Below are 72,089 nucleotides of genomic sequence, written 5' to 3'. Positions count from 1 at the left end.
TTTTGATGAATGAATTCAGAAATTCTTTAAGAATTCTCTTTTCTCTTCAGTCCCTAAAACCGTGGAGCTTCTCCTCTAGGTTTTTCTTCAAAGGTTTTCAACCTTTGAACTAGGTTCCTTAAGCTTCTTCAAGCTTCTTGAAGTGGCCGAACCATCCAAGTTGCTTCTCCACCATTGAAGATTCTTCAAAGGTGTTTCAAGCTTCTAATCCATCAACCTCAAGGTGCAAAGGTCGAATTAAGGTGGAGCTATGGAGATTGAACGACCGGTCTTCATCTAGCTTCCATCATTTTTGGTATCTAGAGCCTTGGTGCTCTTGAGGTTATGTGTTCCTAAACTTTGTTTGAATTCGTGTTGTCTCTTCCATATTTTACATGTCACTTCTTGTGTTTGCTGTATGGATCTAGGTTTAATACATATTTTGATGGATCCTATGTGTCACATGAGAATTGATTGATTCACATTTTGCTTGTTCCATTAATCTTGAATCAATCCGGTTTTGGTGCTTTAGGTTTCAATGAACTTGTTCATTTTTTATTTTGTCGAGTCTTCTCTTATTCCTTATGACCTGAATCCATGATTGGATTATGATAATGAATAGCATGTGTTTTTGGTTTATAATCTTGTGTTTTGTCTAGAGTCATGTGTGTATACCCCTAAAATTGTCCGGGTCGGAAATAAGACTCGAAGACTCTCGAAGATCAAAGGAAAGTCAGCCAAAGGGACTCTTAGAAGACCGTGGGATGACAATCTGTAGGTTTAGAGGTCTTAGAGTAGCAAAAAATAAGAAAGTGGAGGGAATGAAGCCCAATACAGCTGCACTGAACTCAATACGGCTGCACTGAACTTCAATACGGTTGCACTGAACTCAATACGGCCGTATTGAGGTTTTTTGAACTTCAATACGGCCGTACTGAATTCAATACGGCCGTATTGTAGTTCAAAACTTCAATACGGACCGTATTGACCCCCAGAGGCCGTATTGCGCCTCATCCCTATAAATATGACGTCAATTGGACGTCATTCTACACTTTCACACTGAGTTTTAACCCTCTTCTTGAGTATTCTGGGTTTTTTTGAGCAGTGCTCTGCCTAGAAATCACTCGGAGAGTTGATCCGACAAAGTTCTCGAGTTCTGAGCTTTTTGCTTGAGTCTCGAACTGAGTCGAAGGGAAATCCTCCGGATTTCCATAGTTAAAATTTTCTAGGAGGGAGCGAGCGGGCTTGTAGAGCGAGGGAACGCCAAAAAGCTTCCCAGTTTTACTTGAATATAAAAGCACGCTTCAAAGGTTTCTTCTTAAGACCTTCCTTTTACTGCTTTCTGTGTGTATATTTAACTGTCATCATGTAGATAGTTAAGTTATAATTGTTTAGAATAAATAGGGGTAATTTAGTAATTTCGCACTATTATTTTTAGAAATAATCTGTCATAGGAAACCCGAAAGGGGCGCTGTGGGGTGCTAACACCTTCCCCACGCGTAACCGACTCCCTTACCCGACTCTGGTTGTCATGGCCGAAGTCGATTTTTGAATCGATTGCCTTAAACTTCTTTTTCCAATGTTTTGAGTAAAACATTGGTGGCGACTCCATGAACCCTTCCTTTTTATGAAAACCGCTAATCCATGGAGGGTCCCGCTTGGGATTAACATGGATTGGTGAGCCTTTTAATAAAATTGCTCGTTTGACAAGGTCTCAGTTTGAGAATAAGTCATTCTAGCAATCCATATTTTTAAACAAATAAAAGAGTCCAACCATCCATCGCGAATGCCGAAAGCCCGTTTCGGGCCGGTGGCGACAGATGGCGACTCCACTGGGGAAGCCTCGAGAGTCAGTCCCATTTAGTGACAGATTATTTTTAACAAATAATAGTTAAAATTACTTTATTACCCCTTGTTTGTATGATAACATGCTTTATCTATTTGGCTTTAAATAACTATTGTATGTTTAAATTTTCGCAAATGTTTGAAATAAAAACTGCACACAAACCTTTGCACACAACAGTTCCCTCTATACCCGGGGGCATGAGTGGTAAGCCATAGGGAGTGGATGTTAGTACGGCCGGTTGTCGAATGGGTCTATAGGTGCCCGTAGACCGTTGTCGGAAAGCATCACTCAAGGTGATAACCATGAACTCGAGTCCGACAGTGCGTTGGAGCTTTCCATCGACTTACGACGAGAGGAATTGGGTCCCTATAATGGGGGCACCTTGGGGGCCTCAGACCGGTGAGAACAGTTAGATCCACCTTGAATATGCACTTTTCTGCAGGATACCCCTACCTCGTGATTCGCTCGTGACTGTTCGTGGATGAGTGAATTGTTTGTGCATTGTTTATGTGATATTGTTTGAGCATACATTGCATTCTTTAAACATACAACATTCCTTTTTAAAAGAATAAATGGGAATAAGAATCTCCCGTTACATGGTGTTAACATCTACCTTCATCACATTCATATAGGTAGTTTCCCTTTTCACCCAAAAATACAAAAAAAAATATAATAAATAAAAATACCCAAAAAAGAAAAAAGGGTTATTTATCCAAACCAAGCAATATCATGCATCATCTTAGGAACATCCCGAAAACATGATAATGCTTAGTTGAATAAACACAATGCATGCATATTCAACGTCATCATCTCATGTCATGCATTCTTATCAAAGATCATGGAGGGATCTAGGTTTGCATTTCATACATCCCTCCCAATAAATCATTAATAAACATTAATAAAAAGAAAGAAATAATCGATGCGTATGTTCAAGATGGATCGCACGCCATTTGTTATTAAGTGTAAGCCAACAACCGCGCCAAGCGAGCGCACATCAACTCCGTTGTTGGTAATCAAGACGAATAAAGGGGAAGGTCCAACACCATTAAGGATCACTGCTCCAAGACCTTTCCCCTACGAATCAAATAAGGCTGTGCCGTGGATATACAACATCCATTCTTCTGCCTACAGCGATATCTCTAACATCGCTGGACTTGGGGGCATGACTAGGAGTGGCAGGATCTACACTCCCGATGATCTTCATGATAAAGCTCCCAAGAATAAAGAAAAGGAAAAAGAAAAAGAAAAAAATCGAGGAAAATAAAGAATCCGAGGAGGAGACTGATGAGCTATTAAAATATATCCGATAGAGCGAGTACTCCATCATGGATCAACTTCATAAGACGCCAGCAAAGATTATTCTGTTGTCGTTGATCCTATGCTCCAAACCGCATCGGCAAGCTCTGTTGAAAGTCTTGAACGAGGCATATGTGTCGCACATTATCTCCCAAGACAAGTTTGAGGGGATTGTTAGTCACATCACGGCTAATGATCACCTCACTTTCACCGATGAAGAAATCCCCGCTGAGGGACCGAACCACAACAAGCCCTTGCACATCTCTGTAAAGTGCAAGGAGTATCACATCGCTAAAGTCTTGGTAGATAATGGATCTTCCTTGAACGTGATGCCAAAAAGAACTCTCGATCAAGTGGCAATCAAGGGAGTCCAAATGCGCCCGAGCAACATGATCGTTCGAGCTTTCGACGGATCTAAAAGAGAAGTAGTGGGAGAAATCAATCTTCCAATCCAAATTGGACCCACTATCTTCAACGTCGAATTTCAAGTGATGGACATTACTCCGACATACAGTTGTCTCCTTGGCCGACCTTGGATTCATGATGCGAAAGCTGTACCCTCTACGCTCCACCAGAAAGTCAAATTCATTGTGGGTGACAAGCTGGTGACTGTACAAGCTGAAGATGATATACTCGTCAGTAAGCCATCCACCATACCTTACGTGGATGCAGCGGAGGAAGCTTTAGAAACCGCCTTCCAAGCATTGGAAATCGCCAATGTCGAAACGTTTCCCCAAGAAATGAAGAAGGTAGCCCATATGCTCACCAAGAATGGATACTTGCCAGGACAAGGACTTGGCAAGGACTCCCAAGGAATTCCGGAGCTACCCATCATCAAGGATAATCCGGGGAAACAAGGGTTAGGATACAACCCTGTTAAAGATCAAAGAATGAAGAGGAATCAAGATCCTTCTCGACGTTCTTTAAGCCAGATCTTTAGGAAGGCCGGTTCACAAGCGTCAAGGCCGGTCGTCGTCATCAAGTGCTCTTCTCCTTCCGATAGGGATGTATAGACCTGATGACTATTAGAGATTACTCCTCGGGGACAGCCCGACCCCCGAGCCTCGATAGGGCACATGTTTCCATTATGATTATAATAAAATCATTCTTTATTATTTCTTATTGCTTCTTTTCTTGCTTGCAATAAATCTCTAAACCACATTATTTTTAACCCTGTTTGAATAAGCATGAATGAGGTTAAAATTGTCTTAATAACAATAAACCCACATCATTTTTATGTGGAAGTGTGCGTGACAACTTAGAGCACCTTTCCTTGGCCTCGACAAGTGCCATCATGGATAAAAAGAAATCTTTTAAAATAAAAGAAAGCTCGGCAGGAAACCCAAAAAGGGGGCTGCGCAAAAATAAGAGCAAAAGACCCGCTAGGAATCCCACGAAAGGGTGACCTAGGCAAAAGTTAGGGTTGCAAAAATGAACAAAAATCAAAAGTCCGCTAAAACGCCGCAAAGAGGTGTTTTAGGCAAAAATAAGGACAATCAAAAAATGAAAGAAATCCATGATGGTACCATGAACCGAATTCAAAAAGAAAGGTTCAAGGGAAGTTATCTAAGTTGTCAAATCACAACGTCAATAACAAGATTTGATTAACTTCATGAATGTTTAAACAAACAAACCTAAACACAATAAGCCTACCTTGGCCAACCATTCTTACAAAAACAATTTTTCAAAATAAAAATAAATCCCCTCTAAAACACAAACTTTCAAAAAAGAATATACCTTTCCTTTCTTTTCTCTCTTGTCCCAAACGATTTTAGGATAATCTAGTGGAAACATGGAGATATAGTGGTCAATAGGAGGGTTGACATATCTTTTAAAGGAAGGGAAGGATCATTTGGTTGATGACACCAAATCTCAATATAACACGCATCATTTCTCGGTTACAGAAATCGGCAGCGCACAGCCCGTCTAGAGGAATGGCAAAAATCCAAACAGAAAAAACGCATTGGTTAATTCTTTTGAAAAATGAATCAAATAGAATTAGGTGCATCATACATCATACATGCATACAGATGATAGGTGTAATGGAAAATCACTTATTCTCTGTTTATTCAAAAAAAAAAAAATAAATAAAAAATCAAACTTCAGAAAAAACTATGCGCCCGTATCATGTTCAGTACGCCCGTACCAAAATTAGGGTTATGAACAAATTTTCAATTCAATACGGGCATACTGAAATGAATAACGACCGTATTGGCAATAACAGAAATCCTCCCTCACGTCGATGACAAAAATTCCTCCAAGAAGAAGAGGATAGGGGGAGCCATTCATTTTTTCTAAAAAAAAAACAAATTAATAAAATAATTAAACTTGCATTTTGTGCATCACGCACATTAAATTGCACATTCAAAGACCTCATCATGAGGCAGTCGCATAAAATAGAAAAAATAGAAAAATTGCTTGTGTATGACAGCAGCAAACAAAATGCAGAAATTCAGAAAATCAATAAAACGTACAGAATAACTGAGCCTGGAGAGGCTTGCCGAAATAATACTCTCAGAATAACTGAGCCTGGAGAGGCTTGCCGAAATAATACTCTCTCAGAATAATTGAGCCTGGAGAGGCTCGCCGAAATAATACTCTCTCAGAATAATTGAGCCTGGAGAGGCTCGCCGAAATAATACTCTCTCAGAATAATTGAGCCTGGAGAGGCTCGCCGAAATAATACTCTCTCAGAATAATTGAGCCTGAAGAGGCTTGCCAAAATAATACTCCCCAGAGACATTTCTGTACAGAAAAAGCCAAAACCAACAAAAAAGGCAAAAATACAGAAAAAGCCAAAATCAACAAAAAATACAGAAAAAGCCAAAATCAACAAAAAATACAGAAAAAACCGAAATCAACAAAAAAGGCAAAAACACAGAAAAAGCCAAAATCGACAAAAAAGGCAAAATACAGAAAATCCAACAAATCATACAGAATAACTGAGCCTGGAGAGGCTTGCCGAAATAATACTCGTACAGAATAACTGAGCCTGGAGAGGCTCGCCGAAATAATACTCTCTCAGAATAACTGAGCCTGAAGAGGCTTGCCGAAATAATACTCCTACAAAATAATTGAGACTGGAGAGGCTCGCCGAAATAATACTCTCTCAGAATAACTGAGCCTGGAGAGGCTCGCCGAAATAATACTCTCTCAGAATAACTGAGCCTGGAGAGGCTCGCCGAAATAATACTCTCTCAGAATAACTGAGCCTGGAGAGGCTTGCCGAAATAATACTCCCACAGAATAACTGAGCCTGGAGAGGCTTGCCAAAATAATACTCCCCAGAGATATTTTAGCTTTCACTCTTGGACCAAATTTCCCAGAGAAAGCTATCCAAACCAGATCATCGAAATTCCCCAACGGAAGCATGATCCAAACAAAATATCCAAATCAAAGGACCTAAACTTCCTCAGTGGAAGATAGCTTTCCAACTCAAACGAAGAGTGAAGCTAAGCCTGAAGAGGCTTTCTAAATAATACTCTGGGATACATAAGAACTTCAAATCCCCAGTCGCCTACACAGAGGCATTCCTACAAAAAGCAAAAATCCAAAAAGATCAATAAAAATTCCCCAAGCGGAATTTGGCTTTTCAGCCAATCATTGAACATCAAGATAATATGCCTAACAGAAGAGGCTAGACAAAATTAACGACAGAATCCCTCAGCGGATAACAGCCTACGCAGAGGCAATAAAACCAAGAAAACCCAAAAGAGATACCCGAATAAAGATAACCGGGATACTCCACCAACGTCAAAGGACGTCAGCCAAACATAAGGCATCGCTCAATTCAAGAAGAGCATCTGTGTCTACACCCCAAGGAGTCAGAAATTCCCCATGGGTACCAACTATGCAAATGCAAGTTGGGGCACAAGAACCTATGAATGACTGCACATCCCCTAGACGGATCCCTGCGTTATCCAGCCCTCAGTGGCACAAAATCAGAAAATCAAAAGAGTCACCCGAATAAGGATAACCGGGATACTCCACCAACGTCGAAAGGACGTCAGCCAATCATAAGGCACCGCTCATCTCAGAAAGAGCATCTTCGTGTCTACACCCAGGGAAACAGAAATTCCTCAATGGGCACCAACTATGCAAAGGAAAGTTGGGACACAAGAACCTATGAATGACTGCACATCCCCTAGACGGATCCCTGCGTTATCCAGCCCTCAGTGGCACAAAATCAGAAAAAACGTCGAAGCAGCATAGTGGACTGTGGAGACAAAATCATCTCAAAGCCTAAGAGGCAATACTCAGCTACCCAGTTGTCGAGAGCACCGAGGTATGCACAAGCCTGGAGAGGCAGTACTCAGCTACCCAGTTGTCGAGAGCACCGAGGTATGCACAAGCCTGGAGAGGCGCTACTCAGCTACCCAGTTGTCGAGAGCACCGAGGTATGCACAAGCCTGGAGAGGCGGTACTCAGCTACCCAGTTGTCGAGAGCACCGAGGTATGCACAAGCCTGGAGAGGCGGTACTCAGCTACCCAGTTGTCGAGAGCACCGAGGTATGCACAAGCCTGGAGAGGCGGTACTCAGCTACCCAGATGTCCAGAGCACCGAGGTATGCACAAGCCTGGAGAGGCAATACTCAGCTACCCCGAGGTTGTCAGGAACACGGAGGTATGCAACTACCCCGAGGTTGTCAAGAACACGGAGGTATAGCCTGGAGAGGCGGTACTCAGCTACCCCGAGGTTGTCAGGAACACGGAGGTATCCAACTACCCCGAGGTTGTCAAGAACACGGAGGTAAAGCCTGGAGAGGCGGTACTCACAACTTCCAGCTCGGGCGTCGAGTGAAGTTGAGCCTGGAGAGGCGGTACTCACAGCTTCCAGCTTGGGCGGCAAGCGAAGCTAACCCTGGAGAGGGCAAACTCAACTGCCTAGGATGTCAGAAGCACCGAAGCAGAGCCTGGAGAGGCGGTACTCACAGCTTCCAGCTTGGGCGGCAAGCGAAGCTAAGCCTGGAGAGGCGGTACTCACAACTTCCAGCTCGGACGTCGAGTGAAGTTGAGCCTGGAGAGGCGGTACTCACGCTACCAGAGTGTTCAGAAGCACGGAGGTATGCAGCTTCCAGCTCGGGCGACGAGCGAAGAAAAACCTGGAGAGGCTACTCAGCAATTTTCCACCGGAAGACACTACAAGTCGGAAGGATGGCCTTATTCCCCGGACAATTGGGTCAACTCCTTTACTTATCAACCGGTACACTAAAAGGCCGTTTGACTAAGTAAAGGGGGGGCAGCTGTAGACCCCTAAAATTGTCCGGGTCGGAAATAAGACTCGAAGACTCTCGAAGATCAAAGGAAAGTCAGCCAAAGGGACTCTTAGAAGACCGTGGGATGACAATCTGTAGGTTTAGAGGTCTTAGAGTAGCAAAAAATAAGAAAGTGGAGGGAATGAAGCCCAATACGGCCTCCCAAAAGTTCAGTACGGCCGTATTGAACATTTTAAACTACAATACGGCCGCACTGAACTCAATACGGCCGTATTGAAGTTTCTGAACTTCAATACGGCTGCACTGAACTCAATACGGCTGCACTGAACTTCAATACGGCTGCACTGAACTCAATACGGCCGTATTGAGGTTTTTTGAACTTCAATACGGCCGTACTGAATTCAATACGGCCGTATTGTAGTTCAAAACTTCAATACGGACCGTATTGACCCCCAGAGGCCGTATTGCGCCTCATCCCTATAAATATGACGTCAATTGGACGTCATTCTACACTTTCACACTGAGTTTTAACCCTCTTCTTGAGTATTCTGGGTTTTTTTGAGCAGTGCTCTGCCTAGAAATCACTCGGAGAGTTGATCTGACAAAGTTCTCGAGTTCTGAGCTTTTTGCTTGAGTCTCGAACTGAGTCGAAGGGAAATCCTCTGGATTTCCATAGTTAAAATTTTCTAGGAGGGAGCGAGCGGGCTTGTAGAGCGAGGGAACGCCAAAAAGCTTCCCAGTTTTACTTGAATATAAAAGCCCGCTTCAAAGGTTTCTTCTTAAGACCTTCCTTTTACTGCTTTCTGTGTGTATATTTAACTGTCATCATGTAGATAGTTAAGTTATAATTGTTTAGAATAAAAAGGGTAATTTAGTAATTTCGCACTATTATTTTTAGAAATAATCTGTCATAGGGAACCCGAAAGGGGCGCTGTGGGGTGCTAACACCTTCCCCACGCGTAACCGACTCCCTTACCCGACTCTGGTTGTCATGGCCGAAGTCGATTTTTGAATCGATTGCCTTAAACTTCTTTTTCCAATGTTTTGAGTAAAACATTGGTGGCGACTCCATGAACCCTTCCTTTTTATGAAAACCGCTAATCCATGGAGGGTCCCGCTTGGGATTAACATGGATTGGTGAGCCTTTTAATAAAATTGCTCGTTTGACAAGGTCTCAGTTTGAGAATAAGTCATTCTAGCAATCCATATTTTTAAACAAATAAAAGAGTCCAACCATCCATCGCGAATGCCGAAAGCCCGTTTCGGGCCGGTGGCGACAATGTGTAGTCCTTTACATGTCATTAATTCCTAGACTAGCTTGTTTAACCTTTGTTTTTGTGTTGTTTTTGGTCAATTCGTTTTGTGCAATTTATATACTCTTTGTACCTGACCTATATGTGCTTTTGTTTTACATATTTGAGTTCCTAATTTGCTATTAATTCTAGCAAATTTCTTAGAGTTAGATTTCTATTATGTTTCCTTAAAAAGTTTATTAAGAAAATTTCAAAAAAACTTTCCTAGTAGGTTTTCCTTGAATCTCTTGTGTGGCTGAAACTTGTGCTTATTTTTGAAGCTTTCAAAACAAGTGTTAGAAAAATTAAAGAAAAGTGTGCCTAAAAAATTACTCAAAAATTGTGCAAAAGTGTGAGCACTTCTAACACACACACACACACACACTTGAATACCTCTTGTTGATTGTTGAAATGTTTGGCAACAATTTTCTTTATTAAATCCAAGTCTCTTGCAATGTTTAAAAGGCATTAACTCTTGGTTGTGTGAAAGAAAAAGAAAAAGAAAATTCTAGAAAAGAAAATTGCAAAAGAAAGAACCAAAGAAAAAAAAAAGCCAAAGGAGTGAAAATTTTGTGTTGTTTTGCTCTCGGTTTTTGCTTATTGTTGCATGTTTCTAAAACTGTCCAGCCCTATACACTTGAGATTAGTGTCTTGTTTTCATTTCTTAATCTTAGATTTTAATTTTGTAATCCATTCTAGAGCCATTGTTAGGTTTTCCTTTGTGTGCTAGCCTTTCATTTGTGCCTTAATTTTTGCTTGTCAATTTTTGGAACTCTTTCTAGTCTTGTCTCTTTAATTCTACCATTTGGTGTAGCCTTTCTAAATTGTGCTTTTTCAGTTTTTTCTATATAACTTCAGCAACTTAAGGTGTGTTGAGTGCCTCTTTGAAGGTGTGGAAAGCCAAGTACAAGGGTAGCATCTTGAAGTGTTAGTGGAAGCCTAGGAGATTGATATTCTCTTTGGTGGAAAGCTCTTGGTGGGAGTCAAACACCTAGGAATAACCAACATCAAGTTTATTCCTAAGAGAGGAGAGATACACTTGGAGAGGTTGCTGCAACAAGGAGAACCTTGGAAGAACACAATAAAATTTTTGTGAAATTTTTGTGCAAATTTAGTAACCAATATAGTGACGGAATTTCATTTCAAAAAAATTTTCAACACCAAATCCATCTCTAAATTTGTCACTAACTTAGTGGCTGAATTTTGTTTTCTTTGAAATTAAGTGCAGCCACTAATTTCATTTGATTGTAAATTCACATTTCATTTGGTATGAATTTACATTTCATTTGAGTGTGAATTTGCATTTCATTTGGTCTAAATTTGCATTTCATTTTTCTTGTAAATTTTTAATTCTCATTTTTGTACAAGGCCTTTATTAAGGAGTGCCTTGGAGTGCCTTTGGTGTATCTCCATCTCTCCTTAAGTGTTCTAAGTAGTAAATCCGTTTAGTACTTGTGAGAGGGTTCTTGGAAGTCTTTGGTGCTTTCCAAGCTGTCACCTAGGTTTAATTGCTTTCTACGCCTAGTTTATGTTTTCTTGTCTTTAAGATTTCATGCAATTTATGTTTTAAGCAATTTATGTTGTCAGCAATTTAAGTTTTCAAGCAGTTTATGTTTTGTTGCCATTTATGTTTTCAAGCATTGTTTAATTGTACACTTTAGGCACTTGTTTGTTATTTTTCTTTGAAAAATATCTTTGTGAAAATTGTTTTGTGCAAGGCAAACGTACAAGGGGGTTTAGAGATTATTACTTGAAGAGGCTTGGTTATTAAGTGGCTCTTTAGTAGCTCACCTCCCTCCAAAGTTCAATTTGTACTCTTAGACCTCCAAGTGCCAAGTCTAAGCACTTCCCAAAAATAATATTTTCTTAAAAACTATTTTTGTGTGTAAATTATTTTTGTTTTAAAATGTCTCAATATTCCTCCCAGAGTGAAAGTGATGGCTCTCCAAAAAGTCTTTCATACATTACAAAAGAGCTCAAATCACTTAAACTATGGAAAAAGCAAGAGTCTCTTCAAAGAGAAAGAGATAAAATTGAAAGGGAAGGACAACTTGCTTATCTTGAGGAAGAATTGAGAATTCTAAGGCAAGAAGAAGAAAAATTGAAAAAAGATATGAGAAAACATAAATGAAGGAGTAGGAGCTCACATTCCTAATATACATCCCTGTAGACACCCAATTTCGTCCGGGGGGCATACAAACAAAGAAATGGACGTCTATCATCAAAGAAATGGAGCTCCTAAGCATGGAAATAACAGGACATGACATCAGAAGGCTAAAAGCCCAAATAAGCTGGTTTTAGTAGCCCAGAACGGCTAAAAGCTACATTTGGAACGGGCCGTTCCCAAATTGGAACGGCCACTTCTCAAAAAAGGGCTAAAATCTTAACTGGAACGGGCTGTTCCAAAACTGGAACGGGCCGTTAAAATGGCCTAAAAATCCTTGTTTGGAACGCCCGTTCCAGTCTACGAAAATGTGTGTTAATTTTATCTCTGGAACGGGCCGTTCCGATTTTGGAACGGGCCATTCTAGAACCTTTTTGATGCCTATAAATAGACAGCTTGGGCACAGTTCTCAAGGCTCCAAATTTCATCCAGACTCCTTAGAGCTCGAAATTTCTCTCTTTTTCTCTCTTTCTCTTTTTGTATTTCTTGAGATTTTGTGAGGCACATTGTAGTGTGAAAGGTTGCCACAAAGTACCTAAACTATTTTGAAGATTCAATAAAGCTCATTCAAGAGGTATTTCAGTTAATCTCTTTCTCTCTTTTTTTTATCTCTTATCTATAATAAATATTGTTATAATAAAAATAATCATATAGACATTTTAGGGTTAATTGTATAATTTAAATTTCAAGCATGTAAATAGTTATTAAAAAAAAGGAATTTAATATTTCTATTATTATCATTTATAATGCTAACTTCAACATAGGGTACCGATTGAGGGCACTGTAGGGGTGCTTAATACCTTCCCTACACGTAACTGACCCCCGAACCAAATTCTGGTTAAAGGCCATTATTGGATCTTTAAAAACCTTTTCCTTTTCCAATGTTTTGAGTAAAATATTGGTGGCGACTCCATAAACCTATTTTCAAAACCATTAATTAAGGATTAGTCTGGTGTTCAGGCATTCCTTAATTAATGAGACTTTTAAAAGGATGTCTAAACCATTAGTCGCGAGATAGAAAATTTTCGGGTTGCGACAGATGACGACTCCGCTAGGGACGTTTAAAGAGGGTCAGACCCATTTAATTGATGAAGTTAATAAAATAAAAATAATAATTTAAATATTTTTCGCCTTTACTTTGTTTGCTTGATTTGTTTAGCTTTAATATCTGTTTGCCTGTTTAAATTCTGCAACTGTTTGAATAAAAAAATTGTACACAAACCTTTGCACACAACAGTTCCCCCTACACCCGGGGCATGAAGGTATTAAATATAGGGAGTGGTTGACGTACGACCGGCCCAAGTTTGACCTTGGAGCCTGCGAGCCTTGTCGAAAATCACACTCAAGGTGATAACCGGTTACTCTAGCCCGAAATACTGCGACAGACCTTAGAGTTTGCCAAGTGACGGCGATAGAGATACTGGGTCCCTATAATGGGGGCACCTTGGGGCCCTTAAAACCAGTGAGATTAGAACCGTCCTATACAATGCACTTTTCTTGTAGGGACCACAAACCAAGGATTTGAACATGACTGTCCGCGGGTGTACATTTGTTTGAGCATATGTGTGTTGCATTTGTTGTGTTCTCTTTTTGTTCATTTCAAAAAGAGAGGAATTATAGACAAATAAACAGTTATCAATAAAAAAAATGATAAAATTTAGTTGATGCTATTCATGATTTTTTATTTTTTTTGATACTTCTTGCTTACGTAAGAAGTAGTTGTTGAGTGGTATCGCTCGTGTTGCGAGCATATGTTCCAGTAGTAGTTGACGAAGCCTTGTGCTAGCCAACTTGGACTGTTAGAACCTTGGATGTGGGTAAGACATTCATTTGTCGAGTGTATTAAGAGTTTTCGATTGGTGGAGTTTCTGAAAGCTATAGTTGTAGTGATTGAATCCAAGAGGTTATGTGTTGAGCATTAGAGCTTTGAGCGTTCTTGATGAAAGGTCAAAGTTTTGGTGATTTCCTTAAGTTTTGATCCTTGCATATTAACCTAGTTAGGGGTTAGGTTGCATGAGGATTTTATTTCAGATATAAGTCTTTTGTGTGGAATATGTGAGTTGTTTTGGTTTAGGATTGTAGTGGGAAGCTTGAATATGAGTTTAAGGTGGAAAGGAGTGAGTTAGAAAGGATTGAGGTATTTTCGTGGTTTTAGATATTGATATAATGTTGCTGTCTAGTGTAGAGGATGTTTTCACTGCAGTTTTCTTGTGTCGGTATGAGTACCGTAATGACAAAATTAGATTTTGTAGTCTTCAGGAAAGTTGAAGCCTTGGATGTTATCTTTCCAATGGAACTCGAATCAGATAAAATGGAGGTCTAGAACTTTAGTTATAATTGATTTAGTGATCAGAGATCTAGCTGTAAGCGCTGAATATATCTGTTGTTTTTTTTTAATTTTTAGCTAAGAAGATGATCTTTTTGGAATCTTATGTCTTCATAAGAGTTGTAGCTTATTCTCTTAGCTTTCTTTTGAGATAGGTTTGAGATCATTTGGATGAGTATAAACTCTGTGTGTGTCATTTGCTTTGACAATTGTTGAAGGTAGGTATATGCTGTCATGATGTTTTTGAGTTATTAGGCATAACAAGGATAAAAATAGATTTGGATATGATGTTTTGAGGTTTTTTCATTGAGAGGTTGTTTAAGATAATATGATGTTATGTGGTAAGGTTGGTTCATGTACATGCTATATGGTGTAAATGATGATTGATTCGTACATGCTTAGGGATGGTATATATGAAGGTTTAGAGTAGGCATTCTAATATGTTTTGATATGCATGTATGTTGATATGAGGATAGATGATCTTATGGATCAATTAGCGAGTGTTTAGGTGTTTAGTAAGATTGACCTTAGGGTGTGATATCATCATATTAGAGATGAGGATGAAGATGTATCCAAGATAGTTTTAAGCTGTTATCTAAGTGTGATTTTTGATTGTATGAAGTGAGTTTTCTAGGCCCTGTAATTTCTAGCGGAGGTATAACGTAGATCTATCTAAGATAGAAGTTGTGCTTACGTGAGAGATACTTGAGTCTATTAGTGAGGTTATGAGTTTCTTGGATTAGCTCGTTGTTGTTGGATATTTATTGAGTAACTTTCTAAGATAGCATTACCTTTGAACAGATTGAGTAAGAAGAGTGTTGTCTTTGTGTGAGATAGTAAGTGTGAGAGTAGTTCCCAAATTCTTAAGGAAAGATTGAGTAGTGCACTAGTGTGAGCATTGGCCGATCTTAGTAAGCCTTTTGTGGTATAGGTTGATGTTTCTAAGATAGGTTTGGGTGGAGTGTTGATGCAAGAAGGAAAGGTAGTAGCTTGTGATTCTAGGAAGTTGAAAAGTCATTAGAGGAATTACCTTACTTATGATTTTAAGTTAGCGATTGTAATATTTAGAGACACTGCCTATATGATTCTAAGCTTGAGGTATTTATTGATCATTAGAGCCTTAATTATCTGTTGACTGAAGGAGTTAAATTATGAGACAAAAGAGATAGTTTAAATTTCTGGAGGACTAATATTTCAAACTTAGTTGTTATCTGAGTAAAGCCATTATGGTGACCAATGTTTTGAGTAGGAAACCTCTACATCTATCCTCCCTTATGATTAGAGAGATGAATCTTTTTGGCTCAAATTAGAGATTTAAGTTTGGTTTATAAGGTTACCATTAGTAGTGTGAGACTAAGTATGACTTGAGTAACGAATGGATTATTGAAAGAAATTGGAGAAGCATAATTAGTTGATTCATTTTGGTGACAAGATATAAGGCTATAGGATAAGGTGATGGATAAGAGTTTGACTTGGGTGTAGATGGAGTGGTGAAATTAGAGATCTGATATGTATACCTAGTGAACTTACGCTTAGGTGCTTGATCTTTAGAGATGATCATAGAAGTAAAACCAATATTGTGGTAGATGCCTTGATTATGATGACCTCTAATATATCATTTTTGATGATTTAAGGGTTGGATTTGATTGAAGAATTTAGAGACTTATGCTTGGTGTGTGAGATTATCCTTAGGAGCATTGAATTGATTATGTTGAAAGTGACTAGTGAATTAATGGATGAGATTAGAGAAGCCTAGGAGTTAGAGCCTTTCTTAGTGAACCAAGTGGAAAAGATTGGTAAGAGTATAGATAACCTTTTCCCAGTAGAAATCGATGTTGTTTTGAGGTGTAAGAACAAATTTGGGTGCTTAGTAACCTTGAATTAAGAAAGATGATTTTAGAGGAACGACATAAGAGTACTCTTAACATTCATTTAGGAGCTACTGAGATGTATCGGGACCTTAGGAGGATGTATCAGAGTGGTGCAGCGGAAGCATGGTGGCCTAAGATAAAGAGAGGAGTGGAAGAATTTGGATACTCGTGTTTAGTATGCTAGAAGTCTTTAGGAAATTTTGTAGCACTTAGACGTCCCATTTTGGAAGTGAGATGGTGAGTGGATAGACCTTAGTTGTAGGTTTGTCTGAGAAGCTTAAGAGATTGATTCTCTTTGGGTTATAGTGGATAGACTCGCCAAGTTTACTTGTCTTATCCTTGTTGATAATAGACATTCCTTGGTGAAATTGATAGAGTTGTACATCTATAAGGTAGTGAGGTTGCATAGGAATTAGAAAGTAAGATGCGAGGAGTCTATCATTGCAAAAATTTTGGGGATGAAATTTCATAAAGGAGGGGAGAATTGTAACAGCCCAATTTTCACTGGGCCAAGATCCCAATTAAGGTGGTTTAGTCGCCCGGAACGGGCCGTTCCAGATTACTAAATAGACCTACTTTTGGTAGCCAGTAACGGGCCGTTCCGGATTTGGAAAGGGTCGTTCCAAACCATTAAATTTGCCTATGATTCTTAGTTGGGAACGGGACGTTCCGGTTTTTAGAAAAGGCCTTTTCACCTAATTGAGAACGGGCCGTTCCAAAGTTGAGAACGGGTCGTTCCAAAATATGATCGTTGTAAGTATTAAATGCACCCCAGAATGGGCCATTCTGGTTCGAGAACGGGCCGTTCTGGATGTGATTTTTACTCGTGATTTAAGGGTCCAGAATGGGCCTTTCCAAATTTGGAACGGGCCGTTCCGGAGACATCTGATCCTATAAATAGAGCACTCTAGCACACCCAAAAGCACACTTTTCACTTCTCTCTTCTTTTCTTCTTTGCTCTCTTCTTTTCGTTCTACACTCTCTGAAGACTGAGAGACACTAAGAGGAGGAGACCAAGGAGATCTCTGTTTTAGTTTCAGCTACTGTTTATCCAGGTACGGGAGAAAAGGGAATTATTTGTATGTAGTTACATGAGGGAGTTGGGTAGAGGAAGAGTCCCTTAATATTATGAGTAATTTTATAATTATTTCTGTTTGAGGAATTGATAATCCCATTAGACTCTGTATGTGTTGAGGATTAGAAATATATATTTAATTCGTGAAAATAATGATTTGGGAGAGAGAACAAAATTATAGAAAAGTGCATGTGAGTTAGGTTTTGGAAAATTGGGAGTTTTACTATTTGATTTAATATTGTATTAAATTGGTGATTCGGTTGAGCATTATATTAATTTATGAATGTTATTGTTATATTACTTGATAAGAATTGATGACCTAGATGTGAATTGCTTAAGGGGTGTGTAAACCCTTATTTTGTTGGACTTATCCGTTGTGTGTACGTGCTATGTTATTAAGCGATAAGATGAGATGTAATGAATGTGAATATGATTATGATTGTGGTTCCTAACATCAATGACCAGGGATGACACGACCCCTTGGTAAGTGATGCTACAGGGAGGGCGTGACCCTGGCATGGTGTGGGATGAGTGAGACAATTAACACGTATCACTTATGTCGAATATGGCAGCCTTGACATAGGGTTAATTGTAAGATTTGTGTGGATTGTGATGTGATTATGGTTTCTCACATCAATGATCAGGGATGGCACGACCCCTGGGTAAGTGATGCTACAGGGAGGGCGTGACCCTGGCATGGTGTGGGATGAATGAGACAATCAACCTGTATCACTTATGTCAGATGTGGCGTGGCCTTGGTATAGTGTTAATTGTAAGATTTGTGTGAATTGTGATGGATTGATGTAATTGTGAATTGAGATGTGAAAATGATGAATGATTGATAAATTATGATATATATATATAGATGCTTGTAAATATTGTGTGTTTGTATGTGCTTTACATATAGATGTTTTCTTTTCTCACCGTATAATTTGTGGATGTTTTAGGTGAGGAAGATCCGGCTATGAGTGACATCTAGAAAGACAACAATTGAATTACGGGTATGCTCTGATATTGTGACATTGGGGTAAAGGATTTCTAGGACATGAATTGTATTTGTATATGGAGTTGAACCTTTTCTTTTGAAAACAATTTGTAAACTCTTAAATTTTACCTTCCAAGTTTTATTTCTAGTTATTTTGGATATTGAAGAAAGAACAATTATGAAGTTTTATGTGAACCCTTTTACCAACTTTGAAAGTTTATTTTTCTTAATTTAATTACATTATTACGAAGTAGTGTTGGGGTAGTAAAGGTGTCACAAGATTTGGTCTAAAATAATCAAAGTTCTTTAACATTGTTGAACAATTCAATGTTGCATCCCTTCTTGATTTAAATTGAAAAGCTCTTCATTTTCTAAAGTAATCTTTTACCCATCGAAACTCAAGAATACCGTTCTTGTTGAAATTCTTGAATGTGAATTTTATTCTATTTTTTTTGATTGGTTGTTTTTAAACATATTTATAAAATACATTATTTCTAGCCTCTGATGTATTTGGTACATTCTATTTTGAATCTTCTTGTTTATTTCCTAAGATTTTGTTCATATAAATGTTTTTATTCCAATTTCTTTGATTTCTGATATATATATATATATATATATATTATATTTATATATAATGGAAATGATTTTATATTATGTTTCGTGAATTTATTATATGTGGGTATAAATACTTACGTTTGATGTTAACAAGGGAAAAAGAGAGGATAAAGTGTCAATAATTTAAATCCGTTTTAAAGTTGATTATCATTTCAAATTGGTTTTAGAATTGATTATAGTTTTCAACTAGTTTATGATTTGAAATATATATTAAAACTAGACTGATTTTAAAATTGATATTTAAGCCAAATTGGTTTCACAAGAATTTAAACCATCAATTAATTTTAAACAGTTTTAAAAATAATAAACAAGTCTACATTTAAGATAAATTTGAATATCATTTATTTTGTTAAAATTAGTTTTAAAAATTGATTTATGATTTTAACCGAGCTTTGAAACCCAACCGGATTTCTAATCATAAACTGTTTTTAAAACAAATTTTAAACCTGATTTTGAACATCCAAACATATTATTTTCCTGATTAGAATGAACAATGTTGGGATAGCTAAGCCGCGCAAGATACATCCCATGCACACAATGGGCAAGACTGAGACTTACAAAACGAGCTATCCCCAAGGACTAATCCCCAAAGCTTTTACACTAGGGGGCCTTCTCTGGCGGTATATTCCATATCGTACCCTTAAAAACATTTATGCATATGATGCATGTCAATCAATACTCCATGCTTTTCTCATATAACATTTTCATGTCTCATTCCCATAACACATTATCATGTCTCATTCCCATATCACATTATCATGTCTCATTATCATCATGTCATCAACACATCACATCATCACATCTCATCATCACATTTCATCATCATATTTCATCATCATATTTCATCATCATATTCTCATCATCATATTCACATTATCACATTATCACATCATATTCACCATTTTCACAGAGCACTTTAATTCATATCAAAACTCATCTATTTGCAAAATTAAATACATATTCATACATTTCATACAACAAGGAATACAACAAAACAATCAGAAGGTAAAATAGAAAATATTAAAAATATGTCTGTTTCTCATAGGGTTCCCATAGGAACCCACATAGCACTCTAATTCATATCAAAACTTGTTTATTTTCAAAATTAGACACATATTTACACTCAGAAAACATAAAGGAACACAACAGAAAACTCAGAAGGTAAAACAGAAAACATTTAAAATTCGCCTCTTACAATTACCAATGCATTCCCTTAGGGTTTCCCACGGGAACCCATAGAGATCGTGATGGCATCCTTGCTTGCATGAGCATGAGATGATGAGCAAGGAAGAGGACGCCTACTCCAAGGATCAAGTTCTTCAAAGGTGACACAAGGTTTTCGGGTGGATGATGATGGAATGGACGAAAATGGAAGTTGGGTAGAAGGTGTTTGATAAAAGGCTTGAAAGGTGCACTCTAGGGTTGACTCACTTCATTGATGATGGCCACTTCTAGGGTTGTTTGTCTCAAGGTGGAGATGGGAGGGAGGTGGCCGAATTAGCCAAGGGTGACTAAGGAAAGATATAAAGGCACAAAAGGCTCTCTTTATATTCAATATCCAAAGTATTTACAAGGTGTGGTGCCTAGGGTATTTATAGGAGTGAGAGGAATCTAGGGTTGCATTGGCCAAAATTTACAATGCCAAATGCACACCAAATGAAACCCAAATTATCCCTAGATGGAACTTGGTGGCCAAGGATGGAATCTTTGGGTTTAGTTAAGCTACATCTAAGTGCATGATAAGACCATGCAACCTTTGCCCTCCACTTGGGCCTAAGCCTTTCTAAGTCCAAAAATAGGTCCAAACACCACCAAAAATACGTCTAGCTCCCTAATTAAATACCTTAGCCCAAAATTAAAAGCCTATGATCTAAAGCATCCCATAATACAAGGGTAAAATGGGAAATACAAAAGAAAATAAATCCTATGACTAAGATACCCCATAATACAAGGGTGAAATTGGAAAATTAAGGACAAGGGTAAAATTGGAAATAAGAATAAATTATATGCTAATAAAAATGTAGGAGCTAAGGCCCAAAAGTAGGCCCACTTCTCTTATAGTTTTTCAACACTAACCATTCCTCTTGCCTCCTTCAATATATCACCTCTTGGTCTTCTTGGCCTTAGTGTTATTCCATCATTCCCTCCTTCTTGAAAAAGATTTGACCTCAAATCAAGAGGTTCTTCATGGTGGGTATCATGATCAACAAAAACGTAAAAATAGGCATTAAAGGCAATAATATATGATAGAAATGGAAAATGTATCCTAAGAGGAGTTCCACAAAAAAATGCAAATAGTTTGTCTAAACTAAAAGGACTAGACTCTCTAAGGCTAAGGATAGGATCCTCCCCATGGTGAAGTCTAGGTGTATAACTCTAAAACCTAAAAATGCAAAAAGACTAAAACTATAGGACACTAATGCATTAGTCCTAAAAAATAAAATATCTTGTTGGAGGTACCCAATGTAGTGACCTAGGTATGTATTGGAAAATAAAGAAAATTTAACTAAAAAAATACCTAAACAACTTTGTATTGCATAATTTGTTAGATACATATGAGAAAAAGGTGTTAAGAGGTGTCTAGAAAACTCATATAATCTAAGTTTTTCTTTTAGGGAAGTAACCAAGTTAAGTTCAAATAAGTGTAAACTTTCTTCAGGATCAAAAATAGAAGATACAACACCATGAGATGTATCCAACAAACCATACAAACCAAAAGTTGGGTGCTTTATGAAGAGGCCTAAAGTAGAAAAAGTCTTAAAGAAAGAAGGCTTATCTTCCTTGGGCACCACCAAGGAAGTAGCACAAGAAGTGGGACTAAGTGAAGTCCACTTCTTCTTCACTAAATCTTGAAGTTGAGATTCTTTTTCTTTAAAAAGGATTTGTTTTTGAATCTCCACTTCATGACTAGTGGCAACGTGAGAGAAAGAGTTAAGGTCTTGATGAATGAAGAGAGTCTTTTTTAAATCATTTTCAATGGGAAAATGACTCTCTTCAAGCATAAGACCTTTTTTAAATCATTTTCAATGGGAAACCTTTCTAACCACTCTTGAACTTTCTCTATACTTTTCTTTATTTTTTCTTTTCTTTTTCTTTTCTTCTAAGTTCTACCTCTGTTGTTGTTTTTTTTCCTCATGCATACTCCTAGGGACTCTAACTTCTTTGCCTATTTGAGATCTAGTTGGAACAATCCTAGGTTTGGATCCACTAGAGTTTCTTTCCCCTCAACTAATTTTGCAAGTAATTGTTTTATTTCCTCCTTATTCCTAGCATTTTCTTTTCCCTTTTTCTAATTTCTTCCTCTCTTTTTATGTGTTCCTCTTCTTTTTTTCTTATGTACTCTTTTAACTCTCTAATCTCATCTCTAACACTATACCTAGTACTACAAGAATTATGACCATGTACACTAGAATGATCACTCATCTTTGATCAAGAAAAGGTTTTCACAAATTTGTTTTCAAAAGGTTGGTAAAAAGGTTTTCACAAAGAATGAGTGCTAAAAAGGTTTTCACAAAAAATTTTTCAAGATGCAAGATTGGTATGAAAAGGCCTAAGTGTACAAAGTGAACTATCAAGGGAGGTGGACTACTAAGAATCACTTAAAAATCAAGGCTTTTCAAGTAAAAATCACTAAGCCTTTTCAAACTTTTCTCACAATTTTTTTTCTTCACAATACTCGTGTGTCTGTGCACGACCCCCTAGTAGGCAAAAGAAAGCCTTCTAAACTAAAATTTATACAAAATAAAGACCTAAGAAATTATACTACTAAAACCTTTAAAACATGCAAAGGAAAACAACTTAAAACATATACTAGTCGAATTCCTAGGTGAAGATTTTCAAATCACCTTCAAACTACACGAAATTACTACAAAAAATGAAGAGGTTTAAAATGGCCAATTACAACCCAAAATGAAAGAAAAAAAAGGCCCAAAATACAAAAAGGCCAAAAATTTAACAAGAAGGAAACAAGTAGAAAAAGAAAATTGCAAGTCTTCAAGTCTTCAACTCTCCACCCCTTCACATGGAACACCCAAGGTTAGCATTTCAATGGTGTTTGCACTCTTTGATTTAGTTTAATCCTCCAAAGTTCCTTGAACTCAAATCGGACAGCCCCTCCACTCAATCCACCAAGAAAGTGTGTGCTGCTTAGAAGCTTTCCCCACCTAGGTCAAGAAGAAACCAAAACCCAAGAGTACAAGAGGCCAAGAAAGAAAAATTAAAAAGGCTAAACTCAAGTGGATTTGTTGAGACAAACTTAAGAGTAGAAAAAAAGACTCAAAAACTAAAATTAAGGCACATTAACAAAAGGCAAGCACACAAAAGAGTAAATCCTAGAATGACACTAGAATAAAATTTATCAAGTAGGCTAAAAATGGAATGATGCACTTAATATGTTTGATTTAATGTTTCATACAACCATACACTAGTTTGTTCAAAGGTCCAAGAATAACTCCATTGCTAAGGTAGGAAAATTTTTGTCCCAAAGACCACAAGTCTAGCAAGGTTCCCTTTTTCTTGTTTTTATTTCTTTTGTTCTTTTTGTGCTTGTCCAAGTCTCGATTTTGATGTTCAAAGTGCAACCACTTTTCTCTTTTTTTTTTTTGTTGAAATTTTTATATACTATAATCCTTCCTTTGCTTGGGTTTTACACTTGTGTCCAACAAATGGTTTAGCAATAATTTTAGGAATATTCTTTATAATATTTTGTGATGGCTTAATGAGACAACAACTTAAGTGAATTTTAAATGGTTTAGCAATATTTCTCATTGTGACTCAGTGGACTTTAGACATTTTTCAATATTCTCTGTCTGCGTCTGGAATTTAAGTCTCCGTCTAAGAGGTAGACTTTGAATTTTCTTTTCGTCTGGTCACTTTGTGAAGATGGAATACTTTAGTTCCTTCTGGAACATTATTTCGTCTTGTGTATATCCATCATCTGTGATCTTGTCCCATCCGAGGCTTCATTATTTTCCTTCTTGTGTTGGGCTTGGCTTCGTTTGATCTCTTCATCTGATGCCTTGTAGCTTTTACCCTTTGTCTTTGTTCTGGTGTGGGAGGTCGCACATGCTTTGTTCTTCATTTTGCTTGTACTTATATTTTTTTGAAACACTAACACACTTGTTAGAAATAACAACATGTATTATATTTGTCTCATTCAAAACCTTGCTGGGAATTACTTCTCTGACTCAACAACCTTGTGCCTTAATATTTTCCTTAGTCACTCTTGGCTAACATTCAGCCAAACCCTACCTATCTTCACCTTGAGAGAAAACCCTTGAAGTGGCCTTCATCATCCATGAAGTGAGCCAAACCTTAGAGTCTCCTTTCAAGCCTTTCATCAAACACCTTCTATCCAACCTCCATTTACGTCCAATCTTTCATCTTCCTACCCTTAACTATGCGTCACACTTGAAGAGCTTGATCCAAGGAGTCAAGGTTTCCTTCACATTGGTCATCATCTCTTCACCAATGCTAGTAAGGATGCCATCAGAATTCTTCGTCTTCTCATATTGAACAAAGTTTTAGTGACTTCAATATTGATGATTCTTCAGAAAGTAGTCAAGGGTACTATCCACCACCAGTTTATCAATATCGTTATTTTAATGCATACAATCAATATGCAAGTGACCAAGTCCCCTCATACCACAAACCATCAATGAATTATAATGATCTTTATTATCAACAACAAAGTGGTGGATTTTTTTTATCATGTTTTTGGACAATGAGCCACACAAGGGGATTGCCAAAGCGAGAGTGGAGGTTATGATCATCCTCGCCACTCTACTAGGTGGTAATAAGTATGATGTGAGTTAAAATTTTATTACATATAATTTTGTATTTGTGAAAAAAACATTCATGCTTTTTATGTTAAGTCAGACAAAACAATTCCCAGCAAGGTTTTGAATGAGACAAATATAATACATGTTATTTCTAACAAGTGTGTTAGTGTTTCAGAAAAATATAAGTACAGGGAAAATAAAGAACAAAGCATGTGCGACTTCCCACACCAGAACTAAGAAAAAGGGTAAAAGCTACAAGGCATCAGATGAAGAGATCAAACGAACCCAAGCCTGGCAGAAGAAGGAAAATAATGAAGCCTCAGATGATACAAGATCACAGACGATCGATAAAAGACAAAAGAATGTTCCAGACGGAATTAAAGTATTCTATTTTCACAAATTGACCAGACGAAAATAAAAGTCAAAGTCTACCTCTCAGACGGAGACTTAAATTCTAGACACAGACAAAGAATATTGAAAAACGTCTGAAGTACACTAAGTCACAACGAGAAATATTGCTTATCATCCACACACTCAGAAGAACATTCAACAAATACTAGACGAGACTTACTACAAGTCAAAACCTTGAAGTATTAGACGAAAGGCCAAAACAAGGCTAAATCTAAAACTAGACAAAAGTGGGTTAAGCATCAGATAAAGTCCATACAAACATCAGATGAAGCCCAAGGGTTAACCAGACGAAAGAGAACTCAAGGCAAAGCATACCGCGAGAATCAGACAAGGAAAGTCAAATGATAGATAGAGTAAGACATGTGTGCTAGATGACTGAGTCTAATATCAGATGAAGATGTGTCAATAACAACCTCAAGCGCAACATAAGAAATCAGACGAAGGATTGGTCAAAGATCAGAAGAAAGTCAACTACGTATCAGATGAAGGACAACACAGACTGAAAGATATTCCAGACAAAAACAAAGTTTGTACATCTATAATGTTGACCAGACCAAAAAAGAGTCAAAGCATTAATTTCAAATGCTCAGACGAAGATCATGACTTGAGATGCACATGGACTATCAAACGCAGGCGAAGACTGCCATGAAAGCATTTAAAGAATCAAGTCTCAAATGACAACTCAGGCATCGTCTACGATCATTTAAAAGCTCTCAACATGATCGAGTGAGTAAAGGAAGAAAAGAATAAAGAGAAAAGCAAGCGCATAAGCAAAAGCACGCATGTGTCAAAAAAAGTACATTACTTTTCAGATAAGGACAGCACTCTATAACTACGCAACCAAAAAAGGACAAAAAGGTTCCTAGGTCCCTACTAAACTCAGACACTGCTGCTAACAAAGCGAAGAAAACTTCACACAACGTCTATAAATAGGAAGTAACATTTAATGCGAGGCCTTCTGCATTAAATGAAAGATCAAACTAGTCATGAACGACTATATCAACTTTAACGGACACTTGCAACAGACAAATTTTACAAGACTATATATATATATATATATATTACAACTTCAAACCTGGAAAGGTTGGCTTTTGGCTTTTGGCTTTGGCATTGACGAAAAGTGATATCAAGCCCATAAAGAAATGAAACCAGAGACAGAGCTTATAGAGTCAAATGTACCATAGTGTATTAATATTTGTAGACTAAGGAGTCCTAAGTGTAACTTAGGAACATGAACCTTAGTGAGTGTAGTTATCTTTGTATCCTCTTTGTGAAAGTAAACCAAACACTCAAAATAAATCATATATCCATCATTTGTAAAGCCTGAAGAGGCTAGGGAAAGAAATACTTGTAAAAGCCTGGAGAGGCTTGTCAAAGAATCCTCCCTGCGAGCCAGAAGTGGTTGAACAAAGAATACTAGTACTAATGAGTGAAGTTAGCGGGCTAGGAGTTGGTTGATAATACTCACTAAGAGGCAAAAGTGGCTAAACAAAGAATACTAGAGCTAGTGAGTGAAGCTAGCCAACCAGGAGTGGTTGATAATACGTGGGACTAGGCGAGCCAGAAGTGGTTGAACAAAGAATACTAGCGTCAATGAGTGAAGTTGACGAGCCAAGAGTGGTTGATAATACTTGGGACCAGGAGTGGTCGTGACCTGGGTGATCTATAATACTCATTGCGAGCTAGAAGTGGCTGAATAAAGAATACTAGCGTCAATGAGTGAAGTTGACGAGTCAGGAGTGGTTGATAATACTTAGGATCAAGAGTGGTCGTGACTTGGGTGGTCTATAATACTCACTGCGAGCCAAAAGTGGATGAACAAAGAATACTAGCTCTAATGAGTGAAGTTAGCGGGCCAAGAGTTGTTCGATAAAACTCACAGAGAGCTAGAAGTGGCTGAACAAAGAATACTAGAGCTAGTGAGTGAAGCTAGCCAACCAGGAGTGGTTGATAATACTTGGGACCAGGAGTGGTCGTGACTTGGGTGGTTTAGAACACTCACTGCGAGCCAGAAGTGACTGAACAAAGAATACTAGCATCAATGAGTGAAGTTGACGAGCCAGGAGTGGTTGGTAATACTTGGGACTAGGAGTGGTGGTGACCTGGGTGGTCTATAATACTCACTACGAGCCAAAAGTGGCTGAATAAAGAATACTAGCGTCGATGAGTGAAGTTGACGAGCCAGAAGTGATTGATAATACTTGAGACCAGGAGTGGTCGTGACCTGGGTGGTCTATAATACTCACTACGAGCCTGAAGAGGCTGAACAAACAATACTTGTACTTCATCGAATATCTAGTGGAACCCTTCATTTAAAGGAGACTAGAAGTAGCTTAGTTTGAACGAACCAGTATAAAAATCCTTGCACTGCCTATTTTCATTTTAGACACAATTTCACTTAACTGATATATTGTATTGAAAACTTCGTCCAATGATTATCCTTCGTTGTAACTATCTTCAGACGAAAGCTACATTTGTTTAATTTACCCTTTTAAGAAATAGTTTTCATTTAAGAAACATTTCTCGTGTGCAGACGATAATCCTTTAGACGCAACATCATTTGTTAAACTAACTTTGCACACTTTTTCAAGCAATCGAAATAGTACTTTTAATTGGACAAAAAAGAGTCTTCTTGCAAAAATTTTTTTAGAAATTTCTTTGTTCACACACACACATATTCAACCCCCCTTCTATGTGTTTTTCATCTAACTTCATTTTATAGTTTTACAATTTTAGAGTTTTTTTTTTCATATTTTTTCCTTGTAGTGAAATGCATCTTTGAAGGGTGGCATTGCTTTTCTGATAATTGATGACAATGAAACTTGTAGGAAGATGTTACTTTACGTCAAGTCATTTTCGTTTTTTCCTGTCTATTTGAAAATTTTCTGAATGTGTGTATCTTTAAATTTTTTATTTGTGTCAATGAGAGAATCTACTTTTAAGGAATTATGACAAATATTAGGTAGTAATTAATCCAACCACTATTGTGTTTCTCTTACTTTTAAATTAATTTTAAAATAAGTTAAAATTATTCATTAAAATAATAGAATTTTTTTAAAAAGGAATAAAAATGCATAAATCCTTGGAAATAAAAGATATATTAATAATTATAGATTTTTTTTTTATATTTAGTGCAAATAATTAATAATTTCACGCTACAACAACCACAATCCACATCGTAATACTCGCAACTACAGTCACCGCAACCGCAACCACAATTTAAAACCATGGTTCAAACCAAGTCTGATCTTGTTGACATACATGCATAGGTAACGTGTGCACATTTTCTATATGTACTACTTGCTTAACTCTACATCTAATACTTAAATAACACACTTTGAAACTCATCGACATGTCAAAATGAAAGAGATAGGCAAGCAATGAACTGAGCACTATAGGAAGACGAAGAGGAATGGACAAGAAATTAAGCAAAAGGATAAAGCTCTTGCAAAGTTGGATGAGTTAAATAGGTGTTCTCAAGAAAAGGAAGAGTCAACTCAAGAATAAGACACCACAAATTTTTCCATCAAGAATAATCTAGATGAATTACAAACTTCTAAGTCTACAGTTAGCAGTCAAATTTGGAGTTGTCAGTTCAATTGTAAATTATAATGCCAACACTATATGTCAGATAAATAACCCCAGTTGGTGCTAACCCAAAGGATAGTGTTGGTTTTGTTGTTATTTACACTAGTGCAGATATTGGTTCAGCAACTTTATTTACTGTTTTCTTTTTCTTTTCCTACTTGTATTTTGTATTTCCTTGTGTGGGTTTTGGTTTCTCCTCCCACCATTTGTATTTTAATATGTTTTATACAATCTTGTAGATGTGGTATAGATGATTGGTATAGGGTGTGGTGCTAACCTAACTGGGATCGCACTATGCATTATGATGCCTTAGCACATTATCCATTATTAATTTTATTTTTATTTTTATAGATTTGTAGATTTAGTATTATTAGAAATTATCATGTGATATGTTGATATATTAATTTATAGTGTTAATGGATGCGTGACTTTGACATATCAATTTTTTATTTATTACAAATTGGGTATAAAAAATTAAAAGAAAAAAAATACACACAACATTAGTTTGTATGAGAACCGATGTAGTTATGTGCACTGTTTATATACATCAGTTTTAGAACTGATGTAGAATGTCTCACATATTCTACGTCCCTTGAATATACATCAGTTATAGAACTAATGTAAATTGTCCAAACAAACTGATGTAAAATGTCCCTTCTATAGTAGTGTTTACAAAATTCCTTTACGTACTTGAGTCTTTCATAGGCTAATTCTACTCACACTTGAACTATACATCTATAACTTAAGCCTAGGTTATCTCAACACTAACTCACATCCCAGAATAGGTAAAATAGCAAAAAAGATCGCAGATAAATACATATATCACAAATATACACATTTATGAAAAACATGTTGTTACAAAGGCACTCACTACTCATATTTATTATTCTTTAAATTTTATTTTTTCATTTTTAATTTCATCATTTTTAATCCCTAATTTTTCACTCACCTTCAATAATGTCTTCATTTGAAACAAGGCTGTGAATTTGTTTTCAAGGAATTGTTTGAAAATGTATGATTTGTTGATTTTATGATGATGGATCAATTACAAACAATATATTTTTATTATACGTAAATATATTTTAGTCCCTTAGATATGAAGTAAATTTAGTTTGATCTCTTAAATTAAAATTAATTTTTTTAGTCCTTTAAATTAGAAAAATCTAATTTTAGTTAATTTGTTCAAATATTGTTAGTTAAATTGTCAAATAAACCTTATCTATTACTGAACTTGTTGTACAAAATTTACCTACTAGTGTCTTTATTAGTGAATGCATCATAAATTTTGGATGTATATTTCTATTTTTCTGAAAAGTACTTTCCAAAAATGCATTTTTTTAAAAATTTTGTTAGCTAGTAATTTTTAAAAGTGTGTTATTTTTTACTCTTTCAAGAATTACTTTTTAGAAGTATGTTTTTACTCAAAAATACATTTTGGAAGTATAATTTTAATATTCTTAAAAGTACTTGATAAAAGTATGTTATTTTGATTCTTCTGAAAAGTACTATTAAAAATTTTACATTTACTATTACAGAGAGTGTTCTCTAAAAATATATAATTCTAGAAAATATTTTTTAAAAGAGTAAAATATACTTTTGGGAAATTTTTGGCATAGTAAAGTTGAAGGTTATTTGGGGAAAATAGACTCGGGAGATATATTATCAATGAATAGTATATTTAACAAAATCTTCTTTTTAGCATCATAATTTAACAAAAAATATTTTAAACCATATGCTCAAATATCATTAGTGAATCTATAAAAATAAATTTACCTATTACTAAATCTATTGCACAAAATTCGATAAAATAGTACTTTTAATAATAAAAACATCATATTAAAAAATTAACTAATGTTGTAATATTGACCCAATCTATTCATGGTCTTGATGGACTTAAAGAAGCTTTTATTCAAATTATAGAGACTAAAATTATCAAATTTAAATTTGAGATTAGAACTAAATATCTCTTAAATATAATAAGAAAATAAAAATATATTTAAAACTAAACTTATTTATTAAATTGAGTTAGACTACATAGTACAAACAAAATAATTAATTCAAGTGGAATTATACTTTATTCTTGAAATAAGACTTAATATTCTAGCATATCAAACACAAAGACTCAAGGTTTACATTTGACAATGACTTGATGGAGTAAAATATTCTCTATTAATTTTTTTCTAAACTGAATGAAGTTACGAATAATAAAAACCAACAAATTATAATTTCTAAAAGGTTATTCATATAATATCAATTTCCAAATGAAGAATTACCAATGATTAATTGTAAAACTTCCCGAAATCTCGTAATTAGACCATTTTTGCTATTAGACTAAATTCGTGTTGTGCTTTCTCTTAACAGCATCACAAATGAGGTTGAGTGATTGCTCTAAATCATCACAAAGCAGGTAAGGATCCGGAATGACAAGTGGATCCACTGAAAGAGAAATAGTCATCTTATTCGCATAACTTTGGAAGTGAATGGTCAATGCCTGCCAAAGAAATCAAAATGGGTGCGCATTATTTAAGTGACCTCTGCAAGTAAAATACCTTTCATAAATTTTTTTTCCATGAAATAAATAGAGCTATATATGTAGCAAGTTAGCTCATGCATGAATAATTGTGAATTATTCAACACTTACTTGTGGGTGTCCATATACACTAGGAGCAATGTATTCCACAGGATGACCATAGAAGCTAATTTCTTCCACGGGACCAGGCACATTAGAGAAGGCTAAAGTAGTGTGAAATAGAACTCTTCGTGTTATGGCAGCAGCAACCTATACGCAAATAAAAAATGTAAGAATATTTTACAAAAGATGAAGAATACATGAAGTAATATTCGTTATTTCATCAATTTAAGCTTTCTTTGAAGTGGTTTAGCATGCAAATACTTATCAGTTATACTAGTTTTAGGTTGTAAATAGAAGACTAGTACAAAGCTATACAGAAGGTTCTGTCAATGTGTACCTTAACACCTAATAAATTGTGTACCAAATTTGCACAAGCATAGGAGCAAATTGCTTCCAACGAGTGCTTCTTTCGATCGATGTTGGCCTTAGCTTGATGAACATATTTCAATGGATCTTCATGCAAACCAATAGAGAGAGGGAGGATGATGTATCCCAAGCAATTACCCCATTTGACTTTTGATTTATTGGCCATCATATTAGCTAGATCCTAATAAACAAAATGTTTGAGTTAATAAACACTGACAATGATTCATTAGTTAGAAGTTAGAACTTATTTTATCTCTCGAAAGAAAAATTAACCAAAAGATATTAGAAAACTAAATAGAGGATAGTGTAATCCACTTAATATATGAATTATGCAATGTTTGTGATTATAAGTTGGATGTGTTTGGATAAATTTCTCCAAAAGTACTTTTAGAAGAGAAAAATAAAAAGAAAAAAATAAGTTTCTTCATAAAATCAAATTAGTTTATGCATGAATTAAAAATAAAATTTTAGAAAAATAATAGAAGAGAATTTGTATAAATTAGTTTATGCTTTCATCATATGATATTAAGGGCCTGTTGAAGTAAACTTAACAAAAAAAAAAAATACTTCTAGGGGATCAAAATAAGGAAAAATGAATTAAACTTTTTTATAAATTAAAATTAGCGAATTAAACTTTTCTATAAATTTAAATTAGCTAATTTTAATTTATAAAAAAGTTTAATTCATTTTTTCTTATTTTGATCCTTAGAAGTATTTTTTTTGATAAGTTTATTTCTAAAGAACCATAATATCATATGATGAAATTATAAACAAATATATCAAAATGGAATAACCATATTTGAGACAATAGGGAAACATTTAGTTTGATAAAAAACAGAAATATACTTCATGATAGATAGATATTGAGTTATGAAAGACTCCATACGGTTTTGTATTTAAACTATTATATGGAAATTCCATTTGTTTTGAAAATGTAGTTTCTATATCATAGATATATAGAAAAGGAAATCCCAAGTGGATATCTTATATAATTCAATTACCAAACTCACCTCTATTCCACCAACAGGTCTAATGTTAACAAGAACGGATGCCCTGAGGCGAATTTTCTTTAGGACACCAGATTTCTGCCTCGCTGCATGGTTATTTTCATCTGTGCCTGTTTGGAGAACAAGTAGCAACGCGTTATTGAAAAAAATGGATTCGTATTATTTTCTTTTCTCTTTACTTTTTAATTACAAATAATTTGAAATATATATTATGGTTAATGATAGCATGAAGTTCAAGAAGGCTGCAACAAAAATAGAACCTTACCATATGCTCGATTCAAGTAGCGAGTGAGAGCAGCTTGTGTTACCCCTAACAAAACATCATTGATCGTCTAACAAAGGAAAAATGTCAAACTACAGATCCTTTTCATTTTAGGGGGAGAGTTTCGTTTTAATAATTATAGTATTTTTACATGCAAATACAACAAAAGAAGAAAAGTGAAGATTTGAAATAATATGTTATGATCTATAGACCATTTAAGTTGTGAGCAACAAAGAATGCGTAGTTAACGAGGTTCAAGAAGAATAAAGTCTTAAACAACTGAATGAAATCAAGTGGGAACGTATGTTTAAAAAATGTAGTCTAATAATGAGGATAGATAAACAGAGCATACCATTCAAAGTTTCTTCCATTAACGCTGTCTTTTCTCATATATTTTTATACTGGAAGGAATTTATTTAGGTTTTAACTAGACACGCGAGTCTCATTAATGTTTTTTTTAATGTAACAAAAAAAATTAATGTTTTTGGTAAAGAATCTTTTATACCATGAAACAACACAATTAGAGGTGACAAAAATCAGAGCTAAACCGATGGCTCGATGAGTTGGACCGGATCCGGCTAAAAAGCAAATATAACTAAGTCAATTCGGTCTATGATAGGATTGATAAATTTCTGACTTTTTTTATCATACATAATTTTCTAGCTTGAAAAGTAAACTTGTTTGACTTGGTATTATATATATATATTTTTTTTGCAAAATATATATATAAAAAAACAAATTTTATTTTGTGTAACAGTATTTTTAGAAATATTAATGTTTTTAAATAATTTATTAATAACAAAATAATATTTTGTTACAATTCAGATTATTTATCATAAATCTAAACTAAAATTTATATGTTTAAAATTATTTATGTATACTAATTAATTTTAAATACAATTTATATATTCAAACATAATATATATATATATATATATATATATATATAATTTATTACAAATTTTAATTATGAATAATAAACATGCATTCACATTACCAGATTAAAATACTAATTAATCTTTAAAATTAAAAAATGTAAATTACGTTTTTGAAAGAACAAACTTATAATTATATTAGTAAAATACTTAAAAAAAATATGATTATAACGACAAAATTAGAACTTATTTAACATTTTAAAAAAATTGATATTTGTTAGTTTCAAAATTAATACGAGAATATAACGACTTTTATAACGAGGGACGAAAAGCTGTATGTACCCTAAAATATTGGGGTGAAACTGCTTAACACATGACAAATTCCTTTGAGAACGAAGAAGAAGAAAAAGAGAGAAGTTACCGCATTGAATTCATTCTTCACTCGCTTGATATCATCCATACTAACCGTGCGATACACGAAGCGCTTGTTATTGAACTCAACCCCAGGTGCACCTGTAAGAGGAGTAGGCGTATCTTTAATGAAGAAAATGGTGAACGTGAACAACAGCAAGTCCACCACAGTGTGCAAAATCAGAAGCAGACCCCACCAAACGGCGAGGAGCCACCAAAAGGGGCTCGAGCGGTGGTGCGAGGGACGCTTCTGGTTGGGCACGGTGGGCAACGCGTCGGGGTCAGAGGCTTTGCGAGTGGCGGCAAGAAGGAGCGAGATGAGAGAGGCACCGTCCCCCATGGAGTGGTGAATCCTGAATATGCCAACACTTTCTGCATCTGAGGTTTTGATGTTGAGGAGGTGCACTTCCCATAGTGGCTTCGATAGGTCCAGTGGACTTTTTGTCAAATTTGAGATGTAGTCTTCCACGAATCTGTCTGGCTGTTCTATGTTGGAATCTATTTCTGGAACTATCATGTGGTTGTCTAGGTCAACTGTTGTAGGGATCCACTTTGTTTTTCTTCCCTTCTTAACCTGAGGATCCAAAAACACACCCAAGAACATGCTTAGCTTAGGTCAGTCTAATCTCTTTTTTTTTCTTTTCACTTTTTAAAATTTTTATAGGCAAAACATAGCTATTGTAAAAAAAATTGTTTTTTTTTATTAAATATTTGACTAAATTAGTCTTTTAGTCTTTATTTTTTTTTAATTTAGTTAGATCAATGATTTAGTTTTAATTTAGTTTAATATTTATTCTTATATATACTAAATAATTATTATTATCTTAAACGAGGGTATTTTTAAAATTTATTTCTAAGTAAAGTGGTTTTAGACACTTTTGTTTAATAAGAGATGTTTCAAGAAATTTTTTAATTTTTTATCTATTTTAATTTGTATATATATTATTTCTATTCTTGTATATAAAATTATTTTCACTTTTTACATGACTCTATTCTAATTGTCTGGTGCGCTAATTATATCTTTTTAAAAATATTCTGATGTAAATAACAATTCTTTTAGTCAAGATAATAAATGTTTTAAATTAGTTGGATAAAAATTTTATCTTGCTTATTAGAATTGAAGAAGATACATAGTATATAGGCATGGCAACGGGGTAGGGCGGGATCGGAGCGGGTTTTACGTATGGCAACGGGGCGGGGCGCGGGCGAGTTTTACGTTCCCCGCTCCCGCCCCCGCCCCCGCCCCCGCAAATTTAAATCATCCCCGCTCCCGCCCTTGATATCCGTCCAGGGTAAAATCTAGGTCCTCATTCCCGTCCCCGGCGAGGTTCGGGTTTCCCCGCCCCTGCCCCCACTCCTATTTTTTTTTCTTTTTTCTTTTAAATAAATATGAACAATTTTAAAAAAATAAAACAAAAGGAAAATAATTTAAATTTTTACATATAAATATTTCTAATTTTAGTTTATATATATATAAATAATTTTTTAATTATATTATTAAGCGGGCGGCGGGGACGGGGCGAGTATGGGGGCGGGGGCGGGGGCGGGGGGTGTATTAACATTCCCGTCCCCGCCCCCAATTTTATCAATCGGGAAAAACCCGAACCCGATAAACATAGGTTTTTTCCGTCCAAATCGGGGCAAGTTTGGGTGGTACCCACGAGGACGGGTTAGATTGCCATGCCTATTAGTATACATAGATATTTTTCTCTTCCAAATATTAATTAATTATAGGTGAGAAATTATGAAGTAAAAAGATAAAATGTTAATTTAAGAGAGATCTTAAGGGAAATTTTGGAAAAGTAATTTAAATTATTGAAAAATTTAATGTTCTTAACTAAATTAATTAATTTTCTTAAATAGTGTAATTTAGTTGAAATGTTCTTATAATTAGGAACGAAAGTAGTACATAATACATATTTTTAATTAAATTTAATAATTTTAAAATAAGTTATCAATAAATTTATATTTTATCATAATATAAATTATATTTTACAAATATAAAATATAATCTCTATGTCTAAAAATATTTATTTGTATAAATTTTAAATTAATATAATTGATATATTAAAATATATAATATTTATGTATAGTATATTATAAATTTTTTATATGTATAATAAACATTTAGGATGTGCAATATATGAACCACAATAGTAGTTTATTCTAAAAAATAAAAATATATATAAAAGATAAAGCGGTCCACCCCATATCCTTATATTCTCTTGTATAGGCTAGGTATAATTAGGTTAACTTTGACTCGTGTTATAAATGATCTTGTATATTTTTATACCAGTGCAAAAAGTAGATACAGCATAGAGTTATAAAATTAGTTGTAAGGTAACTAAATTTATATGTGACGTGGTGGGAAGATTAAATTCTTTTAGAAAACCGTCTAAATCCATTATAAAATAACAAATTTAGTAGCTACTTTTGAAATTGGATTTATGGTTAACATTTTTAAAAGCATCTATGAGAATGACTTTCTAAACTGGTTCCATTATAACTGATTTAGAATAGTGCTTAAGATATCTAAATTCGCACTCCCCGGAGATGCTAAGACTAGAATTCATATAATTTCTATGAACATTTAGTTTGAGATGCTTATAAATAAAAATTGAATGTCATTCTTGTTGGTCAGTTATGATCCCTATGTCTATCTCAAATATCATATTAAATGATGATAGCATTAAGAGAATGAACAAAAATACATGTCTTTAAAGAATATATATACTTGTAAAAATCAATTTGTTTGAATGATCTTATAGTGTCTTAGATGTGTGTCTTACGTTACTCTAATAAAACAATCCCAAAGTGCAGAAATGAAATTAAAAAATATTTCAAAAGTCAAAATGTTCCTTTAAATAAAAATATATTTTAAAAAATTTACGTATTTCAAAAAGTCAAAATTATTTGCTAAAATTGAAAAATCATTTTGTTTTACTAAAGAAAAATATTTTCTAAGACAGAAAAATAGAAATTTCAAAAACTCAACAACGAATTTGTCACAATCAAAAAAAGGGGTATTGTTAGGTCAAAATACGATCTTGGATCCTGCAAAATTTAAAATTTTAATGTTAACAAACAAAACTTTTTTATGTGAGAAAATATTTTCAAAAATGATTATTATCAGATGAAGTGTAAGACACAGATCGTCCATAAGACAATGTGAATCAAACGAAGCATATACATTATGTCTCATATAAATTAAATATTCATTATTTATTGAGACTAACAATAAAATTCATTTGAATGTTTTATTCCTTAACAGGTCGAACAAGAAAATTATCTTGAAAATCACAAGTCCATTAGAGAGAACAAAATCATGTTTTTCATCAAAACTAAGGACGAAGATCCCTGAAAACATGGAGAAAAACATATAAAGATGTTGTTGATGCTCTACACTAACATTGCTTTTATGAGCTCCATATGGTATGAAAAAATGATAAGTAGCTTTCTTAATTAGATAAGAGATATCATTTGGTGAAACACACTAATGCTTGCATTAAATGAGTTAATTGTTACCTCTTATTACAAGGAAAGACGTTAAAAACAAACGAAACATACTTGTGAGTTGGACTTAGTGTTGAAGCGATCATCTTCAAAACTACTATATAAGAAAATTTGAAGTTCAAAAACACACACAAGAAGACACATAGAGACACACTCTGTAAATTATACTTGTGTATAAACTTCATTCCTTCTTGTACAAAGCTTATTGCACTATATTGATTGTATAATGTCTAAATGAGATGACATAACATCTTTGAAACCTTTATAACCATTATTGTAAAGTTGAGCCTAAAGAGACTTGTGTGTAAAAAAATACTCAATTATTAAGCCTAGAAAGACTTGTTTTTGCAAAAGAATACTTGGTTGTTAAGCTTGAAGAGGCTTGCTATGGAAAGAATACTTGGGAAGTTGCTTGAAGAGGCAAGTCAAAGAATACTTAGGATTGAGCCAAAAGTGACTTGTTGAAAGAATACTTGTATCTTTGTTTAAAGATAGTGGAACTCAATTCAGTTAGATTGAAAATTGGACGTAATCTTGATAGTTGACACAAACCAGTATAAATATACAAAATGTTTCTTCTGACTTCTCTTTGTACCCCATTTGACTAGCATTACTACTTTACTATGAAAAAGTGAAGTTTTTTTATATAAATTATTCAAGCCCTTTCTGGTGTCTATCTTTTCTCCACAATAATGAATAACCAAATTTATAAGAAGACTTTTATAATTGGTTCTCACCCGATTTTAAAAATTTATACTCAGTAAATCGACTATTACAAAATCAGAAAGATAACATATTGAAATATTTAAAATAACTAATTTTAAAAGTCTTTTTTGCATTAGTGTTAGTTCTAAATTTGGTTTGTGAATTTTTAGTTGTTCCTCCCCCACTCTTTATTTTTTTTTATCAAAATTTGAGGATTTTGTTATATATGACAAAAATATATATTAAATTAAAATAAAAAAGAGCAAAATGATAGTTTTTTCTCATCATGTTAATGGTATATTTAGAGTGGTCTTTTAAAAAATCAGGGAATGGAGAGCAGATATGGGTTTTGGTGAAAGGGCCATCAAGCAATGATATGACCTTATTTAAACAGAGTAACCAGGAAATCAAGACGAAGAAGTGCAACACTTCAAATTTTATAAAAATAATAAAAGGATATTTTAATTAAATGTGCTTTATAAAATAAATAAATATGCCATTGAAAAGTAATTAAAATGGTTTTATTAAATGAGAAGGTTTGTTTAAAAATAATATTAAAAATATGTACTTTTAAATTAATTAAATATGTTTTATAAAATTATGATGAGTTTTGTGAAATTATAATATTTAGGCTTTAGGCCACATGTTATGAGATCCTTTGATGCCATATGCATATAATATAGTGAAGTCCATGTCTATTGCATTAGTGTAATCATGAGTATTATTGATAGACTGATGTTCAATTGTGTTGATCAAGTTCAAGAAGAAAAAGTGATGGAAATCTAATTCCCAAGGATCCCTTTGGAAGAGGTACGACCAAGAAGGGTGAAGCTTGATCCATAGGAGAGCTCAAACTTGAAGACTATTGGGCCTTTAACTAGGTCCATGGTTAGGAGGGCTAGATGAGGCTTCTACAGAGGAGGTGCTTCTTAGACCTATGCTCAGTATGAGCATTGAGTATGATTCCTCTTTTTAGTCTCATAGTCTTTATTGTACATACATTGTATAGTTTGAGTTCTTGTACCTTGTATATAATAGATACTTGTATAGGTGTATTTTGCCTTTATATTCGTAAGACACCTTTTCCTTTTCTTATAGGTCATCCCTTTAGGATTTTATGGTATGTTGTTTGGAGACTTTTGCTCCATTTGACCTTGTACTAAGGATCATTGATTTTCATGTTTTTAGTAGTAGTAGTGGGGTGACAAATAGTAAAGTGAGTAGGTGAAGCTAGCAATTGGGCCTGTTGTGGGCCTAAGCTAATTTTTACATATTGGGCTTATTTTGCTCCATTTAATACAAGGAATTGATTTAGTTAGGTCTCACCCTCATTAGGTGAATCTAACTAAACCAATTCCAATGGGCCAGGAGTTGGTCGAGAATACTCATTGCGATCTAGAAGTGGCTAAGTAAAGAATACTAGCGTTGATGAGTGAAGTCAACGGGCCAGGAGTTGGTCAATAATACTCATTGGGAGCCAGAAATGGCTGAGTAAAGAATACTAGCGTCTGCGAGTGAAGTTGATGAGCTAGAAGTGGTTGAGAATACTTGGGACCAGGAGTGGTCGTGACCTGGGTAGTCTATAATACTCACTGTGAGCCTGAAGAGGCTGAACAAAGAATACTTGTACTTCATTGAATACATATTGAAACCTTTCCTTTGAAGGAGACTGGAAGTAGCTCAGTTTGAGTGAACCAATATAAAAATACTTGCTCTACAATCAAATATTTTAGATGCACTTTATTTGATTGACTTAATATATTGAAAACTTCGTCCAACACTTATCGTCCATTAAAACGATTTTCAAACGAAAACCACACTCGTTCAACTTGTTATTCGAAAGAACAATTTTCGTTTAAGAAATATTTTTCTTAAGCAGGCGATGAAATTTCCAGACGCAAAAATATTGTTGAACCAATCTTGGAGAGTTCCAGTTGGCATTTACCAATATTATTTTACTAGACGAAAAAGAGCATTCTTGCGAAAACATTTTAAAATTCCTTTGTTCACACACACACACATATTAAACCCTTCCTTCTATGTGTTTTCATGCAACTTCAGATAATGCTAGTAGTATTGAGGCTTAGGCTTTAATGTGTCTATGGGTGAAGCTCTAATAGGTTATGGCACCAAGGTTATTAGTTAGGATTTGCTACATGTTATTCTTGGTCATTTAACTTGAGTTAGGATATTGTTAGTCATTAGCTTTATGTAAAGATTTTAGATGGTTGCTTTGGTTTATTAGTTTTACCTTCACCTTTTTACATGTGGAGAAAAGATAAACCCTAGAAAATGGGTTAAATAATATATATTAAAAACTTGCACGTTTTCTATACTTAAGTAGTAATGCTAGTCATATGAAGCAAAAAATAGTAGTTAGATGGAACACTGAATATTTTTATACTAGTTCACCTCAACCATCGAAACTATGTCCTGTTCTTAATCTAACCAAATTGAGTTCTACTATCTTTAAACAAAGATACAAGTATTATTTTAACAAACTATTTTTGGCTTAACCGTAAGTATATTCTTTGACTTGCCTTTTTAAGCAACTACCCAAGTATTCTTTTAACAATAAGTCTCTCTAGGCTTAACAAACAAGTATTCTTTTACAGTCGAGCCTCTCTATGCTCAAGAACAAGTATTCTTTTTTACAAGCTTTTCTAGGCTCAACCTTATAACAATGGTTTTGAAGGTTAAAAAAAATTTGTGTTCGTCTTACAAAGATGTTATACAACCAATTATAGAGCAATGAATATTTACAAGAAAGAATAGATTTTATAGAGAATGTTTTTGTACAAATGTATCTATATATATTTCTTATCTCTTCTTTCTTGTGCATTGAGTTTTCTTATATAGTAGCTTGGAGAAGATGATTGTTGTAACATTTTGAGTTTAACTCACATTCCCTTATTTGATCAAGGAGGTTATTTATCAAATTTCCATACCAAACAAAGCTTGTAGAAGCTATGTCAGCACAAAGTAGCTATAATTGTGCAATTTTTTGCTTTTCTCCATGATTTCAAGGATTTGGTTATGATGAAAAGTATGGTTCTTCTGTAACACCCTGTTTTTATAAAATATAACATAGGTATTTTATTAATAATTTTGATATTTTATTTTTATTAATAAGAGCTGGTTAATATTTATTTTATTATTGTCTTCTATATTTGTGATAATTAAATATTTTGAATTTAGTAACTATTGGTAATTATTTATATGAATATATATGTATGTATGTATATATATATATATATATTGTGAAGTTTTATAATTAAAGGTTATATGATTTAATTATTTATAATAATGGAAGGGAACTTATTTTTGATAACCATGGTTCACATATTTTACTAAAGAATTTAAGGGAGGTTAAGTTTTAAAAAGAAAAAAAAAAAAAGAGAAAGTTGATCAGTTTTACACTTTACATTTTTCTCATCACGTACGCATTTAATCTTTAGAGCTTAGAGAACTAGAAAAAGGAGGAAACCACCCCAAAGTTAATCGTTCATCTTTTTCTGCTCAACAAGGTACGTAAGGGGGAGTGAGAAACCTCGCTCTAGGTGTGGGAACGTATGTTGGGCAGTGAGATTGGTCCCTAATCTTGTGTTTATTGTATGCCCGTGTATGAGGGGTTTTCTCTAATTGTGTCTGTTTCACCTATTGTTCTTCTTGTATGTAATTAATTGTATGAATGAATGATTAATTTCAATTTTAGAATTGTAATTGTATGATTTGAAATCTCTATGGGTTCCTGTGGGAAACCCTAAGAGAATGCATTGGTAGTTGTAAGAGAGGATGACTGAAAAAGGTAATTATTTGAGTAAATTGTAGTGTTTTTAATGTTTATTGCATGATGTAGAACGCTTTCACCATTTGTATGAATAGATTGAAGATTGGATGTAAAAATGAAAATTGCAAACTGTAGAGTTTCTTGTCGTAGAAACCACGCTAAGCGTCAAAGTGACAGAAAGCTGATAATGTTTTCTGTGATCCTCAAGCTAAGCATTAGCCTATGGCTTAGCATGGTCCATGCTTAGCGTGGCTCAACCAGAGAGTTAAGATGACTCTCTGAAAGTCTTGCACTGAGCGCCCAATCTAGGGTTGAACGCTAGTTGCTCTATTATGCTTTTTTCCTTCTTTGTTTGATGAATTTTATAGGTGTAATATGAATCATGTGTTACTTCTCTCTGGTGACCTATGATATTCAATGATGTGAATTTCTTGTGTTATTCAATGTCATCCTTCAATGAATGTAATTAAGCAGTATGTGATGTGATAAAAATTGATATGGTGGAATGACATGAAAATATTATATGATAATGAGACATGATAATGTGATATCTGTAGACCCCTAAAATTGTCCGGGTCGGAAATAAAACTCGAAGACCCTCAAAGATCGAAGGAAAGTCAGCCAGAAGGACTCCTAGAAGACCATAGGATGGCTATCTGTAGGTTTAGAGGTCTTAGAGTAGCTTAAAATAAGGAAGTGGAGGGAATGAAGCCCAATACGGCCGTACTAAACTTAATACGGCCGTATTGAAGCTTCAACACGGCCGCAGTGAACTCAATACGGTGTATTAAAGTTTCTGAAACTTCAATACGGCCGTACTGAAATCAATACGGCCGTATTGAAGCTTCAATACAGCCGCAGTGAACTCAATACGGGCGTATTGAAATTTCTGAATTTCAATACGGCCGTATTGAACTCAATACGGCCGTATTGAAGTTCAAAAATTTCAATACGGCCGTATTGATTCCATAGCCCGTATTGGGCCTGTTCCCTATAAATATGACGTCAATTGGACGTCATTCTACACTTTGGAACATAGTTTCAACCCTCTCCTTGAGTATTCTGGGGTTTTTGAGCAGTGTTCTGCCCTAGAAATCACTCGGAGAGTTGATCCGACGAAGTTCTTGAGCCCCGAGCCATTTTGCTTGAGGATCGAACCTAGTCGAAGGGAAATCCTCCGGATTTCCATAGTCAAAATTTTATAGGAGGGAGCGAGCGGGCTTGTAGAGCGAGGGAACGCCAAAAAGCTTCCCAGTTTTACGAAATATATAAAAGCACGCTTCAAAGGTTTCTTCTTCAAAATCCTTCCTTTTACTGCTTTCTGATTGTTGCATCGCATATCTAATTTATTCGCCATGTAGATATCTTGTTCATAATCGTTTATAATAAATAGGGGTAATTTAGTAATTTTATATTGTTATTTTAGAAATAATCTGTCATAGGGAACCCGAAAGGGGCGCTGTGGGGTGCTAACACCTTCCTCACGCGTAACCGACTCCCTTACCCGACTCTGGTTGTAATGGCCGAAGTCGATTTTTGAATCGATTGCCTTATCCCTTTTTCCAATGTTTTGAGTAAAACATTGGTGGCGACTCCAAAGAACCCTCCTTTTACGAAAACCGCTAATCCATGGAGGGTCCCGCTTGGGATTAACATGGATTGGTGAGCCTTTTAATAAAATTGTTCGTTTGACGAGGTCTCAGTTTGAGAATAAGTCATTCTAGCAATCCACATTTTTTAAAACAAATAAACGAGTCCAACCATCCCTCGCGAATGCCGAAAGCCCGTTTCGGGCCGGTGGCGACAGATAGCGACTCCACTGGGGAAGCTTCGAGAGTCAGTCCCATTTAGTGACAGATTGTTTTTAACAAATAATAGTTAAAAATTACTTCGTTACCCCTTGCTTGTATGATAACATGATTTATTATATGGCTTTAAATAACTGTTGTATGTTTAAATTCCGCAATTGTTTGAAATAAAAAATGCACACAAACCTTTGCACACAACAGTTCCCTCTATACCCGGGGGCATGAGTGATTAACCATAGGGAGTGGATGTTAGTACGGCCGGTTGTCGAATGGGTCTATAGGTGCCCGTAGACCGTTGTCGGAAAACATCACTCAAGGTGATAACCATGAACTTGAGTCTGACGGTGCGTTGGAGCTTTCCATCGACCTACGATGAGAGGAATTGGGTCCCTATAATGGGGGCACCTTGGGGGCCTTGGACTGGTGAGAACAGTTAGAACCACCTTGAATATGCACCTTTCTGCAGGATACCCCTACCTCGTGATTCGCTCGTGACTGTTCGTGGATGAGTGAATTGTTTGTGTATAGGTTTATGTGATATTGTTTGTGCATTAATAAAACCTCGTGATAAGGTCTAAAGAATAATCCCCATGCATGAAAAAACCATGACATGAGAGGAAAGACCATGTGTGAAAATATAATAAAAGTGAGGAGCATGTGCATCATTACCAATAAAGATATCATGCATCCTCATAAACCATGCATTCTAGGTTCACCAATACCTCTTGACATGAGTAAAAGAGACCCATAATTATCGAGATTCTCCGTTGAGGAGAGATCATAAGTCAAGGAGGGTGATAACATTCTGTTTTAAAAAGGCAGCGCCTTAAAAATGGAGGGTTATCAAGCTCATGTCAAGAGCGTATTCATTCCATAAATTAATTAGATTAAATATTCATTTTTAGAAAGTGGCTGGTCATCTCTCTGTCCTCACACGCGCACAGAAAATCAAGAAGATGGAAGCGCTGGAGGAGCAAAATAAGAAGCTCACAACCGAGCTCTCTCAGCTCAAAGAACAAATGGCGCAAATGATGGAGCTCATGCGTCATCACAATATACATGGATCACACCACAGTGACCATGAGTCCCATCATGGAGAGGAGGGAGAGCACGAGGAAGAGCCTCCACACGCTATACCTATTGGGGCTGGAATTATGATCAAAGAGCCCGAGGTTTCAAAAGAACAATTCCACGCCCTAGAGGATCGGTTGAGGGCTATGGAGGGGCATGATTTTGACATCAAAGATGCCGCCGACATGTGCCTAGTGAGGGACATTCAATTCCCTCCTAAATTTAAAGTGCCAGATTTCCCAAAATACGTGGGATCGACTTGCCCCAAGAGTCATCTCACCATGTACTGCCGAAAGATGGCTGCATATGCCACAAATGAAAAGCTCTTGATCCATTGCTTCCAAGAGAGCTTAGCTGATACCGCGCTCAACTGGTATATGCAGCTAGATGGAAATCTAGTACATACATGGAGGCAGTTGGCCGACGCCTTTCTCAAGCGCTATAAATACAACATCGACCTAACACCCGATAGGTCTGATCTTCAAGCCTTGAGCAAGAATAATGATGAATCTTTCAAGGCGTACGCCCAACGATGGAGGGAGTTGGCGGCACAGATAGAGCCCCCGCTGTCGGACAAGGAGACGGTGTCCATATTCATCAATTCGTTGACTGGTCCCTATTATGACAAGATGATAGGGAACACAACGACACTCTTCTCGGACATCATCACCATTGGGGAAAGGGTGGAACAAGGATTGAAAAGTGGGAAGCTAGCTAAGTCTTCCCAATCATTCGAGGCTAAGAAGATCTTCGGGAAGAAGAAAGAGGGAGGAGTCAACGCCGTAACCATTTCTCCATCTTCTTCCACTTCGAAGTCGGGAAAGTCGCAATACAAGCCTGTGAGGAAGTTTGATAAGCTTCCGACCACATATAGCGACCTCCTGCCGAAGCTAGTAGAAGCTCATCTTCTAGCTTACGTTCCACTAAAGGATAAGGATCCACCTTACCCCGAGTGGTACAAACCACAAGATAAATGTCTATACCACTCGGGGGCATCGGGGCATTCAACGGAGGACTGTAGAGTTCTCAAATATAAGGTCCAAGACCTTATTGATGCTGGGTGGGTCACTTTCGATTCGACAGCATCCGATGTGAGCAAGAATCCTCTACCAAAGCAGGAGTAGAGAATGGCAAAGCCACAATAGGGCCCCTCCATATTTTTCTTTTCTCTTAGGGACTCGTGATCAGTACCCTAGATCATGAGTACCTTTTCATGTAAATAAGGGTTTTGTACAGTTTTACATACATATATCAATAAAGAGGCATTTTTCACATATCACTCTCTCTTTTGTTCTTTTCTCTCTTTCCTCATTAACATTAATAAATTCTAAACCTAAACAGAACCAATAAAATAATTATGTCTGTAATTGTTCGCTCTGACCGGGATCCAAAAGTTGAGGATGAATGGGTTGAGTTGGACAGTGATGAGGAGACCATCTCTCCGGATCTGCAAAGACCGCTAGATCAAGAAACTCGTCTACTCCAACTGTGTCAAGAGAAATTGGAGACCGTAAATTTGGGGCGGGGCCGAGAGATAAAAGAGGTCAATATTGGGACCCATATCAGTGATGAAATAAGGACACATGTTTCCACTATGATTATAATAAAATCATTCTTTCTCATTACTTCTTTTCTTGCTTATAATAAAATTCTAAACCACATTTTTTTTAACCCTGTTTGAATAAACATGAATGAGGTTAAAATCATCTTAATAATAATAAACCCGCATCATTTTTATGTGGAAGTGTGTGTGACAACTTGGAGCACCTTCCCTTGGCCTCGACAAGTGCCATCATGGATAAAAAGAAATCCTAAAAACAAAAAAAAGCTCGGCAGGAAACCCAAAAAAAAAGGGGCTGCGCAAAAATAAGAGCGAAGAACCCGCTAGGAATCCCACAAAAGGGTGACCTAGGCAAAAGTTAGGGTTACTAAAATGAATAAAAACAAAGGTCCGCTAAAACGCCACAAAAGGGTGTTTTAGACAAAAATAAGGACAATCAAAAAACGAAAGAAATCCATGATGGTACCATGAACCGAATTCAAAAAGAAAGGTTCAAGGGAAGTTATCCAAGTTGTCAAATCACAACGTCAATAACAAGATTTGATTAACTTCATGAATGTTTAATCAAACAAGCCTAAACACATAAGCCTACCTTGGCCAAACATTCTTACAAAAACCATTTTTGAAAAATAAATCCCCTCTAAAACACAAACTTCAAAACAAAAATATCTTTCCCTTCTTTTCTCTCTTGTCCCAAAAGATTTTAGAATAATCTAGTGGAAGCATGGAGAAATAAATCATCACTGAAAATGGATCTAATCTGAATAATAAAATGGTGGAAGAACTGAGCCAAGAATTCAAGATCCAACACCACAACTCTTCCCCATATCGGCCAAAGATGAATGGGGCAGTCGAGGCAACCAAAAAGAACATCAAGAAAATAGTGCAAAAGATGGTTGTCTCATTTAAAGACTGACACGAGATGTTACCCTTTGCTCTTCATGATTATAGGACTTCAGGAGGCAATTCTACACGTCGAAGTCGAAAAACCTTATATAAGGGTAATCATGGAAGCAAAACTTTCCGAGGCAGAAAGGGTTCAAAGCTGACACGACCGGTTGAACCTTATCCCAGAGAAACAGCTGAACGCCATATGCCATGGTCAAGCCTATCAGAGGAAGATCAAGAAGGCTTTTGACAAGAAAGTCCACCCTCGAGTCTACCATGAGGGAGAGTTGGCAATGAAGAAATTACTACCAACTCAAAAGGACAAAATCGGAAAGTGGGCCCTAAATCACGAAGGACCGTACATGGTAAAACGAGCTTTCTCAGGAGGAGCATTGATCCTCACAAACATGGATGGAGAAGAACTTCGATACTTAGTCAACACTGACGTGGTAAAGAAGTACTATGCTTGAAGGCGTTGCTTGCATAGGCCCGCTAGGATGAAAACCCAAAAAGGGCGTCCTAGGCAAAAGTTAGGGCAAAATAAAAAGCCCGCCAGTACAAGGGTACTAGGCAAAACAACGGCAAAATCATCCCCGCTAGGATACGTCCTAGGCAAAAGTTACGGGCAAAAGAATAAAATGTAAAAGCAAAGCAAACAACGATCTCTTGAATCGAAAACCGAAAGGCGGTTCAAGTGATTATCTTCTAGAAGCAAGCGTCTTGCAGCATCTACACTCCTGGCTCAGGCCGAAGCAATTAGGGGAACATAAAGAGCAACAATTACAGATATATTGTTAAGCCCAATGTATATAGCCTACCCTGGCCAGCCATTCTTCAGAAATTCCCTTTGCAAATCTTTCTGTAAAAACATTTGTGAATATCAATAAAATATCTATTCATTTCTCTTCTCTCTTGACCATGTGATTATGCCTCTAAATTGGTATTTCATAAAAATTGTACGAAATTCCTTTAATAATTGGTCAATAAAGAAAATTGGAGGGATTCCTATAAAATCCATAATCTCCTGCATAAAAGGCTCACAAAAATATTCCCTCACGTCGACGACAGAAATTCCTTCAAGAAGAGGAGGATAGGGAGAGCCATTCATTTTTCTAAAAAGCATTAATAAAATAATCAAACTTGCATTTGTGCATCACACACACATTAGTTGCACATTCAAAGACCTTATCATGAGGCAATTGCATAAAATAAAAAAAATAGAAAATTACTTGTATATGGCAGCGGTCAACAGAAAAAACCGCAAATCAACAGAAAAGGCAAAAAATACAAAAAAGCCAAAAATGACAAAAAGGCAAAAGATTTGGAAAATCAATCGCCTCTTTCAGAATAACTAAGCCTGGAGAGGCTTGCCGAAATAATACTCTTTCAGAATATTTGAGCCTGGAGAGGCTCGCCGAAATAATACTCTTTCAGAATAACTGAGCCTGGAGAGGCTCGCCAAAATAATACTCCACATCAAAGAATAATTGAGCCTGGAGAGGCTCGCAGAAATAATACTCCCCAGAGAAACCTCAACTCAAGCTCACGGAACGAATCCCCAGCGAGAGCTATCAAAGCAAGATCGACGACATTCCCAATGGAAGCACGATCACCCAAGCAGTATATCTAGTCAAAGGACTTAAAACTTCCTCAGTGGAAGATAGCTCTCTGACTCAAGCGCTGAGTGAGGCTAAGCCTGCAGAGGCTTCCTAAATAATACTCTGGGATACATAAGATCCCACATTCCCCAGTCGCCTACTCAGAGGCATCCCTGCAAAAGGAGAAAAATCAAAAAAAACATCAATAACCATTCCCCAAGCGGAATTTGGCACTCAGCCGAACACTGAACTTCAAATCCCCAGTCGCCTATTCAGAGGCACTCTTTCAAAAAAAAAAAAAAAAAAAAAAAAAAAAGATCAATAATCATTCCCCAAGCGGAATCCGGCTCTCAGCCTATCATTGAACATCAAGATGATCTGCCTAACAGAAGAGGCCAATCACAACCAATGACAAAATCCCCTGGCGGATAACAGCCTACACAGAGGCAACAAAATCCAAAAATTAAAAAGAGTTACCCGAATAAGGATAACCGGGATACTCCACCAACGTCCAAAGGACGTCAGCCAATCATAAGGCACTGCTCATCTCAGAAAGAGCATCTTCGTGTCTACACCCCAAGGAAACAGAAATTCCTCAATGGGCGCCAACTACTCAATGGAAAGTTGGGACACAAGAACCTATGAGTAACTGCACATCCCCTAGACGGATCCCTGCGTTATCCAGCCCTCAGTGGCACAAAAATCAAAAACAATCGTCGAAGCAGCATCGTGGACTGTGGAGACAAAATCAACATCCAGAATCCCCAGCGGATAACAGCCTACACAGAGGCAGCAAAAATCAGAAAATCAAAAAGAGATACCCGAATAAGGATAAACCGGGATACTCCACCAACGTCAAAGGACGTCAGCCAAACATAAGGCATCGCTCAACTCAGAGAGAAAGAGCATCTGTGTCTACACCCCAAGGAGTCAGAAATTCCCCATGGGTACCAACAATGCAATGCAAGTTGGGGCACAGGAACCTGTGAATGACTGCACATCCCCTAGACGGATCCCTGCGTTATCCAGCCCTCAGTGGCACAAAATCAGAAAAAACCGTCGAAGCAGCATCGTGGACTGTGGAGACAAAATCATCTCAAAGCCTAAAAGGCAATACTTAGCTACCCAGATGTCCAGAGCACCGAGGTATGCACAAAGCCTGGAGAGGCAATACTCAGCTACCCAGATGTCCAGAGCACCGAGGTATGCACAAGCCTGGAGAGGCGGTACTCAGCTACCCAGATGCCCAGAGCACCGAGGTATGCACAAGCCTAAAAGGCAATACTCAGCTACCCAGATGTCCAGAGCACCGAGGTATGCACAAGCCTGGAGAGGCGGTACTCAGCTACCCAGATGCCCAGAGCACCGAGGTATGCACAAGCCTAAAAGGCAATACTCAGCTACCCAGATGTCCAGAGCACCGAGGTACGCACAAAGCCTGGAGAGGCGATACTCAGCTACCCAGATGTCCAGAGCACCGAGGTATGCACAAGCCTGGAGAGGCGATACTCAGCTACCCAGATGTCCAGAGCACCGAGGTATGCACAAGCCTGGAGAGGCAATACTCAGCTACCCAGATGTCCAGAGCACCGAGGTATGCAATGAGCCTGGAGAGGCGACGACTAATACTCAACCTGGAGAGGCTACTCAACAATTTTCCACCGGAAGACACTACAAGTCAGAAGGTTGGCGTATTACCCGGACAATTGGGTCAACTCCTTTACTTGTCAATCGACACACTAAAAAGACCGTTTGACTAAGTAAAGGGGGGGCAGCTGTAGACCCCTAAAATTGTCCGGGTCGGAAATAAAACTCGAAGACCCTCAAAGATCGAAGGAAAGTCAGCCAGAAGGACTCCTAGAAGACCATAGGATGGCTATCTGTAGGTTTAGAGGTCTTAGAGTAGCTTAAAATAAGGAAGTGGAGGGAATGAAGCCCAATACGGCCGTACTAAACTTAATACGGCCGTATTGAAGCTTCAACACGGCCGCAGTGAACTCAATATGGTGTATTAAAGTTTCTGAAACTTCAATACGGCCGTACTGAAATCAATACGGCCGTATTGAAGCTTCAATACAGCCGCAGTGAACTCAATACGGGCGTATTGAAATTTCTGAATTTCAATACGGCCGTATTGAACTCAATACGGCCGTATTGAAGTTCAAAAATTTCAATACGGCCGTATTGATTCCATAGCCCGTATTGGGCCTGTTCCCTATAAATATGACGTCAATTGGACGTCATTCTACACTTTGGAACATAGTTTCAACCCTCTCCTTGAGTATTCTGGGGTTTTTGAGCAGTGTTCTGCCCTAGAAATCACTCGGAGAGTTGATCCGACGAAGTTCTTGAGCCCCGAGCCATTTTGCTTGAGGATCGAACCTAGTCGAAGGGAAATCCTCCGGATTTCCATAGTCAAAATTTTATAGGAGGGAGCGAGCGGGCTTGTAGAGCGAGGGAACGCGAAAAAGCTTCCCAGTTTTACGAAATATATAAAAGCACGCTTCAAAGGTTTCTTCTTCAAAATCCTTCCTTTTACTGCTTTCTGATTGTTGCATCGCATATCTAATTTATTCGCCATGTAGATATCTTGTTCATAATCGTTTATAATAAATAGGGGTAATTTAGTAATTTTATATTGTTATTTTAGAAATAATCTGTCATAGGGAACCCGAAAGGGGCGCTGTGGGGTGCTAACACCTTCCTCACGCGTAACCGACTCCCTTACCCGACTCTGGTTGTAATGGCCGAAGTCGATTTTTGAATCGATTGCCTTATCCCTTTTTCCAATGTTTTGAGTAAAACATTGGTGGCGACTCCAAAGAACCCTCCTTTTACGAAAACCGCTAATCCATGGAGGGTCCCGCTTGGGATTAACATGGATTGGTGAGCCTTTTAATAAAATTGTTCGTTTGACGAGGTCTCAGTTTGAGAATAAGTCATTCTAGCAATCCACATTTTTTAAAACAAATAAACGAGTCCAACCATCCCTCGCGAATGCCGAAAGCCCGTTTCGGGCCGGTGGCGACAATATGAAAATGCATAGAGTCTTGATTTACATGCACCATTTGCATAAATTTTTTTAAGGGTACGATATGGAATACACTGCCAAGGAAGGCCTTCATGTGTAAAAGCTTAGGGATAGCCGGTTTGTAAGTCCCAGTCTTGCCCATTGTGTGCATAGGATGTATCTTGTGCGGTTTAGCTATCCTGACTAGACCCTAGTAGTATGTGCTTCTAGTGAGAGTGCATAAAGGGTGTGACCCGGCATGTACTCCTAGACTACTCTACGTGTGTTGCTGGCGATAATGCACCATCTGATGTTGTACTGGTGCCACATGCATGATAATATGTAGTTTGTTTCCATTACATGTGCATTTTAATGTTATTTGTTAAATTGATTTTTATGTCTTGGATGAGCGGAATGTGTGTCGCAACCCAAAATTTTTTTATCTCACGACTAATGGTTTAGACATCCTTTTGAAAATCACATCAATTAAGGAATGCTCGGACACCAGACTAATCCTTAATTAATGATTTTGAAAATAGGTTCATGGAGTCGCCACCAATGTTTTACTCAAAACATTGGGAAAAGAAAAGGTTTTTAAAGATCCAATAATGGCCTTGATAACCAGAATTGGGTTTAGGGGTCGATTACATGTAGGGAAGGTATTAAGCACCCCTACAACGCCCTTAATCGGCACTCTTATGATGAAGATAGCATAGTAAGAATTAATAATTTAAATATTTAATCCCCTTTATAAATTATTATTTACATGCTTGAAATTTAAATTACATGGTTAATCCTAAAACGTCTACATGATTGCTTTTATTATAACAATATTTGAAATAAAAGAATAGAGAAAGGGAGAATCGACTGAAACACCTCTTAAATGAGATCTATTGAATCTTCAAATATGAAGATCTTTAGGTGCTTTGTGGAAACCTTTCACACTACAATATGCCTCACCAATTTCAAGAAAGAAATACAATAAGAGGGAGACAGATAAAGAATTTTTGTGCTCAAAGGAATCTTATCAGAAATTTCTCAGCCACCTGGCGAACTGTGCCCGAGTCTGCTATTTATAGACATTAGAAGTGTGCCAGAATGACCCGTTCTAGATTCAGAACAGCCCATTATGGATTTGAACGTTATATTTTAATTTCCTATCCTGGAATGGCCCATTCTGAAACTAGAACGGCTCGTTCCAGAGTTGAGTTTAACACATAGCTGCCTATGCTGGAACAGACCATTCTAGACTAGGGTTTTAGGGCTTTTTTGTAACTTGGAACAACACGTTCTAGTTTGGGAATGACCCGTTCCAAATTAGGAACGACCCATTCCAACTTGGGAACGACTCGTTCCAGTTTTGGAACATCCCGTTCTGGGCTACTAAAACCACTTTATTTGGGTTTTAGGCCTTCTGATGTCGTGTTCAGTTGTTTCCATGCTTCGGGAGCTCCTTTCCTTGATAATAGACGTCCATTTCATTGCTTTTGTGGGTCTGGACGAAATTGGGTGCCTACAGCTACCCCTCTTTACTTGTCATTTGAAATAGCTATGTGTTGTTTTTCCAAAGGCAAGTAAAGACGTAGACATTTTGTCCGAGTCTTCTCTCCGTCTCTTTGTGCTGGCGCTTCTACGTTGCTTCCCTTGGATAGGTGTATTTGCTCGTATCCTTGCCCTTTAAAGCAGCTGAGTGCTGGGTTGCGTACTCTATTAGGTAACAAGGGTGACAAACTATACACCTGATCTTCAGTCTTCGAGTAGATGCTCCATTGTTTCTCTTGTGATAGTGAGGTGAAAATTTGGATCTTCACTATTGTTTTGACAATAGATACCTTCACGTTGTTTCTTTCGAGTAGACGGTGTTCCCTATATCCTCGCCCCTTAGAGCAACTAAGTGTTGGGTTGTATACTCTGTTAGGTGTCAAGGATGGTAAACCAAAATATCTAGGCTTCAAGATCCATGAGAATTCTCCATGTCGATTCTTTTGTTGCTGTGTCTGAATCTTCTCCTTTGCTTCAACAATGTAGATGTCCCCTACATCATTTCCTCCGGGTAGACAGTGTTTTCCTATATCCTTGCTCTTTAGAGCAACAAAGTGTTGGGTTGTATGCTCTGTTGGGTGTTCAAGGATGGTAAACCAAAACATCTAGGCTTCTGGTCTTGATGTAGATGCTCCATTGTTTCTCTTGTGATAGTGCGTTCTTTTATTTGTAGCTTGTTGCAGCTTTGTCGTATACCGGATTAGGAGGTGAGTACAGTCTCTCCAGACCTCTCCCTCACAAATTTTTCGTATACCGGATTGGGAGTTGAGTATAGTCTCTCTAGACCTTTCTCTCATGGCTTTGTCGTATACCGAATTGGGAAGTGAGTACGATCTCTCCAAACCTTTCCCTCACAGCTTTGTCGTATACCGAATTAAGATGTGAGTACCGTCTCTCGAAACCTTTCTCTCATGGCTTTGTTGCATACCAGATTGGGATGTGAGTATCGTCTCTCCAAACTTTCTCCTCACAACTTTGTTGTATACCGAATTGGGATGTGAGTACCGTCTCTCCAGACCTTTCCCTCACGGCTTTGTCGTATATCGGATTGGGATGAGTACCGTATCTCCAAACCTTTTTTGTATTTTGAGGAAACTGTCGGTGCCTTTATTGGTTTGCTTAAATTATGGTAGATATTGCCCCAATGATGTCGGGCAGGAGGTGTATCATGATGCCTCTAGTTTGGGCTGCTTTTGTCTTTTGTTTAGATGCTGTCAATTGGAATTTGTGTTTCCTTTTTGGCTTTTCTTGTTGGGATGCAAAAATGTTGAATGCTTATTTATTCAGGATTTATCTATTTATTTTTTGAATAATCCCCCTTGGATAAAGAAAACTTTCTAAGTGTGTGAAATGTTGTTGGATGAGCGCAATGCATGTGTTTGATTTTAGTGTTTTAGAATGTGGCTTTCCTTTTCTCTTTCTCACGAATAAACTACTCTATTTGATGCACAACATTTAGTTGTGTTGGCCATTTGATGTATTGAACCATCTTGGGGCTCTCTCTTTTCTTCTTTTCTTGTTTAAAAACCCTAATTTTTGCCTAGGATGTATCTTAGCGAGTAATTTTTCTCTTTGCTTTTGCCCTAATTTTTGCCTAGGATGCCCTTTGCAGGTTTTCATCCCAGCGGGTCATTTCCATTTTTCTCTTTCCCCTTTTGTTTTTGGACATTTTCAAATTTTGACAACCATCAACAATATACGTCATTAGGATGGGACAAGATAGAAAGGAAAGAAAGGATGATTTAGAATGAATGAGTGGTGGAGGTAGGTCAGTGTTTAAGTTTTCAAACAAACATTTCCTTGGATAATTGTTATAATCATTTTTCTAATTGTCTTGGACTACATGTTTGAGTCTCGGGCAGAGTCTTTGTAGAATTTGGCCTCTTGTAAAAGTGTTTAAGCCGCCTTTTGGCCTTCAATTATGAGAATCATCACTTTCTATTTTTATCCCTTTTAGATCCCTAATTTTTTCCTAGGATGTGTCCTAGCGGGAACTTTTAATCTTTTTTTTTCCTATGACCCCCTTTTGCGGGTTTTCATCCTAGCAGCATTTTGCAAGCGATGTTTTTCAAACATAACACTTCTTTACTTTGACAAAACCTCTTGCCATCTGCGTTTAGGAGGACCAGTGTCTTTGATGATTGACACTGCCCCCGTCCCATACACCAAGGAGAAAGATGTTGCCCTGGTCTACGGGTGTTGAGATTTCTTTCATGGACTCAGATTTATGCTTCCTTTATCAGTCAAATTGGGTTGAGGTTTTTTTCAAGTCTCTTCTTATGCAATAAGAATCTTATGTAAGATTCTTCTGATGACTTTCTTATCTTTGTGTGTTTCGAGGAAGTGATCTCCTTTTCTACCTTAGACACAAATAATGTGTCGTAGATGTTCGAAGCTTTGATTAATTTTATTATCTTCAATCATGTCTATTTTTTTGTTTTTGCCTTTTTTTGTCTTTTTTTTTGGTTTTGGGCACTATGATTGGTTTTAGATTTTAGTGATAAAAAGGAGAAGGGAATGAAACAAAGATTTGTAGAAATGACGTATTTTATTGACGAATGTAAAAACTTATACAAGCCCTTATTTTGTTTGAACTCATGACAGTGGGCGAAGGTCATGAGTTGAGCATGAATTTAAAACAATTTATTTTTTCTTTTTTTTTTAAAAAAAAAAAGAGAGCCCACTACTCTAGTAATTCTCAAATTTATACTCCAAGGTCACTCCTCATCATGCTTGTGCAATGGGTGCTTGTCGATGCTAGGTGTGTTGGTGTCAAATTTCAACCACCCAGCGTCTATAAGTCCTTGCACACGGAATTGTAGGGCCTTGCATCGCTCCACAGAGTGCCCCGAAGAGTTAGAGTGATAGTCGCACCTTTCCTCGGGTTGGTACCATGGTGGGTAAGAGGGGTCCATCTTTTTCGTTGGAGGAATTCGAACTATCATCGAAGCCTCTAGGAGTTGGGGTAGTATTTCTGCATATGTAATGGGGATTTTGTCTACTACCCTGTCATCTCTAGGCTTTGCCTGTGGTGCGACTCGACTCTTTGGAGCAAAGATGACAACATGAACCCCTTCTTCCCTCTTCTTTTCGTAGGTTTTCCTGCGGTCGCAACTCGTCGGAGCTTGCCCTATCTTCCCACTTTTTAATCCTTGCTCAACCCTCTCACCAATGGTGACTATGTCGGCAAATAGGGTTGAGGTGTTCCCTATCATCTTGTCATAATAGGGTCCACTTAAAGAGTTGATGAACATTGTCACCATTTCCTTGTCAGATAATGAAGGCTCTATTTGCACAGCCAATTCTCTCCATCTTTGTGCATAGGTTTTGAAGGACTCATCGCCCTTCTTGCTCAAGCTTTGTAAATCAGACCTATCAGGAATTAGGTCGATGTTATACTTGTATCGACAGAGAAAAGCGTCGGCTAACTGTTTCCATGTTTGGATCTTCCCTCCATCTGCATGTACCAGTTGAGATCAGCATCTGAAAAGCTTTCCTGAAAATAGTGTATCAAGAGCTTTTCATTGTCCACGTAGGCTGCCATCTTCCTACAATACATTGTTAGATGTCCTTTTGGACAACTGGTTCCAATGTACATTTGGAAGTCAGGGATTTTGAACTTGGCGGGAAATTGGATGTCCTGCACCAAACACATATCCGTAGCCTCTTAAATGTCAAAATTGTGGCCTTCCACAGCTCTTAGTCTTTCTTCCAAGGCGTTCAAATGATCTTTGGAAACGTCACCGACGTTGCTAGCACTATTATCTTGCTGCAATTTGTTCATGGCCTCAAGCATTCTAGCCATTTGTTCCTTGAGCTGTTCAAGCTCCTCATTGAGGACATGATTTCTTTCCTCTAGGCCTTCCACAACTTTTATCTTTTGAGTTCGTGTGAGTACGGAATGTTGAAAAGCCACCTTTAAGGGATAAGATAATTTCCTATCAAGCTTATTTAAATGGTAATGCATGAAGGGAGTTTCTATCAAAGACTTGATGGGTCATCCTTGTCAAGAGATGAGTTATCGGTGTTCCTCTTCATAATATTTTATGATGTGACAAAGGTCACACTGATTTCTCGTCTTTGATACAAATCTCCTTGTGATCCTAAATATATGGTATGCATGTTCCTTTTTTTTCTTCTTTTTATTGTCCTTTTATTTTCATGCGAATTTTATATAAAAATTTGCAGGAAAAGTGATTCTTATGAATTTTTTTGCGAAATTTTATCTCTAGGTAATATCTTTGTGGATAATATATTTTTGCGAACTTTAAAATTCGCAAGAAATTTTTTTGCAGAATTTCTTGTGAAAAAATTCGTAGAAAACTTTTCTGCGAATTTTTTCGCAAGAAATTTTGTAAAATTTTGTAATAAAAAAATTAAAGAAATTGTTGCAGAAAGTTTCTAGAAAATTTATAATTCAAAGTAATTTTTGTGTAATTTTTTTTCTAAATTTCTTACAAATTTAAAATTTACAAGAAATTATGTTATAATTGTGAGTATCAAATCATCATTAATTAGTTCTTCAATTATTATCTTTCAAAGACTCGCAATGAATTTATAATATGTTTTTCACACCTCCAACATGTGATTGACGACCTTTTATAATTTTAGAATGTAGGTTATAGGTCTAACTCAATCTACAAGATTAACTTGCAAGACAAGTGTTGTATCTAGTTATATACTTTTTAATTGTCTTATTTCTAATCAATATGGGACTTAAAATTTTCTTTAAAAAATAATTAGATCATGTTCTTAGAAATAAAATTGTTGCAATCATATTGAACTACAAAATTATATTATTATAAATTATATTAACTCTTAAAATATTCAATATTCTATGAAAAATAGTTTTTTATTAAATAAGTTTTTTAAAAAATTATCATTAAATTAAAACTCATTATCATTAATTTATATATTTAATTAAAATAAATATTAAATTAATTAATATTTTAAATTAAAATTAATTTTTATGAAATATTTGTAAACAATTTAGTAAAAATAATATTTTTTTCAAGTAAATACTTTTAATTTTAAAATTTTATGAATTATCAATAAATTAAAACTCATTATCATTGATTTATTATATTTACAAAATTTTATATATTTAGTTTAATTTAATTTAATATTAAAATTAATTATAATGATATATTTATAAATAATTTAGTAAAATAATATTTTCTAATTAAAACATTTAATTATTAAACTTATAAATTTAAATATTTTTTATTTTTCATGCGAATTAAAATTGGCAGAAAAATTCACAGGAAAATTACATGCGAAATCTTTCTATTATTTATGATAATACTGATAAATATTACCTGCAAATTTATTTTCACAAGAAAATCTGCAAGAATTTTCTACAAATATTTTTACCATGAAAAAAAAAACTATGACCATCAAAATTGTAGCAAAATTTGTAAAAATTTCTAATAGATTATTTTTCATAAAAAAATTTGTAAAAAACTTCTGCAAATTATTTTTTGCAAAAAATTTCTGTAGATTTATTATTACAAAAAAAAATTTGTAAAAAAACTCACAGAAAAATAACATTTTTATAATAGTGAGTAATGACACACCATTCGTTCTATTTTTTCTTTTTCTTTTTGTTAATACCATTCTTTCTATTATTCTAACATAAAACATAATACATTTTTATTAAAAGTTAAACCAACACTAATTTCAACTTATACCGAAGAACAAAACTCATATTTTACTCTCAGCTACCCCATACTGCAACTAAAGCATACATACATAGATTTTAAAAACTGTGCACTATTAAATAGACAAAGTTTTTGAACCGTAGTTAGGGTAGAGTAATATATAACTAACCAGTTTGCTGGTGAACCTTGGTTGCTTGAGCAGTGTTTGGTATAGACCTTCTCTGATGACTTGAGGATTGATGCTTGTCTTGCAACCCATGATCGCAATCACATAACAGTTTAAAGATGGCTCATGAAATAGCTTCGCTGTGGGACTCAGTGGTTCACCCTCTCTTGATGCCATATTTGTTCCCTTTCAGTCGCCACAGATTTTATTCCTGCGAGCAGTGTATATATTCAAGGTGCAAAAACTGTTGTATTGTTAGAACCCTCAAGCCCAATGTGTGGAACAGGTAATAAGGTGGATTATAAAGGTGATCAAAATGCCATAATTTATTTCATCAACTTCTTTAAATTTTGGCAATATTATATTTTCTTTTATCAGTCTTTTAATATTTTGTAAATAAATAAAAGTAGATATTTTAATATTTCAAAAACGTTAAAGTATTTACGAATTTTACCTAATAAATAATTGTGGAGTCTATGCAAAGTTTTTTAATTTTTTTTATTATATACTCTTCATTTAGGAATTGTAAGCTTTATCTTGAAACAAAGAAGAAAGATTGACCTGCTACTCTTATGATCAATTTTTACAATGTTAAAATGATTTTTTTTTCTAAGAAAACATGGCTTATAAGTATAAATTAATTTTTAATTAATTATCAGTTTTGAAATATTATATAAATCATGTATAGTATAAATAAAAGAATTATCCATATTTAGCAAGAAAAAGAATTTAGATTAGATAAGAAAATTAAGAAGAGTTTGTAGAATTTAAAATTGTTCTTAAATTTTGTCTACCGGAGGCTGCCTAAGAAACGGTTGGGTATGCTTTAATTCCAACCTAGTGGCTCTGTTCTTCCATATATGGCTCTATGAGTGTGAAAAGGAAAAGTTATTCAAAACAAATCCACAAATAAACGATGCAGCTTAAAAGACTTGATTATGATTTGGCTGCGATTAATGCAGAGAAGATTAGAGAAAGAAATCAACGGTGAGAAAGGAGCTAGAACTTACAATTAAATGCAACCACCACCAGCCTTCAGCACAAGTCAGGCTCAGGAAAAAACGGATGAAACCAAATCATTACTCCAACTCAAATAGACCCTCAAATTCAACTACACATTTCATCAAAAACCTTACATGCACAAGTTCAAAATCACTGAATCACCAAGCTTAATTGCATAAAGTGAAATTCACATGGGTCTCTCTTTCTGCTTTGTTAAATCTGAGAGGAGACCAAAGATTGTTGACCAAATCCCACAAACGATTTCAGATTTCATTATTTTATAACACGGACCAATCATGCTTCTCTAACTTGATGCTGGGCATGTGCTAGACGAGACCGATTCAAGAAAAACATAATAATATATTTGCCGATACCACCTCTCTCCTTTTATTATTTGTTTATTTTGTTTCAGCGGAGGTATATCCATGAATAAATGACAAAATATGTTGTGTAATACCGTATGAAGTAAGTTAGCACTATTATTTGATTTCAAGTTATCTTTTATAATAAATTATTAAATTTTATAGGGACGGATTTATTGGTAAGAGACTGAGACAGTTGTCTTCACTAATTTTTTTTATCACTTATAAATATATTTATAATTAAAAATTATAAATAATTTAAAATGTGGTTAAAAAATAATTTATGTTATAAATTATTTTAATTCAATTATTTTCATTCTTCTAATTAAATATTTTAATTATTATTTCTCTATTTTTAATATGATTTTTACACATTATTCTTGCAACCAAAAATTTTCTCTCTCAATTATGTAAACTTATATTTTCTTTTTTATCTTTACATAAATATTTTTTTAATTGTCTAACCTTTTGGTTTACTATATTTTAATTAAAAATTTAGTTTACATATTTAAACATGTTTATTTATTATAAATTTTAATTATATTATAATTTAAATATTAAAAATATTTGTTAAATTTTAATTAGATAAAAATAAATTTTATCATATATAATATATAACTAAAATACTAATTTATATATATAATTAAATAATATTTTCACTATCTAAAAATTTTGGATTAGTTAATGTACGACAACAATACTTAATTAGTTAATAGTGTAAAATTGTTTTACACAATACAATACATGAACATTAAACTCTAGGTATCTTCTTTCGAAATCAAGTTATTATTTAGATATTATTATCTTTGATTCTAAAACTCTAGGTATCTCCTTACAAAATCAAGTTATTAATTAGATATCATTATCTTTAGTTCTAAATTATAAACAAATCATCAATACTAAAAAAAATAATTAAGTTGGTTGATTTTAATTAATTCTGTCATAAATTTAAATTTTATTTCAAAAATACTTTATGTTTAAATGGTTGTTATATTTAATATTAGTTATAAATGAATGTATAGAGAATAGAGTTAACAATTAATTAAGGCATAAAAGATATTTATCCTTGAGTAATTTTAAAAACTAATAATTGTTGTTTATAATTAGAAGCACAAAAAAATTTAATTTGTTGCTTATAATAAGGATTAGTGGTATTAGGAGAAGATATAATATGTTATGGGATAATTGATAAAAGGAAAAATTTTAAGTACAATTCTTTAGGTGTGATTGACATTATTTTTCAATCAGAATTGGAGTTTATCTCAATAATAAATATATATTGATGTGACATGCATTAAATGGAAGTATATATTATTGAGATAAAATTTTAACTCTAATTGAAAACAACACTAACTATGCTCAAATTAGAGTTTTGCATTAATAATATGCATAAAGATGTTAGTTTTTGTTAGAAGTATGAGACTTCATTTTTCTCATGTTTATAGGGAGGGAAATGGTTGTGTTGATAACTTAGCGAAGTTTGGTCTTAGACACCTGAATCTTATTGGTGAACTTCTATTCCCTCTTCTATAGTATCACTACAAAAAAAAAAATGTGATTTGTGGGGGTTATTTTGGCTATTTTTGGTGGTTAAAAACCGCCACAAATCATATTACCAGCGTCATTAATAATCGTCAGATACACAGTCGTCAAAAACGGTTTGTGGCGCATATTTTGTAAAGCTGGTTTCGGGTGTCAGAAAATTCAATCACTTTGTGGTGGTTTTAAAGCGCTATAAAATGCATTTTAATGTTACTTGTTTTAGAGTTTCTGATGGTTTAAAATCACCACAAAATTTATCTAAATTTTTCTTGATTTAACATTTCTGATGGTTTTGAACCGACACAAAATTGCATTTTATTTTTATTTTTCTCACATTATCTTTTAAATTGTCAACTAATTTTTATTATTTTAAAAAAATAGATTAAAAATTATTTTAAAAACATGTTCATATTATAAATTGAGAAATAATAATCTATATATTTTATGTATTTATCAAATTATTGTTTAAAATTATCATTAATTATATTAATTATTGAAATTTAATAATGACTATATTATATTGTACTATTACAAGATGTAATCACCTTAGAACAAAAGTAGCAAGAACTGCTGCAACTATATCATGAACTCAGGAATTTGGGAAAGACATAGCAAGTGAAACAAGAAGAAATCAAGATCAAAATAATAATGACTTCTTTTTTAATGAATAAAAAAAAATCCCACTAAGTAATAGGCATGCACAGTTCATGCCACGACCCACAAGTGCCTAGAACTTGGAATAAATTTAGAAGTGCTTACAAGTATTCCACCAGGAGCAACCAATCTTGAAACAGAATTCCAATACATCATTTTGAAATCAAGAAAACAAAAGCATAATTTCTCAGTACCATGCAAGCAAACTATTAAATGGAAAACAAATCAGTAAGCAATAAAGTAATATATATAAGGGTAGACACCCAATTTTGTCCGGACCAACAAAAGCTATGAAATGGACGTCTATCATCAAAGAAATAGAGCTCCCAAGCATGAAAATAACAGGACAAGACATCAAGAGGCCTAAAAGCCCAAACAAGCTGGTTTTAGTAGCTTGGAACGGGCTGTTGCAAAACCGGAACGGGTCGTTCCCAATTTGGAACGGGCTGTTCCAAGTTCCTAAAAGGGCCTAAAACCCTAGTTTGAAACGGGCCGTTCCTAGACTGGAACGGGTCGTTCCTAGACTAGAACGGGCCGTTCCAAAATTGAAACGGGCCATTCCAAGCTCCTACAAAAGGGGTTAAAACCTTAACTGGAACGGCCCGTTCCAAAAACTGGAACGGGCCGTTCCAAGTTATTAAAAAGGCCTAAAAACCCTTGTTTGGAACGATTGTTCTAGTCTTTTTAATTATGTGCTAATCTCATCTCTGGAACGGGTCGTTCTAAATTCAGAATGGGTTGTTCCGGTTAAAAAATTAACACAGAACGATTGGATCCAGAAAGGGCCGTTCTGATTTTGGAACGGGCTGGTCTAGCACCCTTCTGATGCCTATAAATAGACAGCTTGGGCACAGTTCTTAGGGGCCTCAAAAATTTTGTCCAAGGCTCCTTAGAGCTCAAAATTTCTCTTTCTCTCTCTCTCCTATTGTATTTCTTGAGTTTTGTGAGGCATATTGTAGTGTAAAAGGTTGCCGCAAAGCACGTAAAATCTCCATAGTTGAAGATCTAATAAAGCTTACTACGAGGTATTACTCATCAATATCTTATTCTATCTTTCTCTTCTTTTATTTCATATATTGCTATAATAAACGCAATTATGTAGATATCTTAGGGTTCATTATGTAATTTAATTTTCATGCAAATAATCATTAATAAAGGTGATTAAATATTTAAATTATTAATTCTTATTACATTATCTTCATCATAGGGTACCAATTTAGGCGTTGTAGGAGTGCTTAATACCTCCCCTACATGTAACCAACCCCCGAACCTAATTTTGGTTATCAAGGCCATTATTAGACTTTTAAAAACCTTTTCTTTTTACAATGTTTTGAGTAAAACATTGGTGGCAACTCCATGAACCTATTTTCAAAATCATTAATCAATGATTAGTCTGATGTCCGAGCATTCCTTAATTGATGAGATTTTCAAAAGGATGTATAAACCATAGGTCGCAAGATCAGAAATTTTCGAGTTGCGACAGATGGTGACTCCACTAGGGATGTTTTAGGAGGGTCAGACCGATATAAATGATGAAGTTAATAAAATAAGAATTATAATTTAAATATTTTTCCCCTTTACTTTGTTTGTTTTATTTGTTTGGCTTTAATATCTGTTTGCCTGTTTATATTCTGCATTTGTTTGAATAAAAATTGTACAGAAACCTTTGTACACAACAGTTCACCCTACACCCAGGGGCATGACGATATTAAACATAGGGAGTGGTTGACATACGACCGGCCTAAGTTTGGCCTTGGAGCCTTGTCAAAAATCACACTCAAGGTGATAACCGGTTACTCTAGCCTGATATACTATGACAGACCTTAGAATTTTCCAGGTGACGGTGATAGAGATACTGGGTCCCTATAATAGGGGCACCTCGGGGGCCTTAAGACCAGTGAGATTAGAACTATCCTATACAACGTACTTTTCTTAACAGGGACCACAGACCAAGGATTTGAACGTGACTGTTCGTGGGTTAGTTTGTATGAGCATATGTTTGTTGCCTTTTGTTTATTCAAACCATTCATTTATTTTTTATAATTCCCCCAAGGTAAAGAAAAACATAAAATTAAAATACATTATCATGAGGGAAAACCTAGTGTGAAAATAAGATCTGTGAGAAGCATACATGCCTTCTTTAAAAAAAGGGGCATCATGCATTTTCCAAAAAAAAAAACAAAAAAAAACAAAAAAACAAAATAAAAAGAGAGATTAAAAAGGAGGGACATGCATACCATATACATTCCTAGGATCACTAGGAGATTTCTCACAAAGACTAATGAACTCCAATTAGTGTGTGACCTTTGTCACATCGTAAAAATTTACGAAAAGAGACACCATGATTTCACGTTTAAAGGAGTGGTTACAAAGTCTTTGTTGAGAGACCTCCTTCATGCATCATCATTTAAATAAGCTTAATAGGAAATTATCTTATCCCTCAAAGGTGGCTTTTCAACACTCCATACTCACGAATTCTTAGGGTGGAAGAGTCATGGAAGCTTTACAAGAAGGAATTTGTGTACTTTTTAAGGAGTTCATACAGCTCAAACAACAAATGGCTAAGATTTTTGAGACCATGACTAGAATGCAACAAGACATCGACGACATTAAAGGCTATCTAGGTGCCCTAGAGGAAAGATTGAGAACCATTGAGGTGTAGACACCCAATTTCGTTCGGGGGGCATACAAACAAAGAAATGGACGTCTATTATCAAGGAAAGGAACTCCCAAAGAAGGAAAACAACAAGACAAGACATTAGAGGGCCGAAAGCCCAAAACAACTAGTTTTAGTGGCACGAAACGGGCTATTCCAAAATCGGAACAGGCCGTTCCCAAATCTAGAATGGATCGTTCCTAAATTGGAATGGGTCGTTCCGAGCCACCTAAAAGGATTAAAGACTCTTGGTTAGAACGGGCTGTTCCAGACCAAAACGGGCCGTTCCAAACCAATCAAAAGGCCTAAAAAACTTGGTATGGAATGGGTCATTCCTAAACCAGAATGGGCCATTCCAAACTGTTAAAAAGGCCTAAAAACCTAGTTTGGAATGGGTCGTTCTAAGCAAGGGAATATAGTGTTAATCTCAACTCCGGAACGGGCCGTTCTCAGTTTAGAACGGGCCGTTCCCAAGTGCGTGATTAACACACAACGTTCAGATCCAGAACGGGTCGTTCTGGTTTTGAAACGGGCCGTTCTTGCCACTTTTTGATGCCTATAAGTAGACAACTCGAACATTGTTCTCAGGACAAAAATTTCGTCCAAGACTTCTTAGAGCTCGAATTTCTCTCTCTCTCTCCTATTGTATTTCTTGAGTTTTGTGAGGCATATTGTAGTTTGAAAGGTTGTCGCAAAGCACCTAAAATCTCCATAGTTGAAGATCTAATAAAGCTTGCTACGAGGTATTACTCAACAATCTCTTATTTTATCTTTCTCTTCTTTTATTTCATATATTGCTATAATAAACGCAATCATGTAGATATCTTAGGGTTCATCGTGTAATTTAATTTTCATGTAAATAATCATTAATAAAGGGGATTAAATATTTAAACTATTAATTCTTATTACGTTATCTTCATCATAGGGTACCGATTTAGGGCGTTGGAGGGGTGCTTAATACCTTCCCTACACGTAACCGACCCCCGAACCCAATTCTAGTTATCAAGGCCATTATTGAACTTTTAAAAACCTTTTCTTTTTCCAATGTTTTGAGTAAAACATTGGTGGGGACTCCATGAACTCATTTTTCAAAATCATTAATTAAGGATTAGTTTGGTGTCCGGACATTCCTTAATTGATGAGATCTTTAAAAGGATGTCTAAACCATAGGTTGCGAGATCGAAATTTTTTGGGTTGCGACAGATGGCGACTCTGCTGGGGACGATTAAAGAGGGTCAGACCCATTTAATTGATGAAGTTAATAAAATAAAATTAATAATTTAAATATTTTTACCCTTTACTTTGTTTACTTTATTTGTTTGGCTTTAACATTTATTTGCTTGTTTAAATTCTACACCTGTTGAGATAAAAATTGTACACAAACCTTTGCACACAACAGTTCCCCCTACACTCGGGGGCATGAGGGTATTAAACATAGGGAGTGGTTGATGTACGTGTTAGAAAAGAATGGCTCAATCCAAGAGGGGGGTGAATTGGATTCTATGACACTTTAAAAATTTTCAGAGTTCTTAGGATCTTTATTTCAATTCAAACTTTTCTAATATGAATTTTCAAAGAAGTTCCTTAAAAGACTTGCTAATGAAAATGAGTCCTATATGCTTTCTTTATTAATCTTTGATAAAGTTCAAAGTTAAGAACAATCAATATGCAACACTTTGATTTAGTTTAAAGCAATGTTGTTCATACAAAAATGATAATCAAGATTATTCTCTTTAACACACAACCAAGATATTACTCAAAGTAAAAGATAAGGGTAAGAGAAGAATGCACAAGTCTTTTATCCTGGTTTAGCCACTCTACATGTGACCTACATACAGTCCTCAATCATAACCTGATCAAGATTTGTTCCACTATCTCAATGAAGAAGTTTTACAAGCATACCACACATGCATATACTCCTACATTCAAGATAACCACTTTCTTAACCCCAAGAAAGCACCTCTTGTAGAAACCCACTACAAGAATTCTTTACCACTTGAGACACCTACTCCAGATTTACAATTATTCACAAAGAATTAAAGGAACGAAATCACCTGGAAGCTGAACAAATCAGACTGTGAATTCATAAGCAAATCTCAATCTTTCTCTTCCAAGAATGTGATGATGATGATGATCTTTTTCAAAGCATTTCAAAAAACGTTTAACTTTTTGGTTTCACAAAGAAAACACTCCAAGAAGGTCACAAAGACTTCACAATAACGTTTTTCTATTTTTGATTGTTAACTCATTCTCTATTCTGAAGTTTCAAAGTGTGAAAACTATTTATAACATTTTCAGAACCAAATAATCAATTATTTTAAAGGATAATCGATTATTTTGTTCTTCATGATTTCTGGAAATCAACCAAAAACAGATTAATCGATTATTTTGCAGGATAATCGATTATTCCAAAGAGTGATTCCTGGGATAATCGATTATTTCACAAATAATCGATTGTTACAGTAAGGCATCCTTTTCACCTGTTGTTGGAATAATCAATATATTTAATGATAATTGATTATTTTGAGTCAATTTTCAAAAACTCTGTTTTATATCTCAAAATAACTTTTCAAGTATCTAACTCATCATCATACACACTCTTAGTCAGATTAGATGAAGATTAACTCATCCATAAAGCACACATATGCAAAATAAGCTAAACAAAACAATACAACTTATGAGCTATCCCTATTACACATCATAATAGCCATATTTTCTTCTTGACTTTGTTTTTGACTTGTTGATGTCCTTGGTCAGCTTTGATTCTCATAATCCACATTTTGTTAACATCAAAACCTTTATTCTCCAAGTTTGAGTTGATTCACCACTCCATGAATCTCAACAATCTCCCCCTTTTTGATGATGACAAACCATACAAGCCATTTTGTTTTGCAAACCAGTATTTTCACATTTTAAGTCCTGCAAAACAAACTCAAAAACCTTTCTCCCCCTTTGGACATCATCAAAAACAACAAAATATACTCACATGTCCATATTTCACATGTATTGAATTGTGCACAAGAACCATTTGCTCAAAATTTAATGCCACAAGACCAACTATAGGCAGTGTTCCAATTAATCCAAAGTAACATCAGAATTTGTATCAGATATTTTTCATATTCATCAAGTTGTCTTTCAATCACAATACATCAGCTAATTATCATAACATCAACATAACAACAAACATCACAAATATGCATTACTATTTGCATATACTAACATACAAACCAGAATATTGCAACCAAATCAAAGTTTCCATCAGCAAAGCATCCTAAACACAATATAATCACAATGAAATTTATATTGCACCAGAAATTAAATTGTTCAAAACAAGATAAACCAAGATAAGAAAATTGTTCAGGAATTAAAACGATTACAACCCAAATGAAATTTAAAACCATAAATTTAAACTAAAACTTCTAAAAATAGAATAGAACACTAAAGCTTTAGAATCACTCTAAGTCCTTTTGCATCCCAAGCTCAGCCTTAATTTGGTTAATCTCATGATCAAGGTTATCAAACCAATCAAGAATGCCCGAATAATATGACTTGTGCTTCCTAGACATCTCCATTACCACATCAAGCTTATTAATCATAATTTGCTCAAATGGAGAAAACCCTTTAGGCTCCGGTTTTTGTTCCCGTTCAAGTTCAATTTCCACTTGTGGTGGCTGGTCTTCATCATGAGATGGGACACCATCTTCATCTGTTGCAGGTTCAAGAGTCGGAGGAACATCCCTTTTGAATACCCATTTGTCTTCTTGTTTCAACATCCCCATATGATGCAAAGAATATTTTTCAATTTTGTTCGAGGCATGGAGAATTATCTTTTTCTCTCCTTTCAGATCCACACCAGCTTTCTCAAAAATCCTAGATAATAACAAAGCATATGGTATTGGACCATCCTACTTTCTCCTAACCTTTCACATACAATCATTCACCATAGACACCCAATCTATTTTAATCTTTTTCTTAATAATATGCATCAACAAAATGTCATCCCTAGACATTTGAGCATGATTATGTAATTTAGGCTTAATCATCCAAGCTATAAAAAAAGAAATTAATCTTGAATTTTTCTTCATACCTCTAGCTAGAAATTTTGTGTAATTAGTGGTCTCCGGGTTCCTTTGACAATCTCTAAAAGTTGTCAGCTCCTCAAAGTCTCCAAAATTGAAGGGTTGGGGCTTAGTACTCCCGTCTCCGCTCAGCCTAGCTGCTTCCTTTAATGTTGGACCATCAATCTTTATGAGCTTGCCCTTCACCACAAATTGCATTATCCCTTCATTGCTTGAGGCAAAGCATAAGAACAACCTTATAAGCTCAGGGTAATATGGTCCTTCTAACTCCAAAAAATTCCCAAGTTCCTGCTGCTCCAAGAGAGGAGGAAAGCTAAAACCCTCATTCTTGAACCATTCTAGCTTCAAGATCTTCGGAGGGATGATTCTCCTACCCGCATACCATTCAAAATAGTAATCTTGGGTCTTCTCATCAGCAAACCACTTTGAGATGAGTTGCTCAGCTCTTGTGGGCAGAGGTCTTTTGCTCCCCCTGACTTCAAGCTTCTTTAGTCTCTTGGAAGATGATGCCATTTTGAGGTTAAAGATAGGTTCTTTGTTGGAGATGAAGAAGATGAAAAAGAAAGTGTGTTAGGGTTTGAGAGTTGAGAGAATATGGGTATTTGAAAACTAAGAAGGTTTAGGTGTTGTAAAAGCCCTAGCACCGGATTGGGGTAGAGGAGAAGTTCCACTTATGAAGAGTAGTGGGAAGTTGGAGGTTGGCGCGAATAAAAACGTTCAAAAACCTTATGGAAAACCAAGGGTCGCGCAAATAATCGATTATCTATACAAATAATCGATTATTTGTATTAGTAAAATCCTTTGAAAAACCCTTTCTGCACTAAATAATCGATTATTTTTGGGATAATCGATTATTCCAGAGGTTCATTTCCTCTCACTTGCCCAGATAATCGATTATTGCCCAAATAATCGATTATTCCAGAGACTCTTTGTATTCTTGCTACCCAGAGAATCGATTATTGCCTAAATAATCGATTATTCCAGAGACTTTTGGAATTCCTCTTCTCACAGATAATCGATTTTCTTCCAAATAATTGATTATTCTCCTAGGCTCACTTACATTAATCGATTAAATTTTACAATAATCGATTATTCCAGAGAAGTTTTGCTTCTCTTATTTCTAACCTTTTAACCCATTCCTAATCTATTTCAACTCTTAAACTTTCTCTTTTATGCATCATATATCAATGTTTTACACATACATCAACCAACTTTCAATCAAGAAATCAAACTCAAGTACACATTCACAATCAATTCAAACAAGACTCATTGATAATTCCTAGTTCAATTCTCAATTGATTAAATCTTTCTCTTGGTAGAGGTCTTGTAAATATATCATCTAATTGTTTACTTGTTTCAACAAACTCTACAACACAATCTTTTTTTTGAACATGATCTCTTAAAAAATGATGCCTTATCTCTATATGTTTTGTCCTAGAGTGCAAAATTGGATTTTTGGTTAGATTTATAGCACTTGTATTATCACATCTCAAAGGAATTTTGTTCAACTCAGTTCCATAATCTCTTAGTTGTTGTTTCATCTAGAGAATTTGTGCACAACAACTTCCAGCAGTTATATACTCAGCCTCAGCTGTACTTAAAGCAACACAAGCTTGCTTTTTACTATGCCATGAGACTAGTACACTTCCAAGTAGGTGGCAAGTACCAATTTTTGTTCTTTTCCTATCAAGTCTACACCCAGCATAGTCTGAATCCGAGTAACCAATCAAACTTAGTGAGACTCCTTTTGGATACCATAAACCTACATTAGTTGTTCCTTTTAGATATTTAAGAATTCTCTTTATAGATTTCATGTGAGATTCTTTTGGATTTGCCTAAAATCTTGCACACAAGCACACAACAAACATTATATCAGGCCTACTAGCTGTCAAATATAAAAGTGATCCAATGATACCTCTATATTTTGAGTTGTCAACAGCTATCCCTTTCTCATCCAAGTCAAGATTTCATGTGTTTGATATTGGTGTTGCAACCTCCTTACACCCTTCCATACCAAACTTCTTCAACAGTTCATTGTAATACTTTCTTTGAGTTATAAAGATTCCATCACTCATTTGTTTGATTTGCAACCCCAAGAAGAATGTAAGCTCTCCCATCATTGACATTTCAAATTCACCTTGCATGGTCTTAGCAAATTCTTTGCATAGAGAGATATTAGTAGATCCAAAAACAATGTCATCCACATAGATTTGAACATACATTGTATCATTTTTAAACTTCTTCACAAATTATCTACTTTCCCTCTTACATAGTCATTCTCAATCAAAAATTTGCTCAACCTGGCATACCATGATCTTGGAGCTTGTTTCAAGCCATAGAGTGCCTTTTTAAGTTTGTACACATGATAGGATACTTAAAATCAACAAAACCTAGTGGTTGCTTCACATACACTTCTTCTTGTATTAAACCATTAAGAAAAGCACTTTTCACATCCATTTGATAAAGCTTGAAATTCATTATTGAA

At 35.5% G+C, this 72,089-nt stretch overlaps 1 protein-coding gene across 4 annotated transcripts; it reads right to left on the bottom strand.

Annotated features, from left to right (window-relative positions):
• Window positions 1–30,496: 30,496 nt before the first annotated feature.
• Window positions 30,497–60,783, bottom strand: LOC109806487 (wax ester synthase/diacylglycerol acyltransferase 5). Of its 4 annotated transcripts, none has more exons than XM_083063026.1 (8): window positions 60,446–60,780; window positions 59,313–59,520; window positions 34,008–34,571; window positions 32,715–32,781; window positions 32,453–32,559; window positions 31,414–31,623; window positions 31,086–31,223; window positions 30,497–30,935 (listed from the first exon to the last, which is right to left on the bottom strand). In XM_083063026.1, the coding sequence occupies exons 2-8, from the start codon at window positions 59,484–59,486 to the stop codon at window positions 30,771–30,773; spliced, it is 1,425 nt and encodes a 474-aa protein (XP_082919152.1). In that variant the 5' UTR covers window positions 59,487–59,520; window positions 60,446–60,780; the 3' UTR covers window positions 30,497–30,770. The 4 variants fall into 4 exon arrangements, with proteins under 4 accessions (XP_082919152.1, XP_082919150.1, XP_082919151.1 ...); XM_083063024.1 differs by having other exon boundaries at window positions 59,313–59,553; window positions 60,320–60,779; XM_083063025.1 differs by having other exon boundaries at window positions 60,320–60,779.
• Between the last annotated feature and the right edge of the window lie 11,306 nt (window positions 60,784–72,089).

Source organism: Cajanus cajan, chromosome 9 (assembly GCF_000230855.2).
Source record: "Cajanus cajan strain Asha chromosome 9, NIPB_CcT2T_4, whole genome shotgun sequence".
NCBI lineage: Eukaryota > Viridiplantae > Streptophyta > Magnoliopsida > Fabales > Fabaceae > Cajanus > Cajanus cajan.
The sequence above is the reverse complement of the archived record's forward strand: the minus strand, read 5'-3'. Positions and strand labels throughout refer to the sequence as shown.

Bases quoted from the DNA above. Each gene is read 5' to 3' on its own strand.
- LOC109806487 (XM_083063026.1), bottom strand. From the start codon at position 59,486: ATGGCATCAAGAGAGGGTGAACCACTGAGTCCCACAGCGAAGCTATTT. The intron at 32,560-32,714 runs GTAAGGTTCTAT...TTCTCCAAACAG, and splicing joins CTACTTGAATCGAGCATATG to GCACAGATGAAAATAACCAT. The intron at 31,624-32,452 runs GTGAGTTTGGTA...TTTGTTTATTAG, and splicing joins GACCTGTTGGTGGAATAGAG to GATCTAGCTAATATGATGGC.